Raw genomic sequence first — 60,948 nt, 5'->3', positions numbered from 1 at the left:
AGGCCGGGCGGTGGTGGTGCACGCCTGTAATCCCAGCACTTGGGAGGCAGAGGCAGGTGGATCTCTGAGTTCAAGGCCAGTCTGGTCTACAAATGGAGTTCCAGGACAGCCTCCAAAGCTAGAGAAACCCTGTCTTGAAAAACAAACAAAAAAACAAAACAAAACAAAAAATTCATTTTATAATTCATTACCCATGTATCTTGATATTGATGACAGCAATATAAGCAATTTAAAATTTCCTGGTAGTGTGCTGGAGAGATGGCTCAGCTGTTAGAGGGTAGGCTCAAAATCAAATATATAAAATATAAAATTTCTTGGTAGCTATGTTAGGTCCAAAGGACCCCCCCCTACACACACACACAAATGGCAGTGTTGGTGGCTTGTCCCACACAGGATTGTTACTGGGTAAACAAAGGTATGAACCCTGGGTTTGTTTTGTGAGACAGGGTTTCTCTGTGTAGTTTTGGTGCCTGTCCTGGATCTCCCTCTATAGGCCAGGCTGGCCTTGAACTCAGAGATCCACCTGGCTCTGCCTCCTGAGTGCTAGGATTAAAGGCATGTGCTACCACCAGCCAGTAAACTCTGGGTTTGTTTCCCCAAAGATGGACTGCCTCAGGCAAGGGCATCTAATACTAGTCAATCCTCAACAGCTCAAAGACATCCCCCCCAACACACAAAATCTGCTTGCTCTCACCATTTTGTTCTTCTGTCCCCCCCACCTGACACAGCCTTGGCAGTTTGACCCCCAATAAACTTTTCTTTCTACCATTAAGTGGTCTGGCCCTGTCCACTGCACCCTTGCTTATAGTCAGCATTTAAAATGGTTTTATATCCGCCCACCTCAATAGGGTCTCATTATGTAGCCCAGACTGGCCTTGAATTCATAATCCTCTTGCTTTAGTCTTCCTGAACTCCTTAATGGTGCCAATTTAGTATTTAAGGTGTTTTTGTCATTTGTATGAAATCTGGTAGTGAGCAAGCAAATTTGTAAATCTGTTCATTATAGATAAAACTTATGGAATGCTCCTCAGGTAAAAAGCTTAATTTTCTGGTGTACATAAGTGGACCTGCTCTAGGCATGTTGGATTTAATATCCACATACTAATATGTATTATTTCTAAAACTAGCCTGAAAGATGGTACTAATTTGGATGTATGTTTATTTATTTTGTTCAGAGGTCATTTTTTTATGGCCATACCTCAGAATATGGATAAACTTATGAAATTTTGTTGTTGTTGGGGCCAGGTGTTGTCCCAAGATCTGGTCTCACTCTATAGTATAAATCCAGGGTGATCCTCATTTATTATGAGTATGGGTGTTTTGTCTACATGTATGTCTACCTGCCACATTGGTGTCCAGTGTCTAAGGAGGCTCCATGAGGGTATTAGATTCCCTGGAACTGGAGTCATAGAGTTGCCATGTAGGTGCTGGGAATTGAACGAGAGTAGCCAGTAACCTTAACCACTGAACCATCTTTCCAGCCCTTTTAACAAAGAAATAAGGTGTTGTGCTTGCTCATGCACATGTATACCATGTTCATGGAGGCCAGGAAAGGGCACTGGACCCCTTTCTGAGACGACTGTGAGTTGACTACTGGGGTGCTAGGAGTCAAACTTAAAGCAGCAATGGCTCGTAACCCGAGTCATCTCTCCAGCCCATTTTGGGTTGTTGAGACCATACAGCCCAGGCCTTGAACTCTGTAGTAGCCAAGGATGACTTGAATTTCTGATCTTCTTGCTCCCCCTTCCCATTCAACTTCCATCAGACTTTTTGAAAACCACATCATACACTGGAAAATTATTGTACATTGTGATTTAAAGGGTGGTCTCTTTGGAACTAGAAGATATGACCACTAGATGGCACTGTTGTTGCTTTCCTTAAAATTAAAACGGATCATAAGATTTGTAGCTTGAAGTAGGATAGAAATTATCACATTATATCAATAAACAGCCAAGACTTTGTTTTCACTACACAAAATTTTAATGTGAAACTAAATTAAACATACAAATACACAGTAAAGCTAATGGTAAAAGCAACCTGGTAGCTTAAGGCAAGTTTTAAAGGAAAGGAATTTAGAAAAGATGATGCAATGATGTAATTTTAAATATAGATTATGAAAAAATATGAAATTGCATCAATAACTTAAAGTAATGTTCAGAGCCTGCACTACCGGAGAAAGGGGTTTATGATCTTAATGCCAGCATTAAGACAGACAGAAGCAGTGCCATGCTAGTGAAAACACATTCACTATTTACAGAGCGATGGCAACAATAAAATCTAATACCACGTGATCTTATTTACTGGTGGACTGAAAGCTCTTGGCTAGAAGCAGAGAAAATGTACCACCAACATGTTATTTTAAAAAATAAAATTAAGTGCAGAGGTCAAAACGAAGGAGCTGTGTGATTAAAGTAACCTTAAAACACCCCTGTAAGGATCACTTTAAAAAGGTAATTCCCCCAGAGGAATTAGGGCACTGAGGGTGTAAACATGTGAGCTGTACAACACCAAATACCAACCAAATTCATTCATAGTACTTAGTTATACAAAGCCAGCATGATCTTTTGTAACACATTGTTTATAATAATTAAAACACAATCCTTACCATGCACAACTTCAAATATATAACAAATATTTTTATTTTGAGATACAGGGTATTTGTTTATGAATTATAAGACCTATATACAATGAAAGACACACCTCCACAATCAAGTATCTTTATATGCTTTTTAAATGCAATGACCTTATTCAGACTTTTCTGAATTGACCATGTCAGTTTTTAAAATTCTCTAAAATAATGCCATTTTATGATAAAATACATTTTTGCAAAAATTCAGAAATGTAGTAACATTTAATGAATATGACCAAGAAAAGTATCTGTAAGCATGTGCCAAATGACTTAGCACTTTTTTCCAGTTTTATATTTAAAAAAATTGCAATTTGACACTAAGCCTATTTTAAAAATATTGTTACACTGATTCATCTCAAAATGCACTATTAAGTCCTTTTGCAAAATACCATCATATATAACTGTGAATGTTTTGCCCAGAATTAATGGAAGAAAATGTATCTTCTGCACAGTTGAACATTTTCTAAGACTAATCTTCATCACCCAGTATTATTTCTACAAAAGCATGCAATACAAAATACACATGAAAGCAGCTATCTTAAACATGATTTTAATACAATTTACCTTTGTAGCTGATTCATCACTGCCTCCAGTTTAATATGCTGTTACATACAAGAAGTTCCAGTATCCCTTTTCTGATTGACTTAAAAAAAAATCCCTGAATAAAACAGAAGCCAGCCTGTGACTTCTTTGGGCATTTCTGTAGAACATTATGGACTAGGGAAATATCTCTACCCAAACTCACAGAATACAACTTGAAACAGATCTGAGACAAATAAAAATACTAATTTAAATTTTTTATATTTAAAAGGGCAAGAAAGGGTAAATATTAGTATTTAAAAGGATACTGTGACTTTAACAACTGTAAACTTTTGTTTTAGGAGGCTGTGGCAGACAGCTCTATGCTGCTAGGTTTTTAGCTTGTAAAAAATGCAAACACATCTTCATTTGTAGAATAATGTAGAATACAAAAAACACAAAATGATATGGAGAAAACAAACACAAAAATGCTTATCTAGAAGGAAAGCTGTAGAACCAACTTGTCTGAAAGTACAAAACAATTTTAAGCAACTGCTGAAGAAAACCCTGATACAAATTTCAATTTCTTATCTTGTTTTTTTAAATGACATGAGCTTTTTAAAAATTAAAATGGAGAAAGTAGAGACTTTCAATCCAACTAAAATAATGCCAACAAGATAAGCTTGCATAGAAAAAAATTTCAAATTATTACTGGCTACATGTTTTAAAAATCAGAAATGCAGGTATTATAGTGCAAAACCATGGCAGCTGATGATGTCTTTTACTGCCTCAGGTCACAAAATATTCTGCAGTACCTCCAGTTATCACAGTTTCTGGTCGCACAATGAGTTATTTATACCAACTAGAAGCAGTGTGTATGTAGAGATGGGCCGCACATGTTAACGAAGCTTGAGATCATCACCACCACCTAAATTGGAACCAGGACTAGGGTCTTGTTGTCTTCTTGCCTGCAATGACAAAATTCTAATATGAAGTCAAGAATGTGATTTGAAAACTTAAATGATACATATATAAGATATTCACAGTGTTACATAAGAAATGGTCATACAATTAAACTATGTATGAGCATTTTTTCCCCTTCCAGTCTTTTTAGTTTAAATATTTTTGTTTTATAATTAATTTGATTTTACATATCAGCCATGGAGTGCCCTCTCCTCCCTCCTCTCCCTGACCATGGATATGACCATTTTATAATATTCAATAGTAATTATTTTATATTCAAAAGGATATTGTAAGTATATACTACATATAAAAGAAAAAAATCGCCAGGCAGTGGTGGCACACGCCTGTAATCCCAGCACTTGGGAGGCAGAGGCAGGTGGATGTCTGTGAGTTTGAGGCCAGCCTGGGCTACAGAGATAGTCCAGGAAAAGCTCCAAAGCTACAGAGAAACCCTGTCTTGAAAAACAAAACAAAACAAAACAAAAATCTATGGTTTATTTTTTAGAATCAGAGGCTTAACTTTACTACACTAATATACACTAATCATCTTAGAAGCAAACTTTCCCTTTTAGTAATAACTGACACTTAATAAGCAACAATTATATGTTAGGCATTGTCTTAAGTACTCTCTAAGAATGAACTAAATAGTTACCAACAACCTACAATAGGTACCATTATTTTTCCCCATTCTATAAAGGAATTGAGTGGCTGGGCATGGTGGTGTACATCTTTAATTCCAGTACTCCAGAAGAGGCAGGGATATCTGTGATCGAGGATAGCCAAGGGCTGTTACACAGAGAAACTCTATCTCAAAAAACTATAAACTAAAGAAAAAAAAAAAAAAAAAAGAAAACGAGTCACAGAAATATTAATATATGTATTATTTACTAATTAACTGAAAAACAAGACAACGAATTTAATCTCTGCTAAATGAATTTTAACTAGAAATCTGAAGAAATGAAATAAATAAAATTAAAAAGAGTGCAATTTGTTTGATGGTGGTGGCACACGCCATTAATCCCAGCACTCGGAGGCAGAGGCAGTCTCGTTATCTATGAGTTCAAGGACAGCCAGGGCTATATGGAGAAACCCCGTCTGGGGGGTAGGGGGACACCGGTCAAATCCAAAGGCTATACTGTTCACAAAGTACTGTATTGGTAGGTTAGTGATTTATAAATATATAATTCAAATTGATTTTCCTTAGTGTTTCTTCGTTGCCCAGCCCCTTTCTGATCTTTATTGACTGAAACCAGATTCCTATAGCAGTCTGTGAGTCTGCAGAATTGACTGGTCTTTACAGCACACTTAGCATCGATTGTGTGGGGGGCATAAATTGGTTTTCTGGTGCATGGGCACCTGTAAGTTTTTAATCTCAGCTTGAGTAATCTAACTGAAAAGGGTATGCTAAACTGAGCTGTGAGAAGTCTGCTGACAAAAATGGCTTAAATCCATCTGCTAGAGGAGTTAACTGTTGAATTTTATTTTGTTTAGAGGTAAATAAGGCAAATTGCCTTTTTGTTGTGGTTAAATTTGGCTTTTGGGTTGTTTCCTTTTTTGGTTTGTTTTTTTGGGGCACAGTGTCTCCTGGTTGTCCTGGAACTTGCTGGGTAGCCCAGACTGGCCATAGATCTGCCTGCCCTGCTTCTAGATGCCATTACACCAGACAGTTGTAGAACTAACACTGTTCTTAATTGATGACGTAGCTCTGGACTGTCTAACCCACCCCAACCGTAGGGCTGGTTATAAACCTACCTTAGGGCTGACTGTGGCTCATGTGTAGAATGCATTCTTAGTGTGCACAGGGCTTTGATGCCTGGTGCCAAAAGAGTAAAGTCTGAGCTTACAGTATAAATGAGACTTGAGCCTTGATTTGGAAGGTCAGGAATGTTCTTTCTCTAATAACTGTTTTTGAAACAAGATCTCTTTTGCTCAGGTGACTGGCCTATATACTGTTGATCTTCCTGCTTCAGCCTTCCAGGTACCAGAATCTAATTCTGTGTGTCATTATGCTCAGCCTAAGTAAGAGCTCCAGTTAAATGTAGGTTTTTTTTTAAAAAATAATTTATTTTTTTAATAATTTATTTTTCTTTTATGTGAACTGGTGTTTTTTTGCCTGCATGTATGTCTGTGTGAAGGTGTCAGATTCCCTGGAATGGGATCTGTTAAAATCAGTTGAAAGCTGCCATGTGGGTGCTGGGAATTGAACTCTTCCTCTGGAAGAACAGCCAAGGCTCTTAACCTCTAAGCCATCTCTCCAGCCTCTCTTAAATTTGTTTTAAAAAATGATGTAGATGATAGAAAAATTAGTTGATACTTTAGTACACACGTCCAGAAAATTAAGCTAAATAAATCACAGAGGTAACTGTAGTTAGTCCCAATTGCTGGCATATAACAGAACTGACTAAGAAGAAAGTGGAAATGAAACATGGTGGCTTGGTCTAGACAGAAAGTGACCGAGATAGAAGTGTTCAAATTAATGATATCTTTAAAGATGAACCATCAGAATTTGTTACTGGATATGGGGAAAAGACATGTTAAAGGTAACTCAAGGTTTTCTGCCTAAACAACTGGCAAAATGGAGTTGTCATTCTCTAACAAGGGAAAATTTATATTGGAGGAACCAGGTTCTGGTTACAAACAGATGTTTGTACTTAGCCAACATTTGGAAGGATTGGAAAAGCTTTAAAGTACATTAAAATCTGTGCAAGAGACTAGAGAATATTGCCATGTGGGTAGGCTAGTAAGATGTCTCAGTGATTAAAGGCACTTTCTGCCAAGCCTGACTACCTGAGCTTAGTACTCCATGTTTATTGCTCTTCCAGATGATTGTGTGCAGGTCCTAAGACCCATGCCAGGCAGCTCACACCATCTGTAACTCTATCTTCAGGAGATCTGACTCCCTCTCCTGGCTCCCATAAGCACCTGCATACACAACATTCACACATATACAATATTAAATATAATAAAAACTAAATCTTTATTTTTAAAGTTGCACATGGCCAAAAAGGGCACCATATTATATATTGCCAGAGTGTCACACATGATATTTTACTTGATGTTTTCTTTTTCTTTTTTCTTTTGGAGCTGAGGATCGAACCCAGGGCCTTGTGCTCGCAAGGCAAGTGCTCTACCACTGAGCTAAATAATCCCCAACCCTTCTTCTTCTTCTTTTTTTTTTTTAAAGTAAATCTTTATTTATTATGTAGTGTTCTGCCTGAATGTATGCCTGCAGACCAAAAGAGGGCACCAGATCTCATTATAGATGGTTGTGAGCCACCATGTGGATGCTGGGAATTGAACTCAGGACCTCTATGAAGAGCAGCTAGTGCTTTTAACCTGAGCCATCTCTCCAACCCTAATAGATATTTTCTTTTCTTTTTTAAAAAAATTTATTTATTATGTATACAATGTTCTGCCTGTATGTATGCCTACACACCAGAAGAAGGCACCAGATCTTATTCTAGATGGTTGTGAGCCACCATGTGGTTGCTGGGAATTGAACTCAGGACCTCTGGAAGAACAGTTAGTGCTCTTAACCTCTGAGCCATCTCTTCAGCCCACCTAATAGATATTTTCTATTTAGTAATTTGTCACAGGTAATTTAAATAGGATGTTCATTCTTCAGTGAACCTTGAAATGCTCAGTGTTTATAATTATTGTTTCTTAATTGTTAAATACTGTTATAAAGATACTTAAATATGTTATAAGTTGCACTTTTTTGTTGTTTTTTGGTGTCAGGGTTTCTCTGTGTAGCCCTAGCTTTCCTCTCTCTCTGCAGATCAGGCTCTGCCTCCCGAGTGCTGGGATTAAAGGCGTGTGCCACCGCTGCCTGGCTTATTTTCAAATTTTATTGATGGTAATGGAATGATTTTAAATGGGTGACAGTCACCAACAGCTGAGGGACACTTGTCTAAAACATCCTATGTTTTGGTAGAAAGCATAGAGAACAAAGAGTAAAGAAAAGCAGCTTCCTTGGCTTGTGCTGTGAGATTCTATCTACCTTGGGGACTAAGGAGACATGATAAGGCCCTGTGCAGGAGTGAACAGTAGGACCAAGAACAAGGAGCTGGAACAGAGAAGGGCTCTGAAAGATGGAGGGAAGATGGACTGGCTGTCTGAAGGAGACAGAGAAACAGTCTTAGCTCCTATGACTAGCTTCCACAGAGAGGTCTTTGAGAAGTTATGCTACTAACTTTGGCTGTCTTTTTTTTCCTTTTTTAAAATAGGGTCTCACTATGTAGACCTGGCTGGCCTCAAACTCACAGGGAACTCACCTGCCTCTACCTCTTAAGTTAATTTGGCCTTTTCTTTTCTTTTCTTTCTTTTTTTTTCTTTTTTTTTTTTTTTTTGGTTTTTTGAGACAGGGTTTCTCTGTGTAGCTTTGCACCTTTCCTGGATCTCACTCTCACAGAGATCCACCTGTCTCTGCCTCCCGAGTGCTGGAATTAAAGGTGTGCGCCATCACTGCCAGGCAATTTTGGCCATTTCTAATGTAGGTTGGTTGTTTTAGAGGAAACTCTTCTATGGGTAGTAAGCTACACTAGATAATGACAAAGAAGTCTTCCCTGAACTCACTCTTAGCATCAAGTCCATAGTTCTTTTTTTTTTTTTTTTTCTTTTTGAAGACAGGGTTTCTCTGTGTAGCTTTGTGCCTTTCCTGGAACTCACTCTGTAGCCCAGGCTGGTCTCGAACTCACAGAGATCCGCCTGCCTCTGCCTCCTGAGTGCTGGGATTACAGGCCATCACCGCCCAGCCATAGTTTGTTCTTAATCTAGACATCTCATTACAGACCTCTGACTGCTATTCCTCCTAGAACTATGTTGGCACCACATCATTCAGAAATATAGCAAATCTAGTTTCTAGGAGGTCACTGCAAGAGGAATGTAAAAGCAGTCACTAGTCAGGACTCGGAGAAACTGCCAAGAGCAGGGCTTAGTTAAATACATCAAAGTTGACTGCTATTTTTTTTCAATTAGCCAGTAAACAAATGTGGAAAACTATTCATAGAAAAGTGCTTTAATAATTGAAAATAGCTGTAATTCACCAAGTATGTACTATATATAAATAATATCCTTCTCATACCCACTTTATATTTGATACTTGGCTAAAAGTGTAAGAGATCTGGCATAACTCTCATTATACAGATGATAAGCCTGCAACCAAGGATCAGTGATGGCTAGACACTCATAGGGCAAGTAAATCTATAAAAATTTAATCACACTATCCCTAGCCACTGCTATTTCTTCCTATTGCTAAGGCTCACAGATACAAAGCAGAAGTTTTAAGTCCTGACTTGGATGCACTTCCCCCTAACTCATTAAAAAGGTAAAAATTAGGCCAGAGACACGGATCCATGGGGAAAGGCACTTGTCAACAAGCCTGAGGTCAACCTCTGGAATCCACACGGTGGAAACAGAGGACCAACTCCTACAAGTTGTCCTCTAACAGCCATATTTCCTCCATAGTGTAGGCACACACACACATAAATGTGCACACACACACACACACATAAATGTACACACACACGCACACACACACACATAAATGTACACACACACACACACACACACACACACACGCAAATACAGATACTGATTTTTTTTCTTATACAAAAATGAGTATTTTGTACAAAGTTAAATGTGCTGTTAATGCAAACACTGAGGAATTTAAAACAGAGGCTGAAATATTTTTTTTACTTGGACTATACAGGCTCCAAAATCATGCATAACACAAGTAAAAAAAAAAACACATAAAGCACCAGGCAGTGGTGGCGCACGCCTTTAATCCCAGCACTTAGGAGGCAGAGGCAGGTGGATCTCAGTGAGTTTGAGGCAAGCCTGGTCTACAGAGTGAGTTCCAGGATAGCCAGGACTGTTATATACCTTGTCTCAGAAAACAAACAAACACCCACATAAAGCTTTTGCTTGTTTGATTTCCAATAAAAAATTTCCTGGTTTGCTGAGAATTAAACTTTAACAGGTAGAATATTCAATAATTATTAATCCATTCCATGATATTAAAATAGCTTTTTGCTAACACTTTATAATCTAACCAGAAGAAAGCATTTTTTAGACAATGCTAGAGAAAAAACTGTTGTAGTGCCCTGTAGCTGAATTATGTGCTAATAGTTAGTGTTCTATTAGCTTAGGTCAAGAGGACAATCAAACCAAAAGCAGTCTCTAGCAATAGAAAATATGCCAACCACTACTAGACAGGTAATGGAGGCATTTTTCCAATTCATCTATAACCAAAACACTTCCCAGATAACTATGCAAGCCTGGGAAACTGCTACCTCTGTAGCCAGCAGAACCAGGCAAAGTTCAAATTTTTTGGTTGTTTGGGAATTTACTGACCATCACCACCACCAAAAAGCCACAATCTAAAAGTCTGGCAAAATATCTTTGTGTTTCAGTCCAAAATTAGAGTAAGTCTACTTAACTGGCATCCCAGACACATTGTGAGCCAAACTAGATTCCATGAGCCTCCATTCAAAGCACAGATACTAAAGGACAAGGAAAACAATCAACCTTTGACCTGTCAGTGACACAGCAACTAGAGATAGAACTGGCTTAAACCAGGTGTGTATTACGAACTGTAGTAATTTGAATGAGCATGGTCTCCCAAAGGGTACTATCTGAATACCTGGTCTCTAGCTGATAACTGGGATGATTAGGAGGTGTGGCCTTGCTGGAGAAAGTATGTCATTGGGGTAGGTGGTAAGGTTTCAAAAGACTCCTGCCATTTTTGAGTTGGCTCTCTCTGCTTCCTAGTCCCTGCAACTATGCCTTTGTTCTAGCATGGGCCTTAGGTTCTACCTTTGAAACCTTAAGGTCAACACTACACTCTCTTTTGTAAGTTGCTTGGTCATGGCAGGTCACAGAAAAGTATGCTCATTCTACACACCAAAGGTCCTCAAGTAATATACATCTTCTGGGTTCCTTGAAAACACTCTCTAGGAACCCCAAAAGAAGACCAATAATCCCTACTCTTGCTTTGACTCGGCAACCTTATCTCTCTCTTATCTCTCTTTTATATACTGGGGCACAATACAACATTTCAAATGAGAAACAGTTTTTACCGTTTTAAAAGTAGCCTATTTACCACAGGGCATGGTGGCATATACCTATAATGCCAGCATTTTGGAGGCTAAGGCAGAGGATCAAATGTTTGAGAACTGGGCGGTGGTGGTGCATGCCTTTAATCCCAACACTCGGGAGGCAGAGCCAGGCAGATCTCTGTGAGTTGGAGGCCAGCCTGATCTACAGATACAGAGTGAGATCCTGGAAAGGCACAAAGCTACACAGAGAAACCCTGTCTCAAAAACAAAAACAAAAACAAACTAGCAAACAAACAAAAAGAACAAATATTTGAGACCAACTTGGGCAACAGTGTTATTCCCACTCAGTAAAACAGAACAAAGAAAGCGCATATGCCAGCACATACAGATAACAAATTAAATAATCTTCTGTTTTATGTTAAGAGCAATTTTTCTATTTTTTAAAAATTTACTTTTATTTTTTATCTGTGTGTCTGTACACACACACATGCATGTTGGTTCCTAAGGAGGCCAAAAGGTGGCCAGGCCCCCTGCAGCTGGAGTTAAGAGATGGTTATGAGCCCTCTGACTCCCAATGAAGCTATCCTGAAAACCAAATTCTAGTCCTCTGCAGGAGCAGTAAACATTCTTAACTGCTGAGCCATCTCCCCAGGCCCCTAAAATAAAATTTTCTTTCTTTCCTAAATAAGGAACAGATGCATGTGATACCAGACTCATAAAGTACTAAAGATATATAGTCAAAGTTAAGTCTTCCATTTAGAAAAAAATATTTTAAATTATGTCTGTCTGTGTGTGTCTTTGTGTGAGTCTGTGGACATTAATGCAGGTGCCCAGGAAGTTCAGAGGCATGGGGTCCCAATGGCTCTGGAGTTAAGAGGCAGTAGATACGAGCAGCTAGCATGGGTGCTGAGAATCAAACTCTGTAAGAACAGTTAGCATTCTTAATCGCTGAGCCATCTCTTTCCAGATTCCCTATGACTTATTTATGGTTATATGTTTGTGTGTGGGTATATGCATGTATGTGCAGGTATCCATGAAGCCAGAACATGTCAAATACCCTGGAGCTAGAGGTTGTTGGGAAGTGAATTTGGGTCCTCTGTAAGAGCAATCTGTGCTTTAAATACTGAGCCTTCTCTCCAGGCCCTATAGCCATCCACTTTGCCACCTAGCCCTCATATCTGGTTTCCAGTTCAGTTTCTTACGTCACCTACTACTCATATTCAAACAAACACATTCATTTTAAAATACTTATAGGATAAGATATTAGACATAAAATTGTGTACTGTTAGTATCTCATTTTATTTTAAGATTATTTAACAATATTTGGTTAAGGTTACTAAAGTAAATCTTTTTGCCAGTTCATTTATCATTTGCCAAGTCAATTAAAAGGTAGACAAAATACTGTATTAGCGAAAGCCTCATCCTAAAAAGACAGAAGACAGCTAGGCAGTTGTGATGCACACCTTTAATCCCAGCACCCAGGAGGCAGAAGCAGGTGGATTTCTGTGAGTTCGTGGCCAGCCTGGACTACATAGTGAGTTTTATTTTAGGATAGCCAGGACTACACAGAGAAACCCTGTCTCAAAAATCAAATAAACAAACAAACAGCAGCAAAAAAAAAAAAAAAAGAAATGTTAAATCCTACCATGAATGATGGATAGAAAACTCAACATTTTACAGGTGTCAAACTGGAAGCATGTACAAGAAGTCTTACTCAAGGAATTTCATAAAAGACAACAGTGAAAACTGAAAAGCCTTAAGCCACCAACCACTTGAAGTTCTGCTTCCAACCAACAGAACAGAACGTTAACTTTACATAAATATTAAATGTTCATGAACAGTATCACTACAACGTTAGTAGGCAAGGCTAGAGATTTCAGAGGTTATTCAAACAGTAGTGGACACCCCTAAGCTTCACTGCTGCCAAAATCTCAGGCTTCAAAGGTCATTCATTACTCAGTACCACACACGAGTTACCACTGTTCCCTGGCCCTCATTTCCAGTCAGGCACCAAGACCACCCACTAGAACCAATATTATTCTTTTCTGCCTCAGCCTTTCTTTTCCAGGGAAAATGATTTCTAATGTTGCCTGGCAGATTTTATTTTTCAGCTTAATCTTTATTTCCTATTGCTAGACTATATTTGTGCAGATGCCTGGGTTAGAAGACTATAGCTTAATTCCTTGCTTTTTATTATACTAGTAAACTATTTGAAAGATAGTATACCAATTTTTCTGGGAGTTTTGTTTTTACAAACTGTTACAAGAATGAATTAGATAATTATTTAAATCGCAAAGATATTTGATTGTGTGTCTGCGTGTGTTTTGAGAAAGGGTCTCACTATGTAGTCCTGAATGGCCTGGAACTTGCTATGTGGATTAAGTTGGCCTCAAACTGCAGAGATCCATCATCTATCTGTCCCTCTGCCTCCAGAGTGGGTAACCACACCCAGCTGCATAGATGTTTAAATTATAGGGAGGAAATGTTTTCTTTCAGGGTTTTGGGTTTTTTGGGGGAGGGGTTTAAGGACAAAGTTTCTCTGTGTAACAGTTCTGGCTGTCCTGGAACTCACTTTTGTAGATTAGGCCAGCCTCACACTCACAGGGATCTACCTGCCTCTGTCTCCCAAGTGCTGTGTGGCCACTGTTGTTTTTTTAAAAAAAGGTAAATAGTCAAGAGAGCAAGCTATTGGGAAGTACTCACAGGTAAGACAAGAAGACAGGGAAGAAGGGCAAAATACACACAAAGTACTGCAAGACACACAGACCATAAACTCCTCCTTGGTTGTCAGTGTGTACTCTGGAGACAGACTCCAGTCCACTGTTTTTAGACGACAGCTCTCTAAAAAGAACTATATTTCAAATGATTGCTGCAAGGACTAGAGTCGTGGTTCTCAACCTCTGTAATGTAGTGACCCTTTAATACAGTTCCTCATAAAATTATTTTCATTGCTACTTCATAACTGTAATTTTGCTGTTATTAATCATAATGTACATATCTGATAAGCAGAATATCTGATATGCCACCCCTATGAAAGGACTTTCCACCCTCAAAGGGGTCAAGGCCAACAGTTGAGAACTGCTGGACTAGTGGATCTTAAATCATTGATGAAAATTAACCGTTTTCTCTGTCTTCTAGGTTGTAATGCTTTAGTGCCAAATACACTTTAGAGAACTCAAAGGATGCTCTATCAGCAGACAATTCAATTAACTGGAGCCAACGCTGGGCAGAGCTTTTAGCACTAAGAAAGCACTTTGAAGCTATTAGTTCAGTCGGCACACATGGCCTGAGTACCACATTAGTGTTTTATAAGTGTTTCTCATTGAATTGTGACACTTTCTGTAATAAAACTGGGGCTTGAGAGAGACTGGCAAGTGACTGAACAGGAATGTGAACTGGGCCTGAATACAAAGCCCAGGCTCTCAATTGCTGATTGTAACAGAATATTCTATCTGAATGACAAATTATTTGACACCTTTGTCAACAGGTTTTACTTTTGTGCACAGCTCATCATAAAAACACCAAAATATTTTCAAGTGGCAATTAGGAAAATAAATTAGGAAAAATACCGAACTATTTAAAATAGATAATTTGTGTTGGGCACAGTGGTATACATTTAATTCCAGCACTAGGAGATTCTCTGGCAAGAGGGTCTAGTCAAGGGCTACACAGTGAGACATGCCATAAACGAACACTTTATACAATAATATAAGAAAGCTTCCTAAGTAACTGTCCCACTAATTCTCAGTTATTTCTGCAGAAAGACTGACCACACTCTGTCTTGGCAAGCTCCATTACTTGTTCATTCCTTTGCACAGTCTTCTTCCTGCCGGGAAAGCCTTCTCCAGTCTGTCTACCTGGCAAACACGTTCTTCTTTTGAACCCTCTACTCTGTAAAGTTCCCAAGCAGAAACTTAAATGCCCTCTCTTCTGCACTGCACTATGTTCTTTTGAACTGTTTTTATGTAAGGTGTGCCAAGGTATGTGTCTACTGAAGAGTCCAGCCCCACAAAGGCTACTATTGAACCAATTAACATCAATCAACAAATTTAAGTATCTTTATTAAAATCTTTACAGAAGTCAGGAGTGGTGGTGCACACCTTTAATCCTAGTCCCTAGAGGCAGAGGTAGTGCAAGCAGATCTCTGTGAGTTTGAGGCTTGGTCTATATAGAGAGTTCCAGGACAGCCAGGACTACATAGAGAGACACCATGATGAAAACAAAACAAAACAAAACAAAAACAAACCCATAGCTCTCAGACAGGTAGCATAGAACTGTTCATTCGTTTTTGTTTGTTTGTTTGTTTGTTTTTTATTTATTTATTTATTTTTTTAACTTGGTTTTTCAAGACAGGATTTCTCTGTAAAAACAGCCCTAGCTGGCCTCAAACTCAGAGACCCTCCTGTCTCTGCCTCCCAAGTGCTGGGATTAAAGGGGTGTGCCAAAACCACCCAGCTCATTTTCTAAGTAAACACAATGTATAAACATTGTGGTAGATAACTCAGGGGACATAAAGAATAAGCGTTTCATTTTATGGGATCTCAAGGAAGGGAAGGAGAGATACAGATTTATAGTTGTTTCAACATCTGGCTCAATAATACTTTAACAGAATTAAGAAGGTGGCTGGGAGTGGGAGCACATGCTTCTACTCCTAGCACTTAGGAGCTGGAGTCAGGAGGATCAATAATTCAACTGATTCTGTTTATACAGAGAGCACATCTAGCTTGTGCTAGATGAGACCCTGTCTAAAAACAAACAAAAACCACAGCAAACACACCACAAAAAGGGGAAGTAAGACAAGAGGGGCAAGAGGAGGAAGGACGAAAAGTGGTCCAAGGCAGGGGAGGCGGAGGAGAAAACAGGAGGAATTCAGTGCTGTGGAAACACTCGAGGAGGGCTGACATCACTTAAGTTGCACCTTGATGAATGGGTAGAGAAGGACATCTCACAGAGTACAGCAAGCAAAATGGTAAGAAATGTAAGAAAATCCAGAACTGTCTGCAGGGCCATGGCGGCGGTGCACGCTTTTGATCCCAGCACTCAGGAGGCAGAGGCAGGCGGATCTCTGAGCTTGAAGCTAGCCTACAGAGTGAGTTCTTGGACAGCCAGAGATACACAGTGAGACTTTCAACTCGAAAAAGCAGAAACAAAATTAAATTGTGTTAAAATACATATAGCATCTTAACCATTTTTATGAACATCAGTAGTGTTAAGTACACTCATACTGATGTACAACAAGCGTCTAGAACATTTTTATCTTGCAAAACTTAAACTCAGGGTTGGGGATTTAGCTCAGTGGTAGAGTGCTTGCCTAGCAAACGCAAGGCCCTGGGTTCGGTCCTCAGCTCAAAAAACAAACAAACAAAACAAAAAACAAAACACAACAACAACAAAAACTTAAACTCTATACCCATTAAAACAGCCACTTCTCATCTTCCTGGCAACAATCATTTAATTTGTGTTTACAAGTCTGACTACCTTAAGTAATAACAGTGACTTTTAAAAATGCATTATGTGTATGGGTGTTCTGCATGCATGTATGTGTGTCACTTTTGTGACTGATGCTCTCAGGGTTACAGATGGTTGTGAACTGTCACAGGAGTCCTGGAAATTGAATTTAGGACCTCTGGAAGAATAACAAGTGCTCTTAAGAGCTGAGCCCTCCCTCCAGCCCTCCCTCCCTATATACATCTTTGTCTCTCAGTTACTAGTGTTACAGGAGGGCTACCAAGCCCCTCAGACTTTTAAGTGGTTGCAGGTAACCCAAACTGCTTTAGTCCCTCTTGTTTTAAAACTATTTTTATTTTTTTCAAACAATGTTTTCTCTGTGTAACAGCCCTAGATCTCCTGGAACTCGCTTTGTAGACCAGGTTGGCCTTGAACTCAGAGATTCCCCCGCCTCTGCCTCCATTCTTACAGTATTTTGAAAATATTAAGTTGTCCTCTAAAGGGTTACACAAATGACAAAGTCTATTCTGTTTCAAAATGATGGACCAGCAATGTGGCTTACGTGATAAAACATCTTGCCTAGTCCTCCTCAGGCCTCAGGTTAAATGCTCAGCACTATGAGAAAATGAACAAAGAAACCTACCCTGTAGTTTTCAAAACCAAGATAAAATGAATTAAAAGAAAATATACACTGTTAAATATTTGTTTAATGAAATGAGAAATCAATACACAACCTTAAAACATTTTTACAGCAATTGCATACAATAAATTCAAGCAAGAATGTATACCTTTTAAAAATAAAAGACAAATTAAACCATTAAAAAACAGTATGCATAAACATCACAAACATATCCTGAGAGTGTGGGGAAAGTACTAACCAGTCACTGCCAGCAGCTGTGACACTCTCACCTCCATTTCCTCCCGGTGAGACCTGTCTCTATCCTCAAATTCGCGAGTTCTTCTTCGAGCCTCTTCAAAGGCCTGTTGTGCTAATGCATCTTCCTGCTGTCAGGGTACATGAAATAAGTATTTTAATTTTGATTTATGTAAAAAATTAAATTTTGGGATTTTTTTATAAGAGGAGACCAACTGAAGAGTAAGTCTGAAAATACTAATACTTATTCCCCCATCCTAACTTCAGAGGCACTTTTACTTTATTTTGGAGTCAGGGTCTCATTGTACCCTTGGCTGTTCTAAAACACGGTTCTCCTGCCTCAGCTCTCCAGTACTGAGGTTATGGACATGTGCCACCACATTCTAACACACATCTGAGCCATCTTTGACTTGTAACCCTTTCCTTACCTCCATACACTGGATCAGCATACTACCTATTAGCTTCTTATTGGAATCTTTAGTCTTCCCTTCATTTCTATAAATATTTTCTTGATTTGGAACCCAAAGAGCTCTTAGCTAGAGAAGTCTCCCAAAGACTGCTCCTGTTCCCTTCTGTTACCACACCCTACTCCTCTCTCTGCCATCCATGTATATCTAAAGCACAATGTGATCACAATGACTCTTAATTTTAAAAGCTCCCTCATTGCCTACATTTTTCATCTTAAAATTTCAACTTTTGCCAGTCACATACCACTTAGTATGTTGCTACATTTTGATGGTACATCTGCAGAAACTAAAAGATCCAGAAGAACACCAAAAAAACTATCAATGTTCATTTTCCTAGAATCAGTACAAAGGCTGGAGAGATGGTTCAGTGGTTAGAGCACTGGCTGCTCTTCCAGAGAACCTGGGTTCAATTCCCAGTCCACATGGCAACTCACAACTATCTGGTATTCCAGTTCTGGGGAGCCTGATGCCCTCACACAGGCAAAAGTATAAGCAAAATCCAATGCAAATAAAATTTTTAAAAAATCATAAAGAGAAATTTCACCATCTTCCTTCCTGGGAACTGATACAATGTTCAGAGACTTAGCCATCTGGCAAATTTGAGGCTAGAGCTGCAGGTTAGCATCAACAGGAAGAAGAAAAGGACCTAGGCCTCTGATAATATAATAAATGCTATACCAGGCCTGACTATGCTAGATATCTTGCTGTGTGCAATAAATTATTTGTCACGCACGTCTTTAATCCCAGCACTCAGGAGGCAGAGGCAGGCAGATTTCTGTGAGTTCAAGGCCAGCATGGTCTACAGAGTGAGTTCCGGACAGCCAGGACTGTTATATAGAAAAACCCTGTCTCAAAAAAACCAAACTAAACCAAACCGCAACCACAACAACAAAAAAGAAGGAAGGAAGGAAGGAAGGAAGGAAGGAAGGAAGGAAAGAAAGAAAGGAAAGTTGTAATTTTCATTTGCAGTATCTATAATTTAAAGGTATGATCGCATGATCAAATTCCCATACTTGGAGCTGGGGATAGAACTTAGTGGTGGAGCATTTGTCTAGCAAGCACAAGGCTCCAGGTCCAATATCCAGCACTTAGGAGTGGGAAAGCACATTCTTTTTTCTTTATTAAAGTTTTATGAATATGGGTATTTTGCCTGCATATATGTCTGTGCACTACTTGTGTGCCTGGTGCCTATGGAGGCCCAAGAGGGCACTGGATTCCCCTAGTATAGGAGTACTCAGTTGTGAGTTGCTATATGGGTGCTGAGAATTGAAACTGGGTTCTCTAGAAAAGAAGCCAGTTCTCTTAACTGCCAAGCCATCTCTCTAGCCCCTAAACACATTCTTATGATATACCTGCTAGTGTTAGGACCCAAGGCAAGAAACTTAATTTTTCTAAGCCTCATTAAATTCATATAAAATATGGGCATAGTAATATTTTACATCTTTGTTATGATTAAACAAGACAACACTGTCTTAGTTAGGGTTTCTATTACTACGAAGGGACACCATGACCAAGGCAACTCTTATAAGGGAAAACAGTTAATTGGGGCTAGCTTACAGTTCAGAGATTAAGTCCATTATTGTCATGGCGGATGGCATGCAGGCAGACCTGGTGTTGAAAAGGTAGCTGAGAGTCCTACATCTGGATCTGAAGGCAGCAGAAGGAATCTGTGTCCCACATACACAGCTTGAGCACAGAGACCTCAAAGCCCACCCCCACGGAGATACAACTCCTCCAATGAGGCCACACCTACTAATAGTGCCACTCTCTACAGGCCAACTATTCAAACTACTACAACATAATAAAAATACTCAAGACAGTATTCAGTAAGTAAGTGCTTTAAGTTACAAGCACTTTTGGATATATAAAAGCCACATACTTAACTAAGCATAATTACTCATGTCTACTATACTTTCAGAATATTCTATACAAGCCTGAGGTACCTAGAAAGGAATGCCGTCCATTCCCAAGGCATTCTATTACCAGTGAGGTATCAACTGGAACATACCTGCTAATGACAAGGTATCCCTCTGTTACATTCATTTACTTACTTTTTTCTCAGAAATTTATTACATTTAGTGTATGTGCACACATTTGTGCATACATGTGTACACACACTGCGGCTTAGATAGAGAGGCTAGAACAACCTGCAGGGGTTGGTGTCTCCTCCACCATGTGGGGCTTGTGGATCTAAGTAGGTCATTAGGTCTGGTGACAAATGCTTTCACCCTAAGCCACTTCACTGTCCCTTGCTCACCTTTTTATTTACTTCACAAGTATCTGCTTAGCTTTTATTATGGGCAGGCCATTGTGCAAAACACCATGAAAAGAACATGAGGCAATAATGATTTTCCTTAGATAGCTGCTGGCATTGGTAGCCAAAAAACAAAACAAAAAACCCCAAAAAATCAAAAAGCCTAATTAACAAATCAACATAGTTATCAACTGTGATTACGTACAACAGGGGGAATTAGGAGGATAAAATGAGAGTGTACACAAGCTGTGACCCAATTCCCTAAGAAAGTTATTGGAGCCGGGCAGTGGTGGCACACGCCTGTAATCCCAGCACTCAGGAGGCAGAGCCAGGTGGATCTTTCTGAGTTCAAGGCCAGCCTTGTCTACAGAGCAAGATACAGGAAAGGCGCAAAGCTACACAGAGAAACGCCACCACTGCCCAGTTAGAATTCTCACTCTTAACGAATGGTAAAATGGGAAAGCTGACAAGCAATTTCCAGTGTCATCCTCATCCTTTAACACTTCCCTTTAGGGATACTACCTGCTAATAAAATAACCTACTCACCTACGAAAGGAAACTAATGACTAAAGACATTACTTTATCCAGCCTCAGGCAATGGTTAGAGGAATTTGCAAAATTTTAGTCTCCTGGGCCACGTGTCATTACTATTCTATATGAAAACATGCATAAAACAGCATAAATTTTGGCAAATGGTGCATTTCTTTAACTTATTACTCTGTAGAACACAACTTTTCATTTAAACCATGACTCTTCCCAGTTAGTTCTACTTACACTCCTGTGCAGATGAAAAAGCTAATCAGCTTATGTGTTGGCTTCAATAGCAGGAAAACCTTATAAACCACTAGAAGACATCTGTTTTACATCAGTGCCATCTGGTACGTAAATGGAAAATGCTAATTTCAATACTAGCACTCATGTTGACAATGCAAGAGTTGGTGGAACATACCAGTGTTCTTCTGCTGGGTGGAAGAAGAAATCAGGAGTTTATAGTCATTCTCAGCTATGTGATGAGTTGGGCTATATGAAACCCTATCCCAAAAGAGCAACAATGTTCTTCCTTCCTTCCTTCCTTTTTATTTTTTCTCTGACTGTCCTGGAACTTACTTTGTAGACCAGGCTAGCCTTGAACTCAGAGATCTAGCTCTGTCTCCCAAGTGCTAGGATTAAATGCCTGTGCCACCACTGCCTGGCTATTAACAATGTTCTTATTGAGTTATAAAATACAAAGTACAAATTTATTAGACACTTCTGGTACATAGCAATACAAATAAAGAACTGAGATGCTCTGCTAATCATCTATAATTCAGTTATACAACTTATAAATACCCTTATATAACCATGATTAAATAACCACTCTATGTAGAGTGTATGTGACAGGTTGATGCTGGACATAAAATTCACCACAGAGCTGAGATTGCCCATTGGTTAAGTAAGTATGAGGAGTTCAGTTCCCCTCACCCACACCAGGCAGCTCACAACTGCCTATAACTCCAGTTTCAGAGGTCTTTTGACCCCTTCAGGCACAAGACATGCATATGGTGCACATATATAAGTACAGGCAAAAGGAATATACATAAATCTAAAAACAAAAGTAAAACTTACCATGAGAATACATATTATCTTTGGTACTTTAGAAAATTTTGGGGTACTGGAGAACTTCTACAATGTCATTCATTCATTTGGGTTTTTGTTTTTTGTTTTTACAGACAGAGTCTCACTATAAAGCCCTGGCTAGCCTGGAACTCACCAAGATCCACCAGCCTCTGTCTCTGGGGGCTAGAGGTGTCCATCACCATACCTAGGCTATTTCTTTTTCTTTTCTAAACATTTAATTTTTTTATTTACTTAATTATTATGTATACGATGTTCTGCCTTCATGTGACCTTGTAAGCCAGAAGAGGGCACCAGATTTCATTATGGGTGGTTGTGAGCCACCATGTGGTTGCTGGGAATTGAACTCAGGACCTCTGCAAGAACAGCCAGTGCTTTTAACCTCTGAGTCATCTCTCTAGCCCCCTCTTTATTTTTTTAAAAAATATTTTACATTTTGTTTTGTGGGTGTGTACATGTGCATGGGAGTTGGTTCTCTTTCCACCATACAGGTCCTGGAGATAAAACTCACGTCTTCAGGCATGGCAGCAGGTGCTGGTTACCTGCTAAATCACCTCAAAAGTCCAAACATACTACTCTAAAGATTAGGGAAAATAGTTCCCCAAAGACAAGATTAGGAGTTAAATAAAAGGACTATATCCAGGAAAGCCTAAAATCACCCTACCTGGGCTCGCTCCTCATCAAACTCCAGGCAACCCATACCATCCAATCTGTGGAGATCAATCCAGCCCTTCCAGATAACACATACTCCATTCAGAATCATGGGCGCCTTCAAGTACACCTAAACAAAACAACAAAAAAACGTAAAAGACAGTTGAAAATGAACGAAAAGTCATCAGACCTGAATTTTCTGCCCTTAGAATTCTTTTAATTAAAAAAAAAATGTTTAATATATATAGATGTTTTGTCTACATGTACATCTACACATCAGACATCCGCCTGGCTCTGCCTCCTGAGTGCTGGGATTAAAGGCGTGCACCACCACTGCCCGGCCTATAGGACTATAGTTATAGATGGTGAGCTGCCATTTGGGTGCTAGAACCTGAACTCATGATTCTTGCAAGAGTAGCCACAGTGTTCTCAATAGCTAAGCTATCTCTTTAGCCCCAGACACAATGTGTGTGTGTGTGTATGAGTGTTTTGCCTCCATGTATATCTGTGCACCTCATGCATGCAGTGTCCACAGAGGCCAGAAAAAGGTGCTGGATCCCTAGAACTGGAGTTATAGATAGTTGTGAGCCACCATGTTGGTGTTGGAAATCAAACCTGGGTCTTCTGAAAGAGCAGACAGTTTTCTTAACTGCTGAACTATCTTTGCAGGGCCCAGATATGAAAATATAAAGGATTAAGCTTACTTGTCAATCTTGCATTTTTCTTTTTGAGATCATATGACAGCAAAATTAAGAATTATAGGAAAAGTATATATATATATAAATAAAAATTAATTTTTAAAAATCTTTTTTTGAGAAAGACTCTCACTATGTAACCCTGGCTATCCTGGAACTCACTATGTAGATCAGACTGGCCTTGAATTCAGAGATCCTCCTGTCTCTGCCTCCCGAGTACATTACCATGCCTGGCCTGGAAAGTACATATATAAACCTTAGACTTTGGTTTCATTCAGCAAATTTTTTCTTTTTGTGATGCCAGAGATTAAACCCAGGGCCCTGCATGTGAGGCAAACACTCTGTCATAGAGCTATATCTCTCGAGCCCTTACAATTTTATTTCCAGTTAAAATTCTTCTAGACTATTTTAAAAAGAAAATTTCCTAGGATTTATGAAAGAACTGGGAAATAGCTTGGGTTTCCCCAGCATGTGTAAGGTTCTAAGTTTTATCCCTTGTATCACCTACTGGAGAGGAGGTAGAAAATGTGTAAAAGCGTAGGTAATTTGTTTGTTTGTTTGTTTGTCTGAGACAGGGTTTCTCTGTGTTGCTTTCTGGCTGTCATGGAACTCTCTCTGTAGATCAGTCTGGCCTAGAACTCACAGAGATCTGCCTGCCTCTGTCTCCTAAGTGCCAGTATTAATTCTTAATTAGTGGGAATGTGAACTCCTCCCACAAAATTATTCCTGGTAAGATAAAGAGAGCTATTATAACACACTAATACACATTTCTGCTTGTATGTTAGAAAAATACCCAAAAGGAATACTCTGGGATATTGTAACAGCTTAAGTCACTGAAAAATTTAAAATATGTAACCCACTCTATGCTTTAAGTTTAAAAAGGTATCAATAAATGCTATTTCAAATTTGCTGAGTTCAAAACTATTCACCTTATAAACTTTTAGTACTATCAGAAAATCCAACATCCTTACATGCTGAGGTGACTTGAATTTTTACAGTTTTAAAATTTTTTTCTCTAAAGATAACCAATACAGTCACCAAAAGTTTCAAGTAAATAACACTAGACCAAAAGTCACTTTAGGTAGAATTTCCAAACTGAGATTTCCAATCACCACATTAATTCTCACATTGGCTGATTTTTCTCAAGAATAAGGATCCAAATAGAAAGGACGGTTGCTACTACTACTCAAGACACAGATATGAAGCACGAGAGAAATTTATCATAGTTCCTACAATCTTCTCTGCCCTAATGTCAAGCTCCTATGGATCTTAAGACAGCTCTGAACTCAGAATCATTCTGCTTCTACCCTAAACTCTGAGACTACAGTCAAGAGTCACCATATCTACTAGGCATGGTGGTGCCTCCCTGCACTCTAGAGGCAGGCACAGGTGGATCTCTGTGAGTTCAAGGACAGCATGGTCTCAAAAAAACAAAACAAAACAAACTAAGAAGGGAGAAGGGAACAGGAAAATGATGCGATTATATTATAATCTCAAAAACTAAATAATTAAAATAAAAATAATAATCAGCAGTTTTTTCAGGTTTTGAGAGAGAACTTCATGTAGCCCAGCTGGCCTTGAACTGATCCTCCTGCAACTACCTCTCAAGTACTAGGATTAGAGCATTGTGTCCACCATACTTAGCTATTTAAAAAATTCTTTTTTCTTTGTATCTTTTCTACCTCACTTAACACAGGCTTCTGAATGAAAATCAGCATAAATTTAAAATCATTCACTGCCTTGAAAAGATATTTGAAATTCAGAGGATGTGGAACTTCAGTGAATTTTCAAAACTACAAATAATCATCTTCATATGTGAGATTTTCATCTACATACATAAAATAGATCTCATCGGACCAGTCTAGCATTTTATGAACAAAACTGGCATTTTTATTACTTACATGACAGAAAAGTGGTAGGAGAGTTTCTCATTTTAAGAGAAAACCTGGCACGCCTTTAATTCCAGCACTCAGAAGGCAGAGGCAGGTGGATCTCTGAGATCGAGGGCAGCCTGGTCTACAGAGTGAGTACCAGGGCAGCCAGGGCTACACAGAGAAACTCTGTCTGGAGAAAACAAAGAAGAGAGAGAGAGAAGCTGAAAAGCTGGAAGCATCCTTTTTTTTTTATTCAATTTAGCAGTCTCCTGAGCAAAGTTTGGATTCTTGTTTTCAGAGATACTTAATAAAAATGTCACTCTATAAATGACAGAAAAGGTAGAAAAACCAAATAAATAAATGATAGAAAAGTTATTCCTCAGGAACCTGTAACATAAATCTACATGATTTATGCCTTTGTACTATATATGTACTATATATGTGTTTTTCTCCTTATGCTAAGAACAACCAAACAACCTTTTTTTTTTTTTTTTTTTGGTTTTTCAAGACAGGGTTTCTCTGTGTAGTTTTGGTGCCTGTCCTGGATCTCACTTTGTAGACCAGGCTGGCCTAGAACTCACAGAGATCTGACTGGTTCTGCCTCCCAAGTACTAAGATTAAAGGCATTTGCCACCACCGCCTGGCTAAGAACAACCTTTTTTAAAACAAAGGTTTCAATAAACCACACTGAACCAATTTTTACTTATAAAAGAAGACTTTCCAAAAACACAAGGTTCTATTTCTCCTCCCATTTGAGCAAGGGAAACAGTCTACAGTTATAGTTAAAACGGTTTAACCACACATTTCCTTTTGTTCTGATAAGTGTTCATTCCTTTCCACATTATAAATGTATTTATTTATCCTTTTTTGAGACAGAGTGTCATGAAACACAGGCAGGCCACTAAATTGATATGTAGCTGAGAGTGACCTTGAACTCTGGATCCTCCTGCCTTCATCTTCCTTGTGCTGGTAATCACACCTACTCACCACCAAGTCCAGCCACGTTTACTCCATCAGTGTGCACCTTAGTCAAGTGACTAAGCTGACTTTCCACTCAGGACCCCAGAGAAACCTAAGAAGATTCCTCTACATTTCACATCAAGAGAACTTGACTTACCACACCTCCAAGGAGTTACAGCACATGACAGAGAGTGTAACATTTCATTACCAAAGCCTCTATTACGCAAAATTCTGATACTAATCATGGGTAATTCTCATGTAACTAATAGCCAAGAAAACGTCAACTTCATGCTACCTTTAAACCAGATTTGTGTTCTTCACAAATGGTTTATATCTTAGAATTTCAGATTCTACAATTTCTTAGTTTATTCATATTAACTAACATCCACAGTCAAAAGTATTTCCCTTATGAAATTCATCTTTTTAAAGCCCATCTTTTACTTCTTTATAAATCTTTCATGAAAAGGAGACCACCACTGATCTGTTTTGGAGAAATTCCTAAATGGCTTTAGAAAATGGATACATTAATTATGAAGAATAATGTCTGGACTCCTAATTTAAAATAACATGTAGATGATCCTGGTGATTTATTTAATGTTCACACTGAAATAAACAGTTTTATGTGTAATCTTCAAAGTAAATGTTTGGTGCTTTTATATATTCATGAATACTAGGCCTCAAAGTCTGAAGAAAATATACTGCTGTCTCTTAACAGCTAGTATTTTGTAATGTTAATTCAATAATGTCATTTAAACACAAAGACATTTATAATGATGCCTTATTTCAAACTTTGAAAAGAAAGGTTATTATATGTTCCAAAATGAAGCTCAATTGTCCTAAACAAATCATGTTATAGAAATAGATTCCACAAAGCCTTAAAAACTAGTAAACAGATGTAGCCAATCACAGGAAGCAACAAAACAGCTTATCTTTCCAAAAGCTAAACACTAGAGAATGAGACTTCACAGGTTTAAAAGTGACTATAGCCTCATTTTTTTTTAAAAGGCAAAAGCTGGTTTAGTAGAATTTAACTCAAGATCTAAACATCACTATTTTTGATGTCATATTGAATCCAAATTATATAAATCACTTGATTTTCAATCTACAGCTTCAAAATCCCCATCATTTCAAACGACAAAGAGATTCAATAAAAACATGCTTGTATCATCCAACTGTATTATTAATACAAGGGTATATTCTTTGGATATGAAGGCACATGCCTCTAATCTCAGCACTTAGAAGGCTAAAGGGGAAGGTCAGTGCAAACTCAAGGTAAGACTGCACTACACTGGATGACCATCTCAAAACAAACAAAAACCCACCATCACCACCAACAAAATAAAAATTCAAACAACAAAAAAATCAAGTATTGCTTCCATAACACAGATGAACCCCATTCACTATACTAAGTGAATTATTAGTCAGGAAAAGGTCAAAATTATTAAATTAACCACAACAGACAAATTGAGAGGAGATAGAAAGGAAACATGAGATTTCAGTTTTCTAAGAGATCTGGGCTGATATAATAAATATGGTGGCCACTAACAGTACCATTATGGGTTTAAATCTTGAGGAAGGGAGGAGAGATTCCTTGAAGAATCAATAGGAAATGAGGACTGATGAAGAACTTGGAGAAAGTCCAACTTTTCAATTAAGGCAGAAGAATACAATACAGAGTAGACTATGAGTAGCCATTAAGCAAACAAGAACACATATTATAATCATAGGTTGAGTTCCCCTTTGTTGGCATGACATAAACACATTATGGGATCTTAGGTCTCTTTTATTTACAGCAATAAAGTTTTTGTCACAAATATCCTCCCTCTGATTTATTTCAGACAAGGTTTAACTATATAACCCTGACAGGCCTGGTAATCACTACTTGTTAGTGGCTAGGCTAGCCTCAAATTCAAGTTTCCTGTCTTAGCCTCTGGAGTTAGGGACTACAGGCCTCTACTACCATACCTTGATAACGGGAGATTTATTTTATTTTACTGAGACAGGGCCTCACTATGTAGCCCTGGCTGGCCTAGAACTTGTATGTAGAGTAGGTTGGCCTCAAACTCAAGAGGTTCACCTGCCTTTGCCTCTCAAGTTCAGAAAACCCATAAGGAGGTTGGAATTTATAGTAAAACCAGAAACTCTGTAAAATTCTGAATAATAATTTACTTTTGAATTCAAGTATATTTTTCTAAAGAATATTATTAATTTCATTAGCTCCTCAAAGGGGTATGTAAAACAAAAGAATTCAGCATGATGGTAAAACTCTTCTAATCCTCCTTCATAGATGGACACCAAGGTCTTTGTAGTATAGACCATGAGATGATAAGTACTCTTCCTTCTAGTAAATGGACAGGGGAGAGAAGGAGTTTTATCAGTTGTTAATGGAGATCAAATCCAAAGCTTGCATGTGCTAAGTAAATATGACCACTGAGCAAGATACCAAACCTCACTTCTTTTAACTGTACTCCCTCTTAGACAGCTAAAAAAGTTAAAAATACAATGGTAAACTTGGGTCCTGAAATTTAAGCATCAGAAGAATGGTATGAGAAAATCTGATCAACTTCTCATTTATTAACATGGACAGTATTTCCTTCTTTGAAGGTCTAGAGGCTGCTTGTTTTAAGAATAAACAATTTGGAAGCAGGAGTGGCATCTTCTATTCAGATGTCTTTCCCCTGCCATGCTGACCCCTTTTAGGAAAGAGCGTTTTCCAGCTACTAGGTAGCTGAGGTGAGGCAAACTGAAAGTAGAAAAGCTATGATTCAAAGAATTTCCTTGTTGGAGTTCTGAGGAAGATAATTTTGAGATAAGCAAAGCACAATAATTGTAAATCTACAAACATACCCAAATGCACATCAGTATCAAGTCACAAATCAATAGGCACAGAAACCAATCCCAAAGCTATTGACAAAAGCAAGAAGCAAATACCTGATTCTACAAAAAAAAAAAAAAATAATAATAATAATAATCTTTCAATTGGAATGAGCATTTCACATCTCTATAATACAAACTGATAAGCTGGGCATGGTGACACTTGCCTTTAATCCCAGCTCTTGGGGGACAGAAGCAGGTGAATCTTGAGACCAGCCTGGCCTACAGGGCAAGTTCCAGGACAGCCAGAACTACACAGAGAAACCCTGCCTTTAAAAATAAACAAACAAAACCCCAACTAAATAAATAGTAAAAATAAACTGGTAACATTCAGTTTTGCTTACATATGTGTCTCTGTACCTAACTTGTCTCTTGCCTGGTGCCCTAAATGCCAGAAGAATGCATCCATTAGATCTACTGGAACTGGAGTTATGGATGTTTTTGAGCTGTCCTGTGGGTGCTAGGAATTGAACCAGTGTCCTTTGAAAGAGTAGCCAGTGCTCTTAACTACTGAGTCATCTCTCCAGCCTCCCCATAAATATTTAAATACTTATTAATAAAAGAGTAAGGAAATAGAAAAAAAAGTTCTTAGCTTCCCTATACTAATTACTTCCAAACTACTTACTTTTTTGTTATTATTGTTTATTTGATGTTTTTGTTTTGGAAACAAGTTCTTACTAGGTAGCCCAGTATGCCTTTGAACTCATAAGCCTTCCTGTCTTCATCTCCTGGGATTATAAGTGTATACCACCATGCCTGGCCTTCAAACTACTTATTTTCACTTATCTGCACCAGATTCCTCACATTTTATAATCATTGCTGGAACTCTATCTCCTTTAGTAAAAATTAGACAAGTCAATGTAAGTAAAAACACAGACTACCACAGAAACACTGTTTATATCTACATTTCCACCAATGCTCTACATAGCAATTTTTTCCCAAGGGAAAGCGCCATCCTCTGACCCCATCCCCAGACAACGAACAGTTGTTCTACCCACAAACTAATGAATCATCATGCATGCTAGCTGTAATGCTAGATTGGCCAGAAGCACCCAGGAAAAAAAGATTCCACTGATCAAATATGTACCTTGCTGCCCAGCTGTAATCATTTCTGTAGATTACTTAACAGATTCCTTTAAAAGACTTCATTCTGACTCATCCTCTCTTAGCCACATGGTCCCCTCTGTTCCTAAGTGCACAGTCAGCCACCGCCAGATAATCACTACAGTCATTCATTCCCTCACTTCTGAGTAACAATTGGGTTGCATGTAGGAGAAAACATAGCTTCTTACAGTGATCTAATGCAATGTATAAACCTACTTTATGTAGTTCAAACAACAAATTGTAAAATGTAAAACTAGAAAATATTTTTGAAGCTTATGTATATGTACACACATTTAAACACATATTCAATAAATTAGTATGTTGCTAAGCACAGTGGCAAAAACTGTAATCCTAGTCCTTGGAAGACAGAGGTAGGAAGATTGAGTTTGATATCAGCCTGAGCCACATAGTAAGAATCTATCTCAAAAATGACCAAAAAAAAGTATGTTAACTAAACTCAGACTTTTGTTAAGACTACATAAGAGCTGGGCACAGTGGCTCACACCCTCAATCCTAGCACTTAGGAGAAGGTAAGAGAGGGTCATCCTTTGCTAACTGGCTAGCTAGTTCAATGCCAGCCTGAGTTACATGGGACCGCTTCTCAAAACCACAAAACCAAAAAACAAAACCTACCAACACTACCACCAATAACATGAGATCTGTATACTTTTCTACAAAATCAAAAATTGTACAAACACATCACATGCTTTCTACACAATCATTTTTACTCAACCTCACTGCATTTTTTTCCCTAAGTGAAAAGCTTGTTATGCTTTTGAGTTAGAGCTTGGAAAAGCTGGCCGTCACAGCAGTGCCGCAAAGCGGGAGCTTTATCTCCTGTCGCCCTGAGAGCTCTTAAGCATCTGCAACAGAGCTGAAGGCGGTTGCAATCTGAGACTCCATTCAGCACATCCTCTTCCAAGAACTTCTTCTGAAAATGACAGTCCTTTTCCACATCCATGTTTATGTTCCATCTAAAAACACTCCTGTCTCTTCCTTCTGTGAGCCCTTAGTACACATTCATGCACTAGCCATACCCACATGAAGTATACATGGCTTTTAAGTTGGAAACATTAGTCTAAGTTGAAATTTGGTATTTAGGGCTGGCAAGACGGTTCCCTGAAAGAACAACTGCTGCCAAGGCTGGCAGTCTGAGTGCAATTCCTAGAACCCACGTGGTGGAAGAAAGGCAACCTATGCCCACAAGCTGCCCAACGCAGGCAGGCATGCAGGCGCGCACGTGCACGCGCGCACACACGCGCGCGCACACACACACACACACACACACACACGTACGTTAAAAGTCGGGAGGGGAGGCGGGGTGGTGGTGGGCTGGGTGGCGCACGCCTGTAATCCCAGCACTCGGGAGGCAGAGTTCGAGAAAAGCCTGGTCTCCAAATCGAGTTCCAGGAAAGGCACAAAGCTACACAGAGAAACCCTGTCTCGAAAAACAAAACAAAACAAAATCGGGAAGGAGGGAAAATAAGAGGCAATATATCTTAAACAGAGAAGCCTACCCAAAAAATTAATTCCTTCAACCATTAAATCAAATTCTGTTAAAAAAAAAATCACTGTGAGGCTTGGGGATTTAGCTCAGTGGTAGAGCGCTTGCCTGGCAAGCACAAGGCCCTGGGTTCGATCCTCAGCTCAAAGAAAAAAGAAAAAAAAATCACTTTGTGGGCTGGAGAGATGGCTCAGAGGTTAAGAGCACCAACTGCTCTTCCAGAGGTCCTGAGTTCAATTCCCGGCAACCACATGGTGGCTCACAACCTTCTGTAATGAGATTGGCTCCCTTTTCTGTATACATAGTAAATAAATAAATCTTTAAAAAAAAAATCACTTTGCTATTATTATCTTCATGAGCACTGGCAAGCCTATAATCCCAGCATTTGAAAGGCTAAGAAAAAAGGATAAAAAATATCTTATGACAGGCATGGTGGTGCATGTCTTTAATCCTGGCAGTTGGTGGCAGAGGCAAGCAGATCTCTGAGTTTGGGGACAGCCAGAGCTACACGAGACCGTCTTAAAAAAAAAAAAAAAAAAGGAGGTCCATGCCCTAAAATTACTTTTTAGAAAAGAGTTTAACCTTTCTCTTCCTGAGGTCAGACAGGAAGAGAATATTCAATTTTCATAGGATCAGTACAGGGTCAACCAATAGTAAACAATCAAGTCCATTTTTTTCATTTTTTTTGAAATCAAGTTTCTTCATACTTTTTATACTAACTGGGCCATACAATTACCATATATAGTCAAACAGATTACATGAAAAAAATATTAATGTGATCATTCAAGACTATTAATTATGTTCAACCAAAACCATCTGCAATCATTTGAAATAAATCCTAAGAGGAAAGAGCGGAGGAATTAAGCTGAGTCTACATAACTTCAATTTAGGAATGATGTAAGTTGTGATAAGTTGCCTTTCCCTAGCGATCTTTTACAGCTAAATTACAAGGAAGCAGTTTAGAGAAGAATTAAAAACATACCAAGATGGACTACTAGGGAAAGATGAAGTATTCCAGCAGCATTGTAGGCCCACCTGAAATAACTTACTAAGTCATACTACAGCACTATCACTATGATTCACTTACAATCTTACACTACAAAACCATTCAACAGCCTAACTTTGGATAGAATTAAAGATGCATTTTCAGTGCTGGGCATACTGGCACAAGCCTGTAACTCATACATTGGGAGATAGAAGCAGAAGAAACGTAAGTTTAAGACCAACCTATGTTACAGGACACTAGTCTCAAAACAATTCAAATTTCAAAATCTATTTTTCATATACTCTAGCACTTCATTTAATCCTCACACGAGGAATAATCTATTTACCACTTGTTACTATGCAAACAGTTGGGATTTGATCGGACTCTACCTTTCTACTATGCTCTAGTACTGTGAATCTTTCCTGAAAACCAAGAGCCAAGATAAGGGATAGGAACACAACTCAGTGTAGAGTACTTGAATAACTCATGCTCAGTACTATCCAAAACAAACAAAAACAATGATGTGCCAAATGCAAACTGTTCAATTAAGACAAGTGTTTCAAATGGGGTTGTTGCACGAATCTTAAAAGTTCTTATTAATAAAATCAAACCCAAAGCCAGGTATTGGGGTGAATGCTGGAAGATAAGAGAAGCAGAACAAGCAACAACTTCCTCACCTTGCCAATTCCTCAGCTGATCCTGTTTGCTCAGACTGGAAGCCTCTGAGTCCTCATCCGAACGGATCTCAGCTGAACTGCTGCTCAAAAGCTTGAAAGCCAGCTCTAGTTTCTGGTTTTCACACCTTATATACCTTTCTGCTTTCTGCTATCACTTCCTGGGATTAAAGGCGTAAGTCACCATACCTGGCTGTTTCCAGTGTGGCTTTGAACTCACAGAGATCCAGATGGATCTCTGCCTCCAGAAGGCTAGGATTAAAGGTGTGAGTGCCACCATTTTCTGGCCTCTATGTCTGTCTAGTGGCTGTTCTGTTCTCTGACCCCAGATAAATTTATTAGGGTGCATGATATATTGGGGAACACAATATCACCACAAGGGATGGTTCAGTAGTTAAGAGCACTGGCTATTCTTCCAGAGGACTCAGACTCAATTCCCAGCACCCATGTAGCAGCTCATAATATTCTATAGCTCTAGTCCTTGGGAATCCAATGACCTCTTTTGGCCTCTTCCATGGGCACCAGGCACACAAAGGGTGAAAAAACTTACAAGCAGGCAAAACACCCATACATATTTTTTTCTTTTTGTTTCAAGGCTAGCCTGATCCATATAATGAGTTCCAAGTCAGCCTGTCCTCCCCCAAAGTTTTTAAATACTTCAAAACAAAAGTATACAATATTATGTTCTAACCTGAACTTACATAAATCACCTATTTTTAGGTAACAGTCTGCTAACAGACCTTCCTTATTATAAAGACCTTTGGTTGGAAAAAAAAAAACCAACACCAAAATCCTCAGTTTTGGGGGAAATTGCGTGTGTATGTGGGGGGAAGCTAGGGGGTGTTGAACCTAGGGCTTCACAAGTGCTAGGCAAAAGCTCTAAAACTGATCTACACCCCCCAGGTCTCTTTCTGCCTTTTGAGACAAGGTTTCCCTAAGCTGCCCAAGCTGACCTTGAACTCACTCCATAGGTCAAGAAGGCCTTGAACTTTTGATACTCTCACTTAGGCCTCTGGAGAAGTTGGGATTATAGACCTTGGCCAACAGGCCTTAGTGAAAATATTCTTCCTATCACATAAGCAAAAGATGAATAAAAGGGGCTGTTTTCTGTGTGAATCACAAAACTGTTTTGAATACAAAATTATTGTTTCTCTTTACTAACATTGTAAGCTGTTTTGAACTCACTAAATTTAAGAATTATTATTGTGGCTAGGCTCCAACATGGCCAATGACCCCATCATCCTGGTATTCAAACCCAAGTGTAATAATCCCCTTCTCTGTTGAATGTGGCCTAGACTTAGTGACTAGCTGCTAATAAACCAAATGAGACACAAATGACTCGGAGAAGTAGTCATAAAAAGCATGGTGACTTCATTCACTTTCTCAGTACAGAGAAGCACACGTCTTGAAACAGAAGTCATATGAGCTCAGAAGTGCAGCCTTGGCTCCAGACACTCTTCAGAGATAGTCCAGCTCTAGCTAACAGTTTAAATGTAACCTCAAGAGAGAACCTGACCCAGAACCATGCAGCTACAACAATCCCAGATTTGTGTAAAGGAGTCTGAGAAAACTTTTGGGAGTGGCTGAAATATTACCTTAATCATAGTCACATTTATATGTATGCATACACTTGTTAAAGTAAAAATTACACTACTGATCTAGTACACTTTATTATATTTAAACTACATTTCAATAAAGTTGATCTTTTTCAAAGGTCACTGAACTCTTGAGATAAACAGATGAATGGTCACATTAAAAAGCAGTTTGTTACCTGGGCAGTGGTAGTACACACTTTTAATCCCAGTGATGGGGAGGCAGAGGCAGGTGGTTCTCTGTGAATTCGAGCCCAGCCTGGTCTACAGAGCTACTTCCAGGACAGCAAGGCTATACAGAAACCTTGTCTTGAAAAGAAAAAAACAAAATAAAACACAACAAAACAAAATACAACACCAGCACCACCACCACCACCACCAAAAAAAAAAAAGCAGTTTGTTAATTAGCTTTGGGAGTTCAAAGTATGCAGTAAGGAAACAGAAGCTATAAAAAGAAGCAACCATCACAAACTCTAAACTGAGCAAACCTGCTTCTTCCTATATCTACAGCCCCTCCCATCATAGATGATGGCAACCCCACATTTCCAGTTGTTCAAGCCAAAGAGGTAGAGCTGTTCCTAACACTCTCTTTCCCATCTACTACATCCAATTTATAAACAAATTCAGACAGTTTTATTTCAGAACACATTCACCTCTCACTACACCACCACTGCCTTGCCAAGATTACTTCAATAGCCAAACTGGTTTCCCTACTTCACTTTGGTCCTTACAATCTATTCTCAATCTAGAATGCAGAGTGAATCTGTCAAAACCTAATACAAACCATATCATTCATCTGCTTGGAACCCTGAAACCACTCTAAATTTTACTCAGAATAAAAGTCACCGTCAAGCCAGGTGTAATGAATGGCTCACACACCTATATCCAGGATGTTGGAGGCTGAGGGAAGAATATCAGAAGTTGGAGGCCAACCTTAGCTATATAGCAAAATCAAGATCAGTCTGAGTTATGTGAGACCCTGACTTTAAAAAACTAAAACAAATAAACCAGGAGAAATTAGAAAAATAAAAATAAAAAAGAACACCACCTCTGGGCAGGTGAGACAGTTCAGTGGGTGGAAACACTTGCTGCCAAGCCCGATAACTAGAGTTCAATCCCTAGGACCGATATGAAGCACAGATTCCCATAACCTTACACATGTATATACACAGATTAAATTATAACATTTTCCTTAAAAAAAAAAAATCAGTCAGGAGGTGGTGGTACATGCCTTTAAAGCCAGCACTCAGCAGAGAAAAGTAGATCCCTGAGTTCGAGGCCAGCCTGGTCTACAGAGTGAGTTCCAGGATAGCCAGGGCTATAGAGAAACTGTCTTGAAAAAGCAAAAGTCATTTTAACAGTCTACCGTGGTCACATTAAGCAGCTCCTTATTTTAATTCTCTTATCTCATCTTCTACTCCTTCTTAGTCTACTCTAGCCACACTGGCCTGCTTGCTGTTTATAGAGTATGTAGTGCATCCACCTTTACATTTTTTTTTTCCTTGTCTAGAACATTCCCCCCAGATGACTGCATGGCACACCATTTTCTAACCTTCTTCAGGTTGCTTCCTGTTTAAAACTACAAATGTTCCTGGTCACTCACCAGTTAAGAGAAAAGAGCTTATTGGGAGGAGGTGACTAGGTTAAAGCAATGGAATTTACAAACCTGTAATCCCAGCATTTGGGATGTATAGGCACAGAAGGATCAGGAGTTCAAACTAGGTGGAAAAAAAATATGAGATGATACTCATTTGGTATCTGATAAAAATAAGAATTAAAAATTGGCAAATAATTAATGTTTGGGAAAGTTCTTCCAATTGTCTTTTTGGCAGTCAGCCTTAGGCCCGTGAAGACAGAAAGTCTAAAGATAACAACAAAGCAGAAAAGGGGAGAAAGAAAATATAAGATTCCATAGGCTGAACGTCATGGATGAGAAAACCTAGGTTAGTATTCCTGTTTTAAACCAACCAGAGTACTTTATCTTAGCAGTATGCAGTAATATGCTAGGAGAGTGCAGTTTGCTTCCTGCCTTTCTTCTGGTGAGTAAAGGTGATGGCAAAAACTATATAGGAAGGAAACATACTGATTTTTTGACTAGCTTTACCACATTCTTGGAATGCAACCCTACTCACCTGTTTAGCTCTTTTGACATGACAACTAGAGGTGAATAGCTGTAAGAGAGAATTCAAGCCTGCAAAACTGAAAATATTTACCATCTGCCCCTCTTTTAGAAAAACTTCTACAACTAGGATTAATAAGATGTACATTTTTGATACCTTGCACCAGTTTTATCATTTGCTACTGAAATTGAAATATCATAAATACTAATTTTCATTTTCCAATTAAGCAAGTTAATACACAATAAAGTAAATTATGTAACTATTACTCATTGTTTCCAAAATCCTGAGGCCTTTCCCTTTTCAATCTAAAGATTAGCTGGTTGCCCATAAAAGATCAAATCTAGTCAGGTAGTGGTGGTGCACACCTTTAATCCCAGCACTGGGAGACAGAGGCAGGTGGATCTCTGTGAGTTAAAGGCCAGCCTGGTCTATACCCAGAGCTACAAACAGAGAAACCCTGTCTGGAAAAACAAAAGATCAAATCTAGACAAAATCTTTCACTGTGTTTAAAACAGATAAATCTTTTAATTAGTGTTTACATGCTTATATGCTGTTACTTCTTTTCAGTTTTTGGTTTTTTTTTCTTTAAGTGTTATTTTATTATTTGTGTGTGGTAGGGGGTGCAGATGTGTCAGAACACCAGACTCCAGTTTTTCAGGAACCAGCTCTTTCCATCCATTTTTGTTTGTTTGTTTGTTTTTAGGCAGGCTCTCTCCTGTTGTTTCTGCGATTGTGATAATCCACTAGCTTCTGGTAGCTCCTCTGGACTCTCTCTCACCTTGTGGTAGGAAGGCTAAAGCAGTGACAACAGCCACAATGGGTTCTGAGAATCCAACTCAGGGCATCAAGGTTGCCAGGCAACATTTTTACCTGCAGAGCCATCACACGGGCATTGTTTTGTTTTGAGAGAGCGTCTCACAGTAGCCAGGCTGATTTGGAATTCATGAAGAAGTCCAGAAGCTGCCTCCCAAACTAAAAAGGCAAACTCTGCCAAGTCATACATGATGACACTTAGGAAAATAATTTAGCAAGTTGCTAGAAACAGGTATGGTAACATACTACAAGCTGGGTGTGGTGGCACACACCTGTAACCCTGACAGTCCAGTCAGGAGGATCAAAGAGTTCGAAGGTAGGCCAGGCTACAAGAGGCCATATATCTCAAAAGAAAAACAAAAACAAAAACAAAAAAGCCCAGAAAAACAAACAAGCAAAACCCCCAAAACACCAACAAAACCGTCCTACAGAGAAAGTATGAGAGATATTGAGTATACAACTGGATATAAAAGTTCATAAAATCAGCTGATTTTGAAAAAATATTTTTTATTCTTTGAAAGTCTGACTCCTTGATCAAAGATCAACCAATCTAAAATACCATTTATTAAATTTTTATCAAGTAACATAATACAGATTTTTAATAGCTAGCAATGTAAACATGTCTACCTATATTTTCATAACTTTAGTCTCAAATACTAACATAAAAATTGTAAGGCATTTATTTTAATTCCCGTCAAGTTTTTCTTAAAATAAATAGAAAATATTTTCTAGTAGAAGTTTACCAATGATTTTCTTAAAATCAAATATGCTACATTAACAAAATACCTGTAATTTGTTTGTAAATACAGAAACATTAAGCTTTTAAAAAAAACATTCTTAAACATACAGTTTTTCCCATTTTTTTCTCTTTAGTTCATTTTTCACAGGACTATTGTAATATATTTTAGTAGACACAAAACATTTCTTGCTAACTTTTAAAGAAACTAAAATTTAAATATTAAATGTAGAATTTTATTTTCCTATACATTAGAACTTATCTTGATAATTATATCTATAAAATTAGGATCAAATGTTATAAAAGTCATTAAAATCATTTTACATTCTTCTAACATGAAAATAAATCTGATCATATGTCTGGGTAGTCAGATAATAATCTTATTAAAATGCAAATAGTTAGACAATAAAAAAACAATCCATAATACTTGAAATTGAAAAAGATATTTCCTACCTTGCCCGCTTCTCTTTCTAAGTCGACATATTCCCGGCTAGGTGTCTGTCGCTGTTCCCCCTGCCAGCTGGCCGGAAAAAACTGGAGAGACAGATTGGATCCTGTGGCCACAAAAGCCTTTTAGAAAAATCAATACAAACAGGATCAGGAGCAGGACATTACATAAATTATGCAGGCAGTCATTTATTTTTACATAAGTTTATGTCTTAAGCCAGGCAGCACCGAGAATACTTAAAAGTAAAAAACATGCACTCATCATTTTTCTTAAGTATTAAGTTACAAACATCTGATTCCATTTTAAGGACATTTGCCATTGGCTGCTTAAATATAAAATCAGACATGGAATCAATACTTTCTTTCAGGTCATTTTTTTGCTGACGTTAGGAATTCACATTGCTGTGTCTAACCAAAACCTTTATCCTGGGATCTAAAAACTTCATTTTCAAATGTGAAATATCACTCATAATTTTAAATTTTAAAGAATGTCATAATTTAAAGTTGTATAAATGAGATATTTTAATTTTTGATTCTTTGGCTCAAGAAAATATGCAACCATGTGTGGTGCATTTTTAAAAACCTGCAGTATTTAAGTACATTTTAAAGCATGAGTTTCAAAGCCCATGGAAAAAAATACTAGGAGGCTAGGTGTGATAGCGCACACCTTTGATTCTAGCAGCACTCAGGAAACAGAGGCAGGTAGAGCTCTGTGAGTTTGAGGCCAGCCTGGTCTACATACTGAGTTCCAGGACAGCCAGGGCTACAAAGTATGACCCTGTCTCAAAAAAAAAAAAAAAAAAAAAAAGGGCTGGTACAGCTCAATACACAGAACAAATCTAAAACCATCTTCAAAAAGTATCATTTTATGCAGCCTCTGAGCAATTTAACTCTTATTTCCCCAATAAACAAGCAAAGCGCCCAAATACCATTTTTCTCCTTTCCAAGAGAGATTTAGAAAGAAATAAGTAAAAATCTCATTTCCAAAACATACATTTTTGATCTGGAGAGATGGTTCAGCAGTTAGAACACAGGCTGCTCTTGCAGAGGACTGGAGTTCAATTCCCAGCACCCACATGGTGGCTCACAACACTTGACACACACACACACACACACACACACACACACACACACACACACACGGTGCAGACTTGCATATGTGAAATAAAAACAAAACAAAAATGGAGTGTCTTGACACAGTCAAGCAGCATGGCCCAAGCCTGACACCCCAGCTTTGAACCCATCTAGAAAAATAAAAACACAAAACAAAAAAAACCCCAACATTTTAAGCTGTGCATATTGGCACATGCCTTTAATCTCAGCACCTGGAAGGCATAAAACAAGCAGATTTCTGTGAATCCAAGGCCCCCATGGTCTACATAGTGAGTTCCAGGACAGCCAGAGCTATATAGTAATACCCTGACTTGGGGGGAAAAAAATCATTTTAGGGGCTGGAGAGACAGTTCAGTTTTTCCCCCCCACCTAAGACAGGGTTTCTCTGTGTAGTTTTGGTGCCTGTCCTGGATCTCGATCTGAGCTCACAAACACCCGCCTCCCTGCAACAGTTCAGCTCCTAAGAACACTGGCAACTTTTTTAAGGGACTGGAATTCGATTCTCAGCATCCATATGGAGGCTCACAATCATCTGTAACTTAACTTCCAGGGGATCCAAGGCCCCATTTCTACCTCTGTGGACACTAGGCACATCACATAGGGCATAGACATTCATGAAGGCAAAACACCCATATACGTTTATAAAAAGTTTTAAAGACATCTATGTATGAACTTCTCTTTGCTGGAAGCATAGTTTTATTTTGCTAATTAAATTCTAAAGCATTCATTGTTTCTAAACATAATCTTCATTTGAAAGCAAGGGGCTTGCTCACATTCGGGGGATTTGCTCAAAGTTACTAGATAAGAATTTTCCCAACAATTCCCCTGAGGAATAACAACTTCAGAAGAAAGGGGTCTCACTATGCAGCCCAAGCTGGCCTTAACTAATATTTCCTCCCTCCCTCCTATTTATTTCTATTACTGGTACTACAAGTACATTTCATCAGCCGAACTGCTCAACTTCTCAACTGGGCAAGTTTCACTCATGAAAGCCCCACCAGCCTAAGTTCAAATGAAAAGCAGATTCATGAATTCAAGTTCATCTCTGACCACACATTAAGTTTAAAACCAACTTGGGCTCCATGAGACCCTGCCCAATCCCATCCCCTCCAAAAAATGAAAACTAGAATTCTAGAAGGAAATCTGCCTAGGCTGTATGATCTCAGTTTCCTTATTTATTAAGCTGCTTAGAAAAATATCAATAAACAACATATAAATGTGTGCTGTGCCAGGTGGTAGTGGCGCACGCCTTTAATCCCAGCACTTGGGAGGCAGAGCCAGGCAGACAGATCTCTGTGAGTTCAAGGCCAGCCTGGTCTACAGAGTGAGTTTCAGGACAGGCTCCAAAGCTACAGAGAAACTCTGTCTCGAAAAAAACGTAACAAAACAAAAAAATTTCTTAATAAATGTGTGCTGAATAATATAAGAGAAATAAACCCTCCCTCCACAGAATGCCCTAAAACTCATCACAGAGCTCAGGCTGTTCAAATTCAAGGCAGTCCTCCTGTCTCAAGTACCCAAGTCCTGGGTTCACAAGCAGGAGCTTCATGCTCAGCTTTGACTTTGGAGACTCTATCTTGCTGTTTTGCCTACGCTGTCTTCAAACTCCAGGGCCCAAGTCACCTTTTTCACTCAAAGTCTCCAGTACTGAAACTACAGGCACAAAGCACACACACAGCCACAGGGAAATTACCAAGAAGAGCTAACTTTCTTGGCCTTCAATAACATTTCAGAGCAGAGAACTGGCAGGTTAAATCCAGCCCAGGAGACATGTCTGTTGACTGTTGTGTTTACTAGTACCCTAAGTCAGGTCTGTGCTGGACACTGTGGATCCTATTACCTCACTTCCTATTTGAATGGCAATCTCAAACTTCCTAAAGTGGGTGTTGCTCACACCTGTCATTACAGCAATCAAGCAGCAGAGGCAGAAGGATCAGGAGTTCCAAGGCTAGCCTGTGTTACAAAGGTTCTTGTCTCAAAACACAAAACAGGGGCTTGGGAGACGGTTTAGTGGATAAAGATATTGCTGCACAAGCCTGACAACTCACGTTTCACCTTCAGTATCCACATGGTGGAAAGAAAGACTTGATTCCATTAAACTGCCCTCTGACTTCCACAAGCACACTATTCATGTGAGAGTGGGTGCCTGTGTGCTTGTTGTGTGTGTGTGCGTGCGCGCGCGCACGCACGCACGCACGCGCACACACACACACACACACACAAATTGTAGTACTCAAAACAAGTAAAGTTTCTGCTTCGCTAACTTCATGCCTGTTAGCTGAAGATTCTTCTCATGAGGATGAAAAGTGGCAAAAAGTAATAGGCAAGTACTGCAACCCCATCTTTTTCTTCCTTTTTTTTTGAGACAAGGTCTCACTATGTAGTTCTAGTTAGCCTGGGTCACCATGTAGACCAGGCTGGCCTGAAATTCACATTAATCTGCCTACCTCCTGAAATCTAGGATTAAAAACATGGACCACCTTGTCCAGCAAAACACTAGCTAACCCATTTTTTTTTTTTTAAATGAAATATTTACACTTTTGAAAGTGTTAGGAAAACTCTGAAAACATTAAAACAGCACACTTTGTTTTAGAACCCAACATACTTCTTACTATTTGAATTTCAGGATTAAAAGTATTAGTGTGAAAATGAAAAATATAAATGTATGTATTAGAGGCAGGAGGATTAGGAGTCTGAGGCTAGCCTGTTACAATGTGAGAACTTGGGTGTTGGGGATTTAGCTCAGTGGTAGAGCACTTGCCTAGCAAGCGCAAGGCCCTGGGTTCGGTCCTCAGCTATGTCAAAAAACAAACAAACAAAAAACAAAACAAAACAAAAAAACAAAGTGAGAACCTGTGTTTACACACACACACACACACAATTAGCTTTTACTTTTCTCACAATAATAACTCCCACAAGTCATTTTTCTCTCAATTATTTCTTGTATTATTAGTAATAAAGACATTTATTATTATAAGAACATGCTTATTATAAGAATTAATGACCAGGCACGGTGGTACACATCTTTAATCCCAGCACTCATGAGGCAGAATCAGGTGGATCTCTGAGTTCAAGGCTAGCTTGGTCAATAAAGCAAGTTCCACAACAGCTAGTTCAGAAGACATAAATTTTGGGCATTAAATTATATAACCTCTAAATTCAAAATTCAGATAATCAAATATCTTTGATGCAAAACAAAAAAATTATGATTTTTTTTTTAAACTTAGAAGATACTCAGAATATGGTCTCTATTTCTGTAAGCTAAAGGACCTGGGAGTTTTCTTTGGGAAGAGGGCTAGGCATGACCTCAACCACTAGATAGAACAGCTCTCTCTAGCCGACAGGATCCTGTATTTATATGTAAGGCAAAAAGGATCAGTTCAAGGTCATCCTCAGCTATATACTGAATTTGAGGCCAGCCTGGGCTACTTGAAAGCCTGCCCACCCACACAAATCCATAGAAAATAAATGAAGGAAATATAATTATAGTCAGAAAGCACAAAGATCACAGGTTCAAAGCAACTTAGGAAGGCCCTCTTTCAAAGCCTAAAATAAAACGTTTTCAAAAGGGCCATGGATATAGCCCAGTTATACAGAATATTTGCCTAGCATGCTCAAGACCCTAGGGTTCAAGTCTTAGTACTAGGGTGGGGAGAATAGGTAACAATTAATTAAAAGGTAAAAATTAGAAAGAAAAGGAAATGTGAAATTCCTTCCCAAAGACAAATAACTAAATTACTTAACAAAGGGCCAATAAGAAGGTAAAGGTACTTATATAGCTAACCCTGCCAATATGAATTCAAACTCTGGGACCCACATAGTGAAGGAAAGAACCAATATTTCTACCTTATGCTGTGACCTCCACTCACTCACCATGGCACAATACGGCCCCCTCCACTCAATCAACTAATGTTAAAAAAAGAAATTAAACAATTAATTACTTGTTGTGAAGCCAGTCCCAGTGGATACACTTACAAAATGTTCCTGCACCTAACCCTCAGGGACCACTAAAGAAGGGGTAGAGAGACTGTTTAAGAGCCAGAGAGCAGGGCATTGCTGTGAGACTGTGTCTCCAGCAGAGTCAGAAGCTACACTCATAAAATCTCACCAACATGACTGCTCAAAAATGAGCTGACAAGGATGACACTGGACATGCCATGGGGAAAAGCCCACTAGGCCTCAACCCTACACAAAGAAGTGAGGTAACCAAGGGAAGCTGGGATCTGGAGAGGTGGTCTTCCCTAGGGTATCATCCAGGAAATTCTTTATCAAGTATACCTACCATCCCCCTCTTGCTTCTGAAGTGCAGGAAAGGATGCCATCATCACTGGACTACTGAATAGCTGTCTTCTACCACTCAGGGCCCAAACTAAAAAGCATTTCCAAGGCCTTTTTCAACCACCACAATTACTCAAGAAACCAGATATGGGTTGAAAGCGGCAGGCTTTCTTTGATAAAACACCTTAATGATCAAATAGTTTACAGCTCTTGATATAGCTAACTAGAGTTGTCTCACTCCAACTCCATTCCAACAGCCTTCATTTTAAATACTAAAATAACCCTTAAAAATAAATCTGGTTTCAGTGACCAAAAGTTGATTGAGCTCATGATATGTGAATTACATCTCAATTAAAAAAACTGTGTGTGTGTGGGGAAACGGAATACATTCATCAATAGTCTGTACCGTTAACCGTATTCATATTGTACCTTTGCTTCAAGTTTGGGCTAAGGCAATGGGTCTGTCACTGAGCAAATATTAAGATTCCATTACACAGTACTTCAACTAAAACAAAACAAAACAAACAAACAAACCCAAACCGAAAACCTAAGAATCTCTCTCCTATAGTTTTTCCCTTCGTTGCTTCCTAACCAACCCATCAGAAGAGGGCAACTAACAGACAAGAACTAGGTCACTAATATTTCTCCACCCTGGACTTGATGACTAGTAGGCTTCAAACATCAACAGGAGCCTCTAGATCAACCTCGGGTTTGGTTTTGTAGAGGCGGACAATTCTTTAGGGACCCCAATACTAAGAGGGACATGTTTAGGTTAGAAAAAAAGAAAATAAACGTTTCTTTCAGACTCAACATTCTAAGAAAAGAAAATGGTCCATCCTCTGGGGCCCCCCTCCCCCTCCGCTGTTAGGACGACAGATAAGTGGAGTGGATTTACTCTCGGCTGCACTAGGAGATATCTTCCCATATAGATTTACCAATCTCGCTTCTCAGAAGCAAACTGTCGCTGACCCCAAATGATTCTTTTTACGAATGGGTGTGTTCTTCCTACAAACACTCCGATCCCTGATCGAGATCACCGGCTAGGCGATAACCTTTGCCAGGCTCGGGTTTGAGCTCCTCCTCCTCCCCGAGAGCCGAGCCTGCCCGGGAACCACTGACCCTGGCAGCCGGTCAGGGGGCACGCGTGTCCGCCCGAGGGCCGACCCGCCAGGGTCTGCTTTCTCCTTTCGAATCCGACTAGGAAGTGAGACTGCGCCCGCTCAGTTCCGGGAGCCGCAGCGTCCGCGGCGCCGTCCGGAACCCGCCTGGGCCGCGCGCAACAAGTGACTGGCGCGCGCCTGGGTCCCCGCGGCCTCCCCGCGCACCCGGGCCCGCCGACTTACGATCTCCGAGCGGCCGTCGCGGCAGGCGTTCTGGAAGCGTGTCTGGCGCTCCTCGTGAGGCCGGTCCCTGAAGCCCGTGTACTTAATCTGCAAGGCAGAGGTGCCCCGAAATCAGGAGCCAAATCCGCCGCGGCGCCCGCCCGCTCCCCGCGGCTCCGATAAGGGCAAGCAGAGTCTGCGGGCGGGCTGCTGCCGGGTGAGATTACCCCTCCGCCGGCTGGCCGCCGCGGGCCTGCGGGGAACCAAGCCGCTCAAACTTTTCTCCGCCCGGGCCCACTCGGGGCGCGCCGAGGCCTCCGCGCCTCCCACCCGCCTCACCTCACACTCGCGGCTCAGCTTCCTGAAGAACTCCTCGTTCTCGAACTTGCTTCTCTGGTCGGGGACGACGCGCGGCATCTTCCCGCCCTCAGGCCGCGCTCCGGGCTAGCGCGGGCACCCGCTGGCGGGCTCGGTGCTGACCGGCCGACCGCCCACCCGCGGCGTCTGGACTCCCGCTCCAGGGAGTCTGAGGTGCGGCCGTCTGCTTGAGCCCAACCCACGCTACCGCCGCCGCCGCCGCCTCAAACTCTAGCAAACAAGACGCACCATTCACAACTCCACGACCCGCGCCGCGCATGCGCCACCCCCTGGCTCGCGGGGCCACTGGGTTGCGGTGAAACCCGGCTCCTTCCGCAGCACGCTCTCCTTACCCTGGCCTGTCCGCGGGCTTCTCAGAACCACCGTCCAGAAGGGATCCGCCCCTCCCTTAGCAACTAGGAGCCGCCCCGCAGACCCTTTTTTTTCTGCCCTTTCTGGGCTATCTGGAACTTCTTGGCTCCATAGCCAGCCAAGCAGAGCAACCCCAGATAGCCACTTGAATTCGAGGAAACCTAAGTCCTTGAGGACTTTGCATACTTCACACAGGCAGGGAGGGATGTGGACTGTGCACTGAAAGGTGGAAGTCGACATCTAGCTGAATCATGGGGGAAAGGTGGTGGCTGCTGGAGCCAGGTGGGCATTAACGAGTCTGTCTGCGGACGAAGGTTTTAGACAAGTACCACACCAGTACTTGTAAGACTCAGATTGGTAATTTCCAAAATGCATACTCATAAATTCTTAGCGTTAGTATGAGTGTTTCTGTAGGTCTAGCACACCATTTAAAGAAAAACCATCTAAATTATATATAACCCGTTGCCAGTCTATATTTTTACCCAAATATGGAGTCAAGTACGAAAAATATCTGCAAGTTCTAGAGAAGTCATTTAGCCAGAGCAGAAGATGGTCTCGATTTGCAACAGAGCTTGATCTAAAGCTGACCCTCAATAAATCCCGATCCTTAAAATTCCAGTTTGTTAAAAGTTCAGTTCAAGGATGGCAAATAGATACCAACTCTGCCGACCAGAGGCTGAGTAAGCGTCCTGAGGACACACCCAAAGTCACCAGAATCAGTTCTGAGGTCAGTTGGCAATGCCTGCTTGAATACAGATTTCGGCAGAATTTTACAGCTAGTCAAGTTCAGTCTTATACATAGAAACCTAAACTTGGGTAAACAACTGCGGTAGTTTGCCAGAGACTGTCCTTGTTTTAGCAATGGCCCATACCTACCCAACCTCCTATGGGGTGGTTGGCCATTTTAACTCAGGTCTGGAGAGTCGATTGCCCAAAGTCCAGGGTTTGTTGTTGGGTTTGTGTGTTGTGTGAGGTACTTTTCTGTTGCTGTGATGACACACCATGTTCAAGGAACTGATAGAAGAGTTTATTTGAGCTTACCACTCCAGCAGGTTAGAGTCCATGATGACGGGCATGGTTGGCTCTGAGGGCTCACATCTTAAATAAAACATGTGAAACAGAATAAGATCTAGGAATGCCAGTGGCTTTGAAACCTCAAAGGTGCCTCCCCCCTCCCCCCACATGCTTCCTCCAGCAAGGCCACGCCTCCTAAACCTACCCAAATAATACTACCCTACCCCTGGGGATTAAGTATTTAAACATCTGAGCCTGTGTGAGACATTTCTCATCCAGACCACCACAGCCTGGGTGATGCAGTTCAAACCCAGGGCTTCACCTGAGCAAGTGTATACCACTGAGCTATATTTCCAGCCTTCATGGGCAAGATTTTTTAAGCAGTCAGATTTGTAGGCAACATGTACTTAATAGCCCCAGATACTTCAGCACTGTGGCAGGAAGAGTTCTTGAGTTTAGGACCTATGTTCCCCCCCCCCAAAAAAAAGGAGGAAGGAGATCCTGTAAGTCAATGGTTTTGAGAGTCATACTCTTTCCATTAACAGATATGGAATCAGCTCCTTCCTTCCTCCCTCCCTCCCTTTCTTCCTCTTTGTTTTGCTTGTTTTTGTTTTCTGGAACAGGGTTTCTCTGTGTAGCCCTGGCAGCCCTGGAACTTGCTCTGCAGTCCAGGCTGGTCTCGAACACAGAGAGATCCACCTGCCTCTGCCTCCTGAGTGCTGGGATTAAAGACTTGCACCACTCTGCTAGGCAAATCAGCTCCTTCTTAGGACAGACATCCCCCACCACACCCCACCCCCCGCCCCGCACCCCCAAGCCTGTAGAATGGGTATGTGTACATGAATAGAAAGGGTACAGGTGTAGATGGAAACAATAGCTACTGATGGACCTTTAGCTATTTCACAATCTTCCACTCTGGCCTCTTTTCATTTATTTGTTTGTTTGTTTGTTTGCTTGTTTTGTTTTTCAAGACAGGGTTTCTCTGTATAGTTTTGGTGCCTGTCCTGGACCTCGATCTGTAGACCAGGCTGGCCTCGAACTCACAGATATCCGCCTGCCTCTGCCTCCCGAGTGCTGGGATGAAGGCGTGTGCCACCACCGACCAGCTTTATTTACTTTTTAATGTGGGGGGGCGGTGCACATGCGCACATGCCATGGCTTGTATGTACAGTTCAGAGGACAGCTGTGTGTAGTCAGTTCTGTAATGCCTCCTTTACTTGGGTTCCAGGAACTGAACGCAGGTCATCAGGTTTTCACACAGCAAGTGCTTTTGAACATGCTGAGCTGTCTCAGCAGCCCTGCTCAGGCCCCTTTCCTTCGCAAGGGACGGAAACCCTATCCCAACAAACTTAAAACTGAAAGAGGTCAGTTATTTCAAGTAAACAAAGATGGGTGTAAATGAACATCATCCCAACAGTAGGCACTCCCGTTTCTCCTTTCTCTTCCCTGCTTAATCCTCAGAGGCTCTCTTAGGTGGCTTCCACTTCCTGGCAAAGGATAGCATCAGCCACCCTTCAACTTCTTGAAAATTACAGGGAAGGACCTTGATTGCTCATTCTGGGTTCACATAGCCTCCCCTCTGTAAAATCATAATGTCCAGACAGATGTACTGATACGATCTATCAGTTTACATTCTATGCCCATTCATCAGGGTTTGAAGGCCTGTGATTGGCAGCACCAGAGACAGTTCGATAAATTGAAAGGGAGAGAAAGACATTTTTTTTCTCAAAAGAGGGAATGAATGGAAATGTGTTATGGGCCCTCTAAACAATTTGTATCAGCTATATCGGGCAAAGGATGCAGTTTTTATTGGTTTTTGTTTGTTTGTTTTCAAGACAGGCTTCTCTGTAGACCAAGCTGGCCTAGAACTCATGGAGCTCCACCTGCTTCTACCTCCTGAGTGCTGGGACTAAAGGCATGTGTCTTCACTACCTGGCTCTACTGATTTATTTTTAAGACGGGCTCTCATTCTCTTGACTCATTTTGTAATAATACTTTTTTAAAAAGTGACCTTGAATTTCTGCTTCATCTGCTTCTACTTCTCCAGTGCTGGGATGGCAGGCATGAGCTATCCATCACACTTGGTTTATGTGATGCTATGGATGGGGCCCAGGGCATTTGCTCATGTTAGGTAATCACTCTGTCAAATGAGTGATACATTTCTAGCCCCAAAGCATCCCACTCTTATTAGTGCATAAATATTTTGGTCAAACTGATGAAAAAATTTCCACAGGCAAAATAATTGACAAAATTAGCATTGACTGTCTGTCACATGGGTTAGGAGGTACGTGAGGCAGATCCACACCACTCACAGGAGTAGGGTCTTCTATGCATCTACTGCATCAACCTCAAGTCTGCCAGTCCAGCCAAGACAGTCTTTGTGCACAGGCAGCCCAGTCATTGCTAAGCAAGAAGAGATGGCATGGTTCCCAGTCAACAAGCCCTGTCTGCTAGTGTAGGGCTTATTGCTGGCATTTTTGCTCCTGGCCCTCATGTGGGGGTGGTAGTGAATAAAGCGTATCCCGTGAGGTATCAGTCAGCACCACCACGTTCTGTTTAGGTAGACATTTGTATTACTTTCTGTTTCAACCTCTGAAAAGTGACCTTAAGAAAGTACCAATGCTCTCCAGTGGGCTCCAGTGGGCCTATTCATTTGCATGTCATCTTGGCCTTTTGTTTCTAACAGTAATTGTTTCTTCCATTGGAAATAAAAGTTGAAACTGGGAAGGATGACCCAGTCCTGTAACACTAGACTAGTACTCGGAAGACTGAGGCAAGAGGATGTTAAGTCTCAGGCCAGCTTGTGGGTACTGCTGCATAGTGGAACTGTCAAACCCAAAACAAAAGAAAAACAAAAACAAAAAACCAAAGCAAACCAAACAACCAAACCAAACAAACAGAAAAAGAAAGGAAAAGAAGAAAAAAAAAAAAAGAAGCCGGATGGTGGTGGTGCACACACCTTTAATCCCAGCACTAGGGAAGCAGAAACAGGTGGATCTCTGTAAGTTTGAGGCCAGCCTGGTCTGTAGAGCGAGTCCTAGGGTAGCCAGGGCTACACAGAGGAACCCTGTCTTGAAAAACAAAAAGGGAAGAGAGAAAATCAATCTCTATTAGTGCCCTGAAAGGAAAAATAGTAGTGAGGTCAAGGGATCTGAATCTAGATGGGCGTGAATGCAGGGAACACAGAGCAAGCCAGAGTACTTTAACTGTCAGCTGGATGGGGCTGGGGAACGATGTCCTTTGGGAAATAGATGGCAAAATCTGCCCAGAAACCCGGAATCACTGCAGCCTTTGGCAACTCCAGGCCACAGGGTAACCCACACTCAGCATGGTCTGGCATCTGAGTGGCCTGGTCCGGGAAAACACTGCTGGGAAACAAGCAGTTGGCTCTAGGAACTCTCCTCAGCTGACCTCTGTATGCCTTTTTAGTTGTTTAAATTTTTCTTGGCTTATTTTAAAAATGGGATTAAAAGAAATTTATAAAGGAAAATTTCATCCAAATGAGGTACATTTCGGTCTGTACTCCTAACAGCTCTGGCAGTAGTCTGGTTGAGTATAGATTGATTCAGACTGCCCTGTGAAGTTTCTCAGACCCACTTCTAAGAGGTCCATGATGGCAACTTGGGAGTATCTTTGTGCTGCTTAGAAATATCCTTCCCATCACTTCCCCATCACTAGTGATTCCTCTGAAGCTTTGTTACCTGGGACCTTCTTAAGATCTAACAAGCTCAGGGGCTCCTCTGCACATTTCCCTACCTTTCTGTCTGGGTAGTCACTTCCTGGGACCCCAGTCCGATCCCTAGTAGGTTAACAGAAAACACACACTAGGGATACTGGGGAGATGGCACCATCAGGAGAGCGCTTGCCATGTAAGCATGAAAACCTAAGCTCAGGTCCCTGGAAGCCACAATTTTAAAAAGTCAGGCCTCAGAGCTCATGCTGGTCATCTTAGTGCTGGGTATGCAGAGGCAGGAGAATCCCTGGAACTTGCTGGCTAGCCAGAATAGTTGAATTGGTAAGTTCTAGGTTCAATGAGAGATGCAAAAAATAAGGCAGGGCAAGTAAAGAAGACACCGATGTCAACCTCTGGCCCACACATTCACACGTGCTAATTTATCCCAGCACACATGATGTACACACAAAGAAAATGACGCACCAGTGCTGGGCAAGGATGGAGAAACTATGAAACTCTGGCTTGAGGGTTTTAATGTCCCTGTCTCAGCTCATTTGCACAACCACTTTCTAAATCAGGTCTTGTGGGCCCGTCAGGTAGATGGGGGAATTAGAGAGTGAAAAGGCGTTAAGGTAAATTACAAGACTCTGATCCATTAGATTATGAGCTCTGATTATATCGTTTTCATTCACTTCTCCACACAGTCCTGCAAGTTTGACATAGTGCACCAATCCTCCTAAGTGCTAGGATTACAGGTATGTGCCACCACCCCTAAAAGGATTATTTTGTGTGCCCCCCAACACACACACTAGTGCTGGGGTCCACACTTAGGCTCTTGCACTTGCTAGGCAAGCACTCTACCACTAAGCTAAATCTCCAATTTCAAAATGATCTTAACCATCCTTCTCTGCTGGTGGAGATGGTCCTGCCTATACCTCTTACTGATCTGCAAACTCATAGAAAGCTGTCGCTGGATCTCTCCTACTGGAGTATCCACCATGTCCCAGAGACTCCTTAACCGTTTAATACCAGGGTCCTGTTGTAAGCCTCTGTAGGAGATGCAACTCTTGTGTTTGAGGTTATTCATTCCTGCCCCCGAACGCAGCTGTTTGTCCTTTGTCTCGGAAAGTCAAGGCCCAGTGGTCTTGCCTCGCCAAGTCCCGCAGAAGGGATGGCTTTATCTGGATCCCATACCTGAGCTCCCCACATCTGACTTTCCAGGTCTCTGTGCCTGTGTCATCTTCTTTTCTAAGGAAACGGTTTCCCTTGAGTTACTGAGGAAATATTGTGCCATCTTGAAACTGGGATCTGAGCCACAAATGAGACTTGAGGGAAAGGAAGAGAAATTGGTAACTGGCACCATGCCTAAAGTCCTGGCTCCACTCAGCTTCTAGGTTTTAGAAGGCGATGGGCCAGTATCCAGGACAAATGTGTCATCTGCCTGAGTAAGGCAGTTTCCTGGGCCCTTAACATCCTTTTTAAAATTTTTTTAAAATGTAAAACTCACATTCCATAAAATTTGCCCCTGGGCCCTACAGAGTTTTTCTTTCATCCCAAAAGTGTCTTGTCGTCCATGGTCACCCCCCGCCCTTCAGCTCTCTTGCCACCCTCCCCCATCAGCTCAGCTCAGCCATAGGGAAAGGAAAGAGGAGCAAATTTACCCAGAATAGAATTTCTTCAGTGTTGGGATCAATAAACGCTTTTGCTTAAAAGGAACCAGATGATTTCATCCTTGTAATTACAAGGTTGACGTTTGCAAGTCTTGCCCAGGCTCCAAATGAGCCTCTTTGTCCTAGGCGGTGGAGGGATTTGTCTGGGTGCCTGAGGACTGAGAGGGAGCCTGGTATGGTGGGAAGAGGTCCTGGCTGGGGTCAAGAGGCCCGGCTGATCTTATGGGGCTGCATTGACGCTTTGTCCCTCCTCCACTTCTGGCAAGTGATGGGAAACAGACTAGACAGGGAATATCAGCCATGAACTTGAACCATGCAGTGCTCCTACTTAAGACCCCTCCCCCAAGTCTCCTGCTTTTTTCTTGGCAGAACGACAAAGGCCTTTAGCCCTTTAGCGTAGCATTCCAGACCCCAGACAATCTTTCCTTTCCAAATCCATCTCTTGTTTCTCCTCATGGCACCCTGCAACCCATACTGGCCTGCTCATGTTTCCCACATGCCTCTGGCATGACTTTCTCCCCGCTTCTCTGCAGGGAAGCTCATCCTTCTTCAAATATGAGTTTAGGGGCCTCTGTCTCCCACAGAGTAACTGAGCACCCCTCCCAGCCCTTTTATTCATCATTTTATTTACTTTGTGTGATTGGGGAGCATGCATGCTGATACGATACGATACGGTATGATATATGAAATGATATGATATAATACGAGGGTATGTGGAGCTCAGACAACAACTTGTGATAATTGGCTTTCTCCTACCACGTGGGTCTCAGGGATCAAACTCAGGTTGCTCGGCTTGGAGGCAAGTGCCTTTACCCAGTGAGCCATCTTGCTGGCCTCGTGCTTATTGTTTTTATTTTTGAAGTGCTGGGGACTGAACACAGGGCCTGGTACATGCTAGGCAAGCATTCTACTGAGCCACATTCCTAGCCCTACCACCTATTCACAGCAGCGCTCCTGCTCCTGACCCTGTAAGAATTTGGCGCCCTGCTAATTTGTGTTTATTCTTTACAGCCAGCACTAAGACTTTAAAGAAAGTATTCAAAAATGTAAACTTTTTTTGTAAAAAAAAAAAAAAAAAATAGGAATTACAGGGGAAAAAAAGAGTCTGGTCACCTTAAAACAATCATTGCTACAGACCCAAAAACTGAAGTTGGGAGATTGCTTGACCTTAATCCCAGAAGTTCAAGGCCAGGCTGGGCAACTCTGTGAGACCCTCATCTCAAAAATCACCACCAACGATAATAACCCAAGAAACTAGCACCACCACAATGAACAATTGCTAACATTTTAGTGTATTTCCCTTGGCCTTGTTCCATCCACACACTTTCCTACATGGCTCTGACATTCTGCATGTGCAGTTTTTAGTTCTCTGTTAGGGATATCGCCTTAAACCTATGCTACAAGTATTTTTCCCTGATATCACTTCATATTTTTAATAGCATCTTCTTCATTCACTGTTCCAGTTCCCTGTTGTTGGACATTTAGATTGTTTCCTGTTATTTGTTATTGTAGTTAAGGCTGCTATGAAGCTTGTGATGCATTGACTTTCTCTTAAGAGTTCTGGATAGTGTTTTTAGTACCAGTTTTTAGAAGCAGAACTTCTGTTTCCAAAGATACAGGCATTGTAAATTCCCTTATACAAGTTACATTGCTACATTTCTCTGTGGTACTGCCTCTTCCACTTCCTCTTGCTCCTCCTCCTCTTCTTCAGATAAGATCTCACTATGGCTGGACACCTTGTACAGCTTTGATGGAGCGGGAGGGGCTTGGACCTGCCTCAACTGAATGTACCAGGCTCTGATGACTCCCCATGGGAGGACTCACCTATTCAGAGGAAGGAATAGGGGAGTGGGTTGAGGGAGGTAAGGTGGAGGAGTCGGGGGCTGGGAGAAAGGAAGAGAGGGAGATCTGTGATTGGTATGTAAAATGAATAAAAAATTTCATAATTAAAAAGAAAATCTCACTATGACTGGGCAGGCATAATGGCACAAACCTTTAATCCCAACACTTGGGAAGCAGAGGGAGAAAGGAAGGCAGGCAAAAGTATCACTGTGAGTTGGAGGCCAGCCTGGTCTACCTAGTGAATTCCAGGCCAGCCAGTGCTAAATAGTGAGACCCTGTCTCAACAACGAACAAACTAGTGATTTCAAAAAACAAACAAAAGTAGCTCAGGCTAGCCTCAAATTTGTAGTCCTCATGCTTCATCATCCCAAGTACTGGGTGGTAGGTGTGCGACACCATGCCCTTTACCTTTTCTTTCTTTCCGAGCCTCAAAATCTATTCCCTGCTCTGTTTTCAGTGTCTTCACACACAGGAAATGACAACCAAGAATAAAACAAGACCTGCAAATAGAGATCAATGAATCAATAAAGGAGGTTGAATAATTTAACACTCACTTCTGGCCCATTATTGACTGTGAAATCCAAATGCATCCTTTTCTACCTCCCCTCCTTTTATATGTCTGACCATGACACCTTGACATTTCATCCTGTTCTTGGATTCTTTCCCAAGTTTCCCAACCACACCATGCAGGCAGGCACAGTTCCCATCATACTGTAATACTGCCTTACCAATAGAAAGAATTACCAAGCTGTAGCCCCCTCAGAGCCTGCCACCCTCCTAGGAACACAAAGAAGGATAATTAACAAAGCAGATACCAGTTGCCTTGTCAAGAGGATTCTTGTGAGTGAATAACCAAGGAGTTCAGCTCTGGTCTGTTCTCTTCTGGTTCACATCTTGTCTAGTTGCCTCTCTTCCCTTTATTAGCCAGACACATTTATCCTCTTTCTCGGTAGCTTCTCTAGTTCTTCCTTACGCCAGTTTCATCTCTGCACCATTCTGTCCCAGGGGAATTCCCAGCATGCTTTGTAGCAGTTACAAGTGTTGATTCTAACCTGGAAGCAACTTCCTAGATAGCTGACGCTGTGACAGTGACAAAGACTCATTCTCAAGAAAGCTTCATCTAGCGCCATCCCTCATCCTTCATCCAAGTATGGTCTACATCAGACTCTTTCCAAGAAGATACTGAGGGGAAGCCACTCCATAAATACACTTCAAGATCTTATTATGGGGTTGAGGATGCAGTCAGCAGTAGAACATTTTCCAAACACAAAAGCCCTGGATTTGATTCCTGGTTCTGGAAGAACTCTTTATTTATTTATTTTTAAAAATTATTTATTTATTTGATTTTTCGAGATGAGGTTTCTCTGTGTAGCCCTTGCTGTCCTGGAACTCACTCTATAGACCAGGCTGGCTTTGAACTTGGAGATCCTCTTGTCTCTGCTTCCCAAGTGCTGGGATTAAAGGCATGCACCAATACATCCAGCTCTTTTATTATTATTATTTTTTTTTAATTAAAGATTGTCTTGGAGGCTGGGCATGGTGGCAGATTCAGACTTAGGAGGTGGAGTGTGCATAGTGAGTTTGAACCCAGGCTGAGAGACATAAGATCCTGTCTCAAAAAAAGAAAAAGTTAAATTAAAAAATGTTTTGGAAGAGATAGCCATTTGGGAATTAGTAATAGTTGTCTGGTATGACCTGAGATTCCACATAGTGAAATATAGGCACTATATACTTGCTTCATGACAAAATAATCTCCAAACACTCTCTTCAGGTCCTCCCAAATGCCTTCAAGGTAAAGAGGGGTCAGGATTACTGCCTTGCTTTGCAACTTATGAGATTAAGACTAAGATATCTGAGTCATTCAAAAGGTTTCACTGCCAGGTAGAAGATCCCAGAAAGATCAAGAGGGTGGGAGAATATAGAAATTGAAGAAATTCAGTTCTTTTTATTCTTTCTTATGAAGGGGTGTTATGTATGCAGGAATCCTAGGCTGACAGTGAAATCAAGGTAGTCAAAATGACCTTGAAATCCTGGTCCTTCGGTCTCCACCTGCCAAGAGCTGGGATTAAAGATGTGTGCCACCCTGTCTAGTTTAATCAGTGTTGGGGATTGAACCAAGGCTTTCTGTAATGCTAGGCAAACACTCTACCAACTAAACTCCATCCCCAGCCCAGTCTTCTAGTCTGTTACAGAGTAACCTGATGTCAGAGCATTTTGGTGAGTTGCTTAAGATCCCAGAACTTGCTAGTCAGTTTCTTTATTTATAAATCGAGGACAAGGGTAACTGTTATCTTTTTATTTATTTTTTATTTTAATTTTATGTGCATTGGTGTTTTGCCATGGGTGTCGGGTCCCCTGGAACTGGAGTTACAGAGAGTTGTGAGCTGCCATGTGGGTCCCCTGGAAGAGCAGTCAGTGCTCTTAACCACTGAGTCATTTCTTTAGCACCCCCAAAGGCATCTATTGCTACCTAGCAGGTCTGTTTTGAGTGTAGGTGATAGAAAGCCAATCAAAACTGACTTAAAGTGCTCATACAGCTCAGTGGTAGAGGATTTTCCTAGTATGCAAGAGGAGATACGATCAACCTCCAGAACTGAAAGAGGAAATCACGAAGCTGGTTTATTAAAAAAGAAGTGGTAGCAGGGCATGGCAGTGCACTCCTTTAATGCCAACACGTGGGAGACAGAGACAGGCAGATCTCTGTGAGTTTGAGTCCCGGAGGTTTACACAGTGAGTTCCATCCAGGTCAGCCAGGGCTACATGGTGAGACCCTGTCTCAAAAAATCAAACCAAACCAGACAGCAGTACTTTATACTATGTATTAGCTCACTTGACTGGAAATGCTAGTTGTCTCACTGACTTCAGACTTAGCTGGATCCAGGTGTTCAAACACCATCATCAAAAATGTGCCTCTTGCCCCAGTTTCTTGATTCGGTTCTGGTTTCACTAGACTCATTCTGTTTGTGACTTGAGGACTGCCCTTTCCAGACATTCCCACAGAAATCTGGGGATTGAGCTCAATAGGCCAAATTTGGGTTATTTGCTTATCTCAAAATTGGATTCAATGAATTGCTGTGGACAGGGTGATGTCACAGGGAAAGGAATAGCTGTACTGGGTAGACAACACACCAGAAAGCACCTTGGTCGATGTTTAGCAAAGTCATAAAGCTCTCCAATAATAGTGGCTATGGCACACACACACACACACACACACACACACACACACACACACACACACACACACTTTCTCTCTCTCACTATATGTATAATTTTTTTGTGTGGTCTGGGTGTTTTGCCTGGATGAATGTCTGTACACCTCATGTGTGCAGTTGCCCATGGCGGCCAGAAGAGGGCATCAGATCCTCAAGAACTGGAGGACTGAGCACTGAACCTGGTCCTCTGCAAGAGCAGCCAGTTCTCCTTGCGAGCATCTCTGCAGCCCCAGGCTATGACACTTTTAAAAGTTCCTTCTAACTCTGCAAATAACAGAAGATCTAGCTGAAATCTGATAAAACGAGGTCAGAAGGGTTGGGGGGGGGGGCGACGACAAACAAACAAACAAACAAAAACCCCAGTAAAACAAGCCTGGGAAACTCATGTTGTCCTGTAACAGAGAGAAGTGCCAGTGGCTTCCCTCCTTTTGTAGGAATAGCAGAAGTGTTAAAACCAGGGCATGGCTCTGGAAGGTACTGCTTGAGGCCTTAGGGCCTGCTACTTTCAATACCCCTTCCAATGATCCCCCTGCTTCTTTCAGCATTGAATGATCTAGCTGACCAGAGGCCTGGCTTGGCTCATATGGATAGCTGAAAATAGCCAGTGTGGGTACTCTGGGTTGGGAGGTTACCAATGATTGCCTAATCAGTGCTTTCTCTGGTGGCTGTGCATGGTGTAAGTGTGCTTTCATGTTGGAAGCCAGTGTAGGCAGGGTATGAAGGTCAGCACACATTCAAGGTCTGCAGAATGTAAGCAATGAGAACAGTGCCTCCTGGAGGTGTACGCTGCAGTAGCTCCATGCCTGGGGTTGGTGAAGAGTGGATCTCAGAACCATCAGTTCTCCATTGTCTCCTGACTTCTCATGTTAGACCCACTCACTACAAATGTTGGGTTTGGTATAGTTGTGCAAATACACACACACACACACACACACACACACACACACACACACACACACGCAACTCTTCCCAGATGTGCTTGGGATGGGTTGTTCACCTAAGATCCAAGTGGGTAGGATTTTTCCTGACTTAGAGAATTGGAGACGCCAACTGAATGTTCAAGATCCCAGAGTAGGGCTGGAGATGTGGCTTATCAGTTAAGAGTGAGTACCGCTCTAGCTGAGGACCCAAGTTTGGTTCCTAGTACCCAAATCAGGCAGCTCATGATTACCTGTAACTCCACCTCCAGGGGATTCCAATGCCCTCTTCTGTCCTCCTCAGACTCCTATGTGTGTGCATGAAAACACACACACACACACACACACACACACACACACACACACACACATAAAGGATAAAAAATACCTTAAAAAGTCATAGACTAGAGGCTACAGCTTTGTTAAAACCCAGGACTCCCTCACCCCCCTTTCTGAGCACTGTGGCATGCCATGACTTGGGAGGAGCAAATCCATGGTGACGCCTCCAGGAGACTTTGAAAGATCCAGTAACAGACAGAGTTTGGGAGTCCAGGGCCTGATGTCCTTGGGAGGCTCTGGAGGCTGCACTAGCCTTTCCCCCAGGCCAGCAGAGCTGCTCCCTAGGCAGAAGTCGTGAATCAACCGTAGGCACCTCTGCCATGTTGATGGATTTTCCTGCCACTTGTGCTAATTTCCTGAAAGCCCTTCCTTCCCACCTTCAGCCTCCCCATTAAAAGGAGCAAGATCTCTAACATTCACCGAGTAGCTACTTGGTGAGGTCACGACCATATTTGTCTATCAGTTCCTATGACAGGAAGGGCTGGGAGTGAGAGAGCTTTGTAATAGCTGGAGGGAGCTGAGGCTAGTCTTGTTCCAGCACGGGGACTGTTCCCAGTGTACAGATGAGGAGAAGCAGGGTGTGGGAGGCAAGAGGCCTTTCTGAGGATGAACCAAGGTCAGGCCCAGACAAGAACACAATGCTCCCAGATTCTGCCTAGGAGTCACGGGGCATACTGTTCTGTGGAGTGCTCTAGTCTTGGCCTTAGAGGTCTTTCAGGGCTCAATAGCCCCACACCTCCATCTAACATGTCCCAAGTTCAAGCCCTTTTGACCACAGAGTTGATGGTAGGAGATTAGAGTCCAGTCTTGGTTAGCTTTCCTTGGGGTAGGCTAGACAGCACCTGGCTCTGGCTGGACTTCCTCTTGGGGCTTTTCCTGGGCCCCAAGTCTGGTGAAGTCTCCAGTCCAAGGGAGGATAAAAAGGGTTTCTAGAGTGGCTAAGAGACCTCTGGGCAGAGTGTCTCAGGGGTCATCCTGTATGGAGGGCTGGGATTGGTTGTAGCTGACCTCCTGCCTTTACCCATGACTCTTTAGGAAAATAGTATATCTAAGAGCTTTCTTCAATTCCTGTTTGCCCTCAAATGTTCTGAAGTTCTAGCCCTCTACTTTGAACATACTAACTCCATTCCACGAAGAGTTAACTCACTGTCCAATTCTGTACCAACCTCCTTTGGTCAATTCTCTCCTATTCTAGTTCTTCTGCGTACTATGTAACCTCCAAGATCTTTCTGGAAAGTAAATATGCCTAGGGCATGTTCCTGTTGTGGTCCCCAGTGCTCCAGAGCAGGGTCTATGCTTCCTTCCTCCAGGTGCGCCAGCTGAGCCACGCTGCTGGAAACAAAGAAGCCTAGACATCAGCTCCTGCTGTTCCCTCCTCCCATTATGTCCAGTCCCTCTCTCCACTTGTCCTTACTAGTCCTTTTAAAAGCTCTTTCTGAAAGCCCCCTCAACGCCCTACCGCCACCCATCAGGTGGTTTCCTCTGTGGTCCCATAGCCTTCCAGTTGACCCATTCTATCATCCTCTGCAGCCAGACTCTGTCAGCGGCCATCCAGGATAAGAATCTGGTCGGCTGCTGCCCCCTTCCAAGTAAGCACTGTGCTCTCCCAGCTCAGATTGTCCTCAGCACTGTCCTTGTTCTCTGACATTCTGCCTATCTGTCTCTGTGTTTAACCAACTTCTGTTTCTTTCCTTCACCCACTGATTTTCTTGGCCAATCATTTTATTGTCTCTTTGTCTCTATTTCTTTCCTCATTTCCCACCCATCCACCGGCTCTTGCTCTATTAAGTACCCTAGGTGGTCTCACTGTCACTGTATGCTTTCACCATCAATCTCCATGCCCAATTTCCCACAGGCATTGGTTCCTCTCTACACAGTTAATGGCCCAGGTGCGTGGAAAGGTGTCTCAAACTCTTTAATATAAGTGATCCTTTCTTCCCCAAAGAATCTGGACCCACTAGGCCTGAGGGAAATCTCTGAACAC

The 60,948-nt window shown here is 41.0% G+C and overlaps 1 protein-coding gene across 2 annotated transcripts; it reads right to left on the bottom strand.

The window, feature by feature from the left end:
• Nucleotides 1-2,618: 2,618 nt before the first annotated feature.
• On the bottom strand, nucleotides 2,619-46,146 carry Cbfb (core-binding factor subunit beta). 2 transcript variants are annotated; one of them, XM_036188971.1, is made up of 6 exons: nucleotides 45,908-46,146; nucleotides 45,590-45,676; nucleotides 38,862-38,978; nucleotides 22,491-22,607; nucleotides 17,496-17,622; nucleotides 2,619-4,116 (listed from the first exon to the last, which is right to left on the bottom strand). In XM_036188971.1, exons 1-6 carry the CDS (start codon nucleotides 45,983-45,985, stop codon nucleotides 4,094-4,096), a joined length of 549 nt encoding a protein of 182 aa, XP_036044864.1. In that variant the 5' UTR covers nucleotides 45,986-46,146; the 3' UTR covers nucleotides 2,619-4,093. The 2 variants fall into 2 exon arrangements, with proteins under 2 accessions (XP_036044864.1, XP_036044863.1); XM_036188970.1 differs by having other exon boundaries at nucleotides 17,527-17,622.
• Nucleotides 46,147-60,948: the final 14,802 nt, after the last annotated feature.

The sequence above is a fragment of the Onychomys torridus genome, chromosome 5, assembly GCF_903995425.1.
Source record: "Onychomys torridus chromosome 5, mOncTor1.1, whole genome shotgun sequence".
NCBI classification, from domain to species: domain Eukaryota; kingdom Metazoa; phylum Chordata; class Mammalia; order Rodentia; family Cricetidae; genus Onychomys; species Onychomys torridus.
The sequence above is the reverse complement of the archived record's forward strand: the minus strand, read 5'-3'. Positions and strand labels throughout refer to the sequence as shown.

Coding starts and splice junctions, on each gene's coding strand:
- Cbfb (XM_036188970.1), bottom strand. CDS start 45,985: ATGCCGCGCGTCGTCCCCGACCAGAGAAGCAAGTTCGAGAACGAGGAG. Junction 45,677..45,907: donor AGCTGAGCCGCGAGTGTGAG/GTGAGGCGGGTG, acceptor TCTGCCTTGCAG/ATTAAGTACACGGGCTTCAG. Junction 17,623..22,490: donor TTGATGAGGAGCGAGCCCAG/GTAGGGTGATTT, acceptor GTACCCTGACAG/CAGGAAGATGCATTAGCACA.